The sequence below is a fragment of the Macaca fascicularis genome, chromosome 9 (genome assembly GCF_037993035.2).
Source record: "Macaca fascicularis isolate 582-1 chromosome 9, T2T-MFA8v1.1".
Lineage (NCBI taxonomy): Eukaryota > Metazoa > Chordata > Mammalia > Primates > Cercopithecidae > Macaca > Macaca fascicularis.
In genome coordinates, this window is record NC_088383.1 from 76,644,167 (window position 1) to 76,715,957 (window position 71,791).

Genomic DNA, 71,791 nt, shown 5'->3' on the forward strand with positions numbered 1-71,791 from the left:
ACCTGCCGGGTGTTACTGATTTGTTGTTGTTGTTGTTGTTGTTGTTGTCAATAAGTTTATTGTCTTTATCTGAAAAATTCTCATAGAAAGTTGGGTTAGCTCTCAGCAGTCCACTCTTGAACTCTGAAAAAGCTTGCCTTCTTTTGAGCTACCTGATCTTTCTTCTGAGCAAGGGACATTTTGGCGTAGTACCACCTCTTCTTTTTAACTTCTTTCTTGGGCTTCTTCTCCTAGGCTGGATTCTGTCGTATGAACTTTCTTATACATGGCAGCATGAACTTTCTTATACATCTCCTCCATGATGTCTGGGGTTACGCTGTTCTTTATGTATTGACAGAACTATTCCTTGTGAGCATCTTCATCTTCCTCCATTAAGTAGCAAGAGTAATCTCCAACATGCTGGCCCATGATATGCTTCTGGTGTACTTCTGCATTAAATTCCTTGCTTTCAGAATCATAACCAGGGAATCATTTGGTACTGTGAGCGATAGACAAGCCTCCATCCACACCTCCCTTCAGGGCCCCCAAAACTTTATTGCCAGTGGTAGTTCTAGCAAGGCCTGCATCCAAATAGCAGGTAAAGGCACCTGGCTGACCATCAATGCCTTCCACATTGTATTCATCTGCAGTCACCTCCGCTTGGCGTTCACAGATCTTACCCATGCCAAACTGACTGAGAAGACTGTGGGCCAGCAGCAGGCCAGTACAATACGTTGCAGCATCATTTGTCAGGCCAATCTTCACGCCATATTTTGGCAGTTCATGTGCATATGCTGTGCAGGCTATCATATCCCCTTCTAGATGGGAGTAAGCAATCTGACAAATGATATCTCTGTTTGTTACACAGACTATCATCCTGTATTTGGGTGTGTCATGTTTATTTTTATCCTGTATCACCAGTGTTTCTGAGCATAGTAATCAGTTTTACCCTGTCATCATCTTCTAAATTTCACTTGGTACCTCTTAAAGTAGGCCTTATTCTTAACAACTTTAACAAACCCCATCCTGTGGAACAGAGGCTCGACAGAGACCTGCAGGCCCAGCAGCGCTCCTGGGTGTTTTGAGAAAGGTTTCTCTCTCTGATAAAAAGAGGGAGATGAGTAAAAGACTCTCCTTCTGCCTTCTAGCTTTTAAGTGTCATCATGCAGGTGTGATTTTGGAGCTACACAATTTGCTATTCTGGAAAGTACATTTCCCTCCCCATTATCCTCCTAGGATAAGGTAAGCATGGAAAATATGCCCTTCTTGGGGGCTGAGTAGTTTTCCCAAACTGTAGAATTTTGCAAGCCCAAGAGTTAAATCTTGAACAAAGTTTAAGTCTAAGAGCCTGATATTTTGGGGGGAAGGGGAGGTGCAATATAACTAACTTTAAAATGTAACAGTCTTCCTGATTCTGGACAAATGCATATACCAGTAGCCTCATCCATAGTTTTAACTTTAAACATACATTTAAAATTTTCTGAACCTCTCTCTTGTGCACATTGACCTCTAGTTTCCTTTTTCTTTTCTTTTCTTTCTTTCTTTCTTTCTTTCTTTCTTTCTTTCTTTCTTTCTTTCTTTCTTTCTTTTTCTTTCTTTTTTTTTTCTTTTTTTTTTGAGACAGAATCTTGCTCTGTTGCCCAGGCTGGAGCACAGTGGCATGATCTCAGCTCACTGCAAGCTCCGCCTCCCGGGTTCACGCCATTCTCCTGCCTCAGCCTCCCGAGTAGCTGGGACTACAGGCGCCCACCACCATGCCCGGCTAATTTTTTGTATTTTTAGTAGAGATGGGGTTTCACCATGTTAGCCAGGATGGTCTCGATCTCCTGACCTGGTGATCCGCCCGCCTTGGCCTCCCAAAGTGCTGGGAACTCTACTTTCTTTAAGCCAATAAGTTTTGGGGTACTTTATTGTAAATAACTTAAACCTATCAGACTTAAGTGTGAGCACATTTCCTCCATTCTCTTTGCCTGAGTCAGCATGTCTAATAAAAAAGATTCATCTCTTAGTCCATTCACAATTTTCAATAATGGATATGACAATGATATCATCAATTTGATCCTTGCCACCAGGCTAAGATTTTTCTCTGGCTGCATTTCAAGTTTTTTGCTCCATCATTTGTTTTTAACATTTTGATTTGATATGCCTTGGTATAGTTTTCTTTGTGTTTATCCTGATTAAAATTCATTGAGTGTCTTGGATCTATGAGTTTATAGTTTTCATCAAACTTGGAAAATGTTTGGCCATTATTTTTTCAAAGATATATTTTTTTGAGAGAGAGTCTTGCTTTGTCACCTAAGCTGGAGTGCAGTGGCATGATCTTGACTCACTGCAACCTCTGCCTCCTAGGTTCAAGCGATTCTCCTGCCTCAGCCTCCTGAGTAGCTGGGATTACAGGCATGTGCTACCAAGCCCGGATAAGTTTTGTATTTTTAGTAGAGACGGGGTTTTGCCATGTTGGACAGGCTGGTCTCGAACTCCTGACTTCAAGTGATCTGCCCACCTTGGCCTCCCAAAGTGCTTGGATTACAGGCATAAGCCACCACGCCTGGCCTGTTATCTTTCTTTAAAGAGTGTTGAGTTTTATTCCACAACTTATTTGAAGATTGGTTTAGTCCTTTCAAGACTTGTCTTTAAACATAGGATGGGTCTAGGATAGCCTTCACTCTAGGATGGAGGCTTGTTAGTTTAGTTTTACTCCTACAGTGCAGCCTTCCTGGGTTTTCCATTAAATATTCTGAGGTCTCTCCACTCTGATTGGCCTGAACTTGAACATCTCCCAACTCCGAGCACAGAACATTGTTCAGCTTAGAACTCCCAAATAAGTACTCTTTCTCCAATATTTCTTCTTTATCCAACCTCGTGGAATCTCATCCTACGCATGCACACCTAATTTTTAGCCAAAGACTCAAAGTGCCTCCTATGCAGTTTCTGAAGCTCTTTCTCTGCATATGTCTCTTCAGTACTCTGCTCCGCAAATTCCCGCTGCACAGTTCTCGGAATTGTGATCTCTGTCTCCTCAGAACAGTGAGGCTTCTGTGCTCTGCTCTCCTTCCTCGTCCTAGAGCCATGGTCTGCTAAATGCCTCTAGGCAAAAAGTCAGGTTGATCACGGAGTTCATCTTATTTGTTTACTTTCTCTCAGGGAACACAGTCCCATTCTGAGGGTTAGTCAATGTCTGGAAACAGCTGTTTTATATATTTTATCCAGTGTTCTACTTGTTTATGGCGGGTGACTGCTAGTCCCAGTATCTGTTATTCCATCATTGTCCACAGCAGAAGTCCACACAGGATAAATTTAAATCAGCCTTAGCGCTAAGAAGCAGTTGCCTCTTCCAACCCCACAAGCACTAACTAGTGGACATTTAATTCCCTTTTCAATTCTGCTTCTTAACCAGCCATTTCTTTTCTGAGCCTATTCCTTTCTTGTATCCTGCTAAACACAGCCAAAGACAGGCATTTCATCTGTGAACAAATTGTTTCCTAACCTCTTCCCCTGGCGCTACACATCCTTTGGGTATGTCATCTGCCTTCTATGTTGTCACAAGACATATGCTTACGGATGAACTGAGATGGCAGAGCTGAAATAGGTAAAGATCTGGGTCTCCAATATCATATTGAGATGATGAAGAAGCTACTTCCAAATGGATTAAACACCTACTTCCAAATGTATTCAAATGAAATAAATAAATAAATGCTTGTATTGTTTGAACAACTTTTGAGTGTGTTCTGTTCTTTGCAGCCTATATCACCTTGATGAACACATAGGTGGGTCCATCTCCTTCTGTGCTTCCTAAAGCTCATGCCTCTCAGGTCTTAACTCCAGCCTGCATCTTCCTCCACAGGGGCGAGTTCAGATATCCACCTGCTGGCTGGTCATTGCCACTGGAAGTCCCACCCACAGTTCCTCCAACCCCATACCCGAAAAGGATCCTAGTTTTCCACTCCTAAACTTCCTTCATCCAGAATTCTTCATCTCAGTCAAGGGTAGCACCTTCCACTCATGCTGTAAGTCTGGTTGTCATCCTAAAATTCTCCCTCTTTCTCCTCTCCTTGTATCCGAAAACCACCAAGACTTACTATTTTAGCTCCCTAAGTGTTTCTTATGTACATTCCCTTCTCTCCATTCCCCAGACCACTTCCCTAGGACAGGCTCCTGACATTTCTCTCCTACTCCCAGCTGATCCCCCAGCCTCCATGCCACTTCTGCACCAGCACCCTTTCTAAAACACAAAATCATCTATATCTCTCCCCTGCTTAGAACCTTTCGTGTTTACATGATGAAGTCCAAACTCTTACCAAGGCTTGCAGGCCTCCAGGGTCTGGCTTCTGCTGACTGCTCCAGACCCAACATTTGTCACTACCCGTCTTCATGTTACATCCCAGCAGCTCCAATTTGGGAGTGTTTTCTTGATTCATCCTGCTTTTTCTCCCCTTTGGGCCTTTCTGCATATTATGACTTTTGCACAAGTTACCTCTCTGCCGGCTCCATCCTACCCCCCAGCTTTTCTCCTGCAAGCATCTATTATCCCTCCAAAAGCATGAATTCCCCTTTTCCTCCTCCTGGAAGCCTTCCCTGGTGATCCCACCCTTCAACCTTGTTCAGTTCTCCTCTTTTGTGCTCTGGTAATACTCCATGCACAGGGCTGTTGCTATAGTGACCACTCTGCTTGATGCTCATGGGAATGTGTCTCTCGCCCCCTCAGACTGAGCTTCTTAAGGGCAGACACTGAGACTGACTTAACCTTGTACCCCCAGCCTCTGGCCCATGGTGGCTGCCCAGTAAAATGTTGAATGACTGAATGAATCCGCAATCAATCTCTTCTAGCAGGTCCCCTACAGACCATTGCTGTGGAGGGCCTCATGGTTAGTTCACTCGAGTAAGTGGATTAACTTTAAAATAACAAAAACTGTGTTTCCGTAAAATCATTTTTCCACCAGCCCTTTCCTTCAATTAGTACTATCAGGGAAGGGAGTGTATTTGTGGTGAGGTTTCCATAGCACTTCTCTCAGAAGGGGAATTATATTTCCAGAAGCAGAAACCGTGGCTTTAGGAGGAAAAAATGTGGAAAGAGCATGACATGGAGCTGAGAAGACGCTGAAACATGTGTCCAGGCCGTGACCATCAGCAGGGACCAGAACCACGCAAGGGGGTGACTACGGATGTGGGCGGCATGGTTGGTATCTGATAGGCCCTTCTCCTCTAGTTGCCATACTTACCAAAATGTCACCATTAGAGGGGTACTCCTTTTAACCACCCATCACTCTTTCCTGTGGAACTCTTGCAAGCCGAATTTCCTGTGGAAGGAAGTCCCTCTCTCCTTCCAGGGATTGCTTTCTTCTGCTTGGAAAGCATCCACCTCTCCCTCTGTCTACCCCAATTTTTCCTGTTCTTTCAAATGTAGGTGAAATCCCTTTCCTCCCGTGAAGCCTCCCTGGATCTCTCTTTTAAGATGGTGAGTATCTGGGAAGCAGAAACCAAATCTCGTTCAGCACTGGCTCCGGATGCTGTTACAGAGCCTGGCCTGTGGTAGGTGTGGAACAAATAACCTGAAGGAGCTCCATGCGCAGCCGTTTCTCTATCCTCACATTCCTACACTTCCGTCGATGCTGGTTCTCCAATGCCCTGGTGATCACTTATGCCTTGTGAAGGTCTTCGGTAGCTCTAAGGAGACATTTCTTCTGATGTGGCTTTTTGACACTTCCTGAACATAGGCTAGGTTTCCCATCTGGGCGGAGGACTCTGAGCAGGCAAGGGCCGTGCCTTAGCCTTCTTGGATTGCCCCTGTAGGTGGGGGACTGGGAGACCCCTTGGGGACAGATGTTTCCCAGCTTGAATCAGATGGTGAGGAGAAAACTTCTAGCATACGGTATGTGGGACACCATTTGTATGCTGACCCTAACCCCACTGGTGATGGGGCAGGCCTGCTTCTGGGTACCTTAGAGGGTGGGTGATGGAATTTTCATCAGCTGTGAGCTCAGCAAATCCCAGTGTCCTGGGGTTGTTTCTCTCTGGACTGATGATCAGTTCATAAGGAACTCAAGCAAAGTCATGGGTCAACCATTGTTGGCCTGTGCCAGAGTGACGGGAATTTCTTGCTCTGAGGTTGTCAGGTGATGTCTCAGAGCCCATGTGGCTCCTGGACCCTCAAACATTATTTCTCAATGAAGCCTCCTGCCAAGTCAGCTCACTTGACTCTTCTCAGGCAACCTTCCCACAATTGGGTTCCAAACTTTCCCCAACCTCTGATCTTAGACTCTGGGGAAATTCCTCCCTATCTTAAACCCTCTGTTCACTTCTTTCACCTGACGACCTTCCCAGAAATTGAAAAATGCATTTCTTTTGCTTGAGGATAGGGAGGATCTAATACTCAACTCTCGAATCCTCAGATGAGGAAGTGAGGGGACGTATTTGTATTACATCTCTTCCAGTACGACAAAGAAAGAAAAAAGGAAAGGACAATCTAACTTTCATATCAAAGAGGCTGAATCATTTTCATGCAGTAGATTAGATGATTGGCACTGATCTTCACTGGCCTTGCCAGCCAGGCCTCGCCATGGCATCATCATGGTGGAGCCTGTGTGTCTGCTTCTTGACTCTGGGCAGAAGTGAAAATGTACTGGCTCCTTGGGAAGTTTCCTGTGTTCCTGCTTTTCTCTTCTGCTTCGATAGCTGCCATGAGAGGAGTATGTCCTAGCTATCTCCTTGTCCTGGGAGGATGAGAGGTACAGTGTCTCTGGGAGCAAAACGTCCCCAGCTGACCCAGAGACCTGCAACAAGAAGCAGCCTGAGGCATAGCCCCTTTGCCAAGCCCAGCTCGGATTAGCAGAGCCACAGCCAACCTACTAGAGAATAACTGATTGTTGTGTTAAGCCACTGAGTTTGGGATCATTTGTTATGCAGTATTATTGAGGCACTAGCTAGCTGATATACCTATCCTGCCAGAAGACCAGGGTAAAGCAGTTAGTAGGTACACAGCATGGGTTGAGGGCTTAGTATTTGGTTATCAGTTGAGGCTTCCTGGCAGGCATCATTAAAGAATACTAGAGTATCAGCCCTGGAAGAGCCACTAAAGGAATGTTGGCTGCAGAGACAGTCCCAGGGTGGAGCTTTGACTTGTCCCAGGCCACATGGGGGATTTGTGCAGAGCCTACACCGGCACTCAGGGCTAGTGGCTCCTCAAGACAGTAAGTTGACTCTCCACTTCCTATGGGCCAGGGTGATGATAACCATGTCTCCCTCTGCTTCCTCCTTGGCCATATGTGTGAATTTCATGTCATCAAGCTGGAATTTTGACAAATGTGAGGTGGTGGCAAGGGAGAAGGAGCAGGAAAAAGGTTTGGCCAGAGACAAGACTCCAGATGCAAGAGGGGATGTTTTGTCTGTACCCACATTTCCCTTGGGTGCCAAATGCCCTGTGATGGGACCCCCAATCCAGAGCCCAGGCTTCGGGCCAGCTTCCGCAGTCTCATCTTAGGAGGGAAGCTTGTGCTCAGGTGCCGGAGGCACAATGACTGCCTCACCTGTCACCATCAACGTCTGGCTTCCCCCCATCTCCCAGGATCCCAGCACAGACAGCCATGGGGATGGACCAGAGGGAGGCTGGGAGAGGACAGGACTAGAGCTCCAGGCAGGCAGCTGCTGCTCCTTGATGTTTGTGCCTTGCTGATGTCACTCCCAGCTGCGGGGCCTGGAGAGACACCTCTGCACACTCCAGACTTCCTTGGCTCCGAGTGGAATCAGCTTCTGAGACTCTCATGGCCGGGGGGCACAGCCCATCGATCTCCCCAGTCTGCTGGGAGCTGGAGAAGAAGAGGGGCCTGGGATGTGGATTTAAGGGGTTCTTTGAGTCCACTCTACCAGAAACTCTGGGCAAAAGAGAGTGAAAAAGGCACCAACTGGGGAGTCAGCAGACTGGGATTTTGACCCTAATGTTGCATTTCATTACCAACCCATGTGACCATTGGCAGGCTGCTTCCCATATCTTGGCGTCAGTCTTCCATTTTGTAGAATGGCCATAATGGAATAACTGCTTTAGAGGGTGCCTCAAGGTCTGATATCCAGTGATGGTATTGGAGCTGGAATATTTCCTCCATTCCAATGGGAAAATAATAGCTCCTATTTATCCAGCCCTCAATATGTGCCAGGTACTGAACTAAGCCCTTGCACATATTAGCTCTGTTCAGGCTCACAACAATTCTATAAGGGAGGTATTCTTATTGCCCACATTTTACAGATGAGAAGACTAAGGTTCAGCATGGCTCAGTAACTCACTTATGGCCACACAACTTGATGAGAAGCCACGGTTTCAGATAAGGCTGTCTGACTCCACAGCCTGCCCTCCTAACCTCTCTGTTGTGCCTCTAGTGAGAAAGCTCTTTCTCTGGTCTCTTCCTTCCAAGATCCCATGCTCCTTCCAAGACCCCGCTCCCCGTACACTTCCACAATCAAAAAAAAAAACCTCCAGGCTTTAGGCTGGAAGAACTCAAGATGTCTGAAAGAAATCCCTTCAACAATGGAGATAAATGCAATCTAACCCATCATCCTCTCTATACTGGCCTCCCCCAAGAGGCCAGTCCAGCCCCAGTTCATGATGCTAGGAGAGATGGAAGGTGGTCCCTGCCATCATGATGACATGCTGACAGCCTGGCTGAGAACCTAAGACTGACCCAGGGCAGTCTGGTGCCTTACCCAGCTTTGGATCTAGGGGGCCCAGCACAGTGCCTGACATGCAGTAGGTGTCCAGTGAGTGCTTGTTGATTGCACTTTGATGAGATGGAATAAGCAGCTATGGGCTATGGCTGGCAAAGGTGCGGTGTTGCGCTCTCTAGGCTGGAAACCTTTGCTTTGCGCCTCTGAGCTGCCATAGCTCAGGAAACAGGGAGGTGCCGACACCTTGTAGATGAAGTGCCTCTGGGCATCCAACTCACTGAAGATGAGCCACAAGTGTGGGAGGAGATCTTCTCACCAGCACCCCTTTCCTGGAAAACCCTCTACTTTCTCCCTTGAGGTCAACAGGCCATTTGCACCCATGATCCCTTAATGAGCTGACCATGAAGTCTGAACGTCTGGGTGCACAACGCTAAAATGCAGCTTGGAAAGGGGAGGCACGGCGTGGAGAAATGGGTGGATGTTCAAACCACTCTTCCTGAATCGGGCTTGGCTGTCCTTTAGGGTCAAGAAAACCCCTTTGATTTCATGGTCCAGGCATGGCGGGGACAGGGTCACAGAGACCAACCACTGTTTGGTATGATTGGCTAGAGATGGAGACACAGTATCAACCTCACCACTACTAATGAGCTGCATGACCTTTCCTGCCCATCAGGAACAGGAAGTCAAGGCCCCGTGTCGCTCTGGAGGCTGTGAACTCAAATGGGACAAAATAGGAGAATTGCTAGGAGAAGAAGCCAAGTGCTGTATAGAGGCTGGGCAGGACTGGGACAGCTGGTTCTGAGGAGGCTTGCCCTGAGAATCCCGAACATATACTCTTGGGTAAGACATGGAGCCTCCCTGAGCCTCTGTTCCCATTTCTTTGTTCGTTGGTTCATTCATTCATTCAATAGCAAGTCATTGGTGACCCAGACAAGGGCATGCTTGCTATACCAATCTGGGCAGCGGTGAGGCTGTGGGGTGCCCACATGGTATTTTGCTGTGCGGTCTTGGTCAGCTCATTTCCCATCTCTAAGCCTTACAACCTCCAGCCTTGCAGGGTCATAAGGCCCTGGAATCAGCCCACCTGTGCTGCAAGCAACCTGGTTCCAGAGGCTGCTGAGTGTGGTGGGAAAGGCAAGCCCTCCGGAAGCGGCAGGTGTGGGTCCCTCTCCCAGCACTGCCTCTTGCTCCAGCTGGTTCTGAGTGTCCATTCTCTCTCTGGGTGTTGTGAGAATTCCGTTACTGCAGGAACAGCACTTGGGAGGTACCTGGTACCTATAGTCAGTGCTTGATAAGACTTAGCTCTGTCTTTCACAGAATTCACTCTTCATGAGAAAATAAGCTTGCTGAGCTCTGGTTTATGTTGGTCTTGCAAAGCCTTGGTTTCATTCAGGGTGGTGTTGGCCCAACCTGAGTCTGAGGATGCTGTGTCCAGCTCCTCCTCTGCCTTTTCTGGATCGTCCCCCTCACGCAACCCCCAACCTCCGTGAAAGTGAGACCCTGGCTCTGTGAAATGCAGCATCCTCATGCTCTGTTTCTTCTTCTCATCCAAACCTGCCACTGGAAAAGGGCTGGATGACTCATTTATATCAAAGAGTAAGTGACCGATATGGCTGGGGCTTTTTCCTTGCAGGGGGCTACATTTTGGAAGAAAACAAAGCTATAAATGGGCTGAGTGATTATGACTGTCCTTTGGGCATCTATGTGTAAAGGAGAGCTCTTTGTGGGTTGGAGGGACCTATCTGGAGGGGGCCCAATAATCCTGGGACACCAAGGCTGTTGCCGCAAATCGGCACAGCAGGGCGTCCTGGCAGCGACTCACCCTGGCAGGAACGCAGTGAGCTCCAGGCGGCCTCGGCCCTCCCCTCTGGCCTCTCTTGGACCTTCCTTCTGGTAGTACATCTGGACCCCAAGAGGCAGCTGTTTCGGGGGCTGCACGGAACCCACAGACCTTCCCTGACTCAGCCCAGTTCCCACCTCCACTGGCCTTGCAGCTCCGTTTGTCCCTTTGCTCAGATCCCAGCTTCTAGGGGTTTCCTGGGGTTTCGGAACAAGATGGCCTGATTCATTCTGAGAGCCTTTTTGTTTATATTCCCTGGTTCTTTCTACTCGTGAGGGAAAGAAAGAAAATAAAAGAAAAAAAAAGGGATGGAGGGAGGAAGGGAAGAAAGGGAGAAGAGAAACTTGTGCTTTGACCAAAGAATTGAAATGGGATTTTCCCCCTTTTTTCTTCATTTTTATCCCCAGCAGCAAACTACCAGACTCGGAAATGGAAGAGTGGGGATGCCTTTGGCTTCTGGACAAGCCAAGGATGGCAGCTCTGCCTGATGGGAGCGAGGGCCACCAGACCCCAGGGGCAAGACCTGGGCTTCCTGTCCTTCATCCCAGGGGAGCGTCTCGGGGGACAAGCTGACAAGCCCAGGAAGTGTCAGCATGTGGGTCTTCACACAGCCCTCACCCACCATGCCTAAGCATTTCATCACCTCCTTGCTCTCACACCTCACTTTTCATTCCCTCCTGCACTCCCAAAATCAGAGAAGAGGAGGAAGAAGAAAAGGACAGGATGCCCACCACAGCCCCCATTCCATTTTCTTCTCAGTCTGCATTATTCTCTGACACCATGTTGTTTATTTGTGTGTTCCTGTCTCCCCTCACCAGAACGTGACCCCAAGAGGGAGAGATGGGGGCTTTCTCATCACATGGTTGCCGCGGCACCCATGGCAGTGCCCAGCTCTGGGACTCAGTGGATGCCAGGAGAGTGAGAGGAGGTCAGCTTACCACACTCGGCCTGCTGCAGCCACCAGCAGCCCTGGAAGTTCCAGTCTCCAGATTCCCTGCCCACACTTGCACCATATGCACTCATGTGCACACACCCACATCCTTGTGTGCACATTCACACGCACACACATGCACATTCACACACATGCATGTGCGCACTTGCACACACATTCACATGCACACACAAACACACATGTCCACGTGCACACACCCATGCACATGCTCACAGGACCATGCTGAGAGGGGATCTATGTCTCAGAGCCTCAGAGATGAGCTAGGGATCCCTAGGCCAGAGCCCTCAGCTCCCGGCCTTTGCCTGAAGAAGAGGAGAGTGACTCAGTTCTGCCTTCCTTAGGGTCCGTTAGCTCAATGACAGAAGGTGCAGAGCCACCTGAGCTGCCAGGCCCCTCCTGAGAGTCTGACCAGCCAGAGGCTGAGGATGTGAGAGGCGGTGGTGGTGTAACTCTGTTTCTGCTTGACAGACTTTTGGCAGCCAGACCAGACTTGGGGATGTACCCCAACATTGGAGGGCTGGGCTGGGCTGGACAGGGCAAGGGAGCCAGGAAGCCTACCTGGTGCTGTCAGTTTCCTGGCCCACCGCTTGCTGCCCTTGGCTGGGAGAATGACATTGTTTGGAGGAGAAAGTGGGGTCTCTGCCAGAGCTTGTCTGGCTGAACTAGGCTCAGGAGCCCCTGGCCAAGAGGTGTCTGAGCAGTGGCCAGCTCCCACCACGAGGGTGTGGGAGAGACCGGAAGAGCCCTGCTACCTGCTACCTGCCCCTTCCCAGCTGTCCTCGGCATAGCTCACGTTTCCTTCCCCAGACTGAGCTGACCACACCCACTTCAATGTCCTTGCTTCAATGGCTCCATGGTAGCTCCCAGCTCGCTGAGTGTCCAATGCTTTCCACGAGTTATTGCAAATCCTAGCAAGAGGTTGTTTTACAGGTAGGGAAACTGAGGCTTCGAGATGTTATGTCATGTGTCCAGAGTTGCACAGCTAGTGAACGGTGGAGCTGGGATTCAAAATGGAGTTGGTGATTTCCCTGGGTTTATTCTCCCTGCTTTCTATCAGTGCCTCCTCCCCTGCGAAAGTTTGTGCCTGGCACTAACTGGAGACTTTGCCACCTTGCCCTGTGCTACCCCCTCTCCCAGCACAAGCTGAGAAGCAGTGTGGAAGAAGCACCCACTCCTTCATGCCCCATCACAGCCACACTGGGCCCAGAAGGCATACGTGCTCCTTGGGTCCCAGAAAGCATCCCTATATTGTCTCTCATCCAACTGGACAGCAAGGTCCTGAGAGATAATCTTTTCCATCTATGTCTGCAAAGCAGACAGATTTCTCTTAGGTTTCCTGGGCCTAGAGGACACTACTACTTAAGTAAACACAGCCCACCATTGCAGTCCCACTCCTGACTGGATGCCACTAATCCCCTCCTCTTATTATAAAAATTAGTGGACATAGTCCATGGCAAGCTCGCAGACACTGTCCAGCACACAATGCCTTCTAAGCAAATGCTCCTCATCACTTTAATCAAATGACAAGGTGGGGCAGTGGAAAGAAGGCCAGCTTCCAACCCCAGATTTCTCAGTTACTGACTGGGCCTCAGTTTCCCCCTTTTAAAATAAGGTGGATGCTCCTGAACACTCATTCAGCCGTGTGCTTCAGCGTTCTCTGAGGTGACCAAGGCCTGAACCCTCAGATAACATGTGTTCCAGCCTCTGCAAGCATCTGTTTTCCCATGTCAATGTTTTTCACACGCTTTCCTCATCTCCACAAAAGAGGAGGGAAAGCAGGGACCAAAATTTCCCGCTGACAAGCAAAATAGACAGACACCCAGAGAGGTTATATGACCTGCCCAAAGTCACACAGCAGACTCGACACTGGAGCCCAGCTTTCCTTTCATTGTCTTCCAAGGGCCAAAGTAGCTTAAACTGGACAGTGGGAACAGAAGCCATGGGGGAGCAGAGTGGAACAAAGCTAGGGACGGGAGCGATGTTGGACAGCTGAACATCATCCCTGCCCCCTTCCCCACAGGGCTGTGGGGGCTCGCCGGCTATTCCAGGGATTGGGAGAAAGGCGGGCAGCAGAAGAGGTCCTGGATCTGAAGCCGGCCTTTCACCACGAGCAGTAAGCAGAGAGTGCCTAATGACTCCAAGCTGTCCTGGAACATTCTCTCGGCCCTGGGGAGCTGCTGGGGGAGTCTGGCTGCTGTGCACAGCAGCTGTGTGAGCTGCCTGCCGGCAGCAAGCCCAGCCACCAGAGACCACCAGTGACCACAACCAGGGACTGCCGGCAGATGGGGCCAGGGGAGGGCAGCTCCTTGTTTTCTCGGCTTGGGTTCTAGGGTCAGCCGGGTTAGCAAGGAGCAGAGCTGTGTGGCCAAGCGGGCTTAGGCCCTGGCTCTTCCTCTCTTCCTGTGAGCGATAGAAAGGGCCCAGCTTAGGGCCAGGACACGGAGCATACTTCTCTCCACCCCCACCAGGCAGACCTTGAGACCCACGCAGGACCAGCCCAGGCCACAATGAACCAGACTCCTGTCTGAGAATGCCTCTCCCCACCTTTTCCTCCCATCAGCAGCTGAGCATTTAGTCCTAGGTGCTCACTCCAAGCTCTGCCTTTATGAACTGTGAGACCTTAAGCAACTAACTTAACCTCTATCTGCACGTTACTTAACCTCTGAAGCAAATACCTACCTCATAGGGTTATTGTGACAATTAAATGAGTAAAGCCTCAATCAAATCCCAGCATAAGGTACCAGATAAATGATGGCCCTTGTTGATCTTAGGTTAATTGAAGTCGAAGCCTTCGCCTGTGTGGATGTGTGGAGGGCCATCAGGGTGCCATGACAGAGCCATTCTCCTACTGGCCTCAGCAGTCTCCCTTTTTTTTTTTTTGAGATGGAGTTTCGCTCTTGTTGCCCAGGCTGGGGTGCAATGGTGTGATCTCAGCTTACTGCAACCTCCACCTTCCAGGTTCAAGTGATTCTCCTGCCTCAGTCTCCCAAGTAGCTGGGATTACAGGTGTGCACTGCCACGTCTGGCTAATTTTGTATTTTTAGTAGAGATTGGGTTTCACCATTTTGACCAGGCTGGTCTCGAACTTCTGACCTCAGCTGATCCACTGGCCTTGGCCTCCCAACATGCTGGGATTACAGGCGTGAGCCACCATGCCCAGCCAGCACTCTCTTTTTGCTCCGTGGCACTGGGGCCCCATGAGAAGCCGATAGAAGCCCCTGCAGCCCCAGACTTGGCCAAACTGCTCTTTGAAGTGTAATGACATCAATCATGACGATCATAACACCAGCTAGCAATCATTGAGTGTCCTCTGTGACCCCCTTGTGCTGAGAGTTTTATGTGTATTAATTTAAACGAACTCAAAACAACCCTAAGATGTTGCTACATTTATAATTCCCACTTTACAGTTGAGGAAACTGAGCCCTAGAGAGCCTAAGTAACTTGTTCTAAACTGGTGGCAGACTTGGGAGTCCAGTCCTGGCCATCTGTCGCCAGACCCACAAACGTTTCCTTCAGCTCATTTATAATGATATCTGTTATTATATGCTTGCATCATGTTTCATAAATATCTGTTTGCCCCATTAGGCTACAAGATCCCTGTGTGTGGACACCTGGTCGACTTTTCTCACTGCTGTGTCTCCATGAGCCTGGTACACACAGGTACCTGTGGCAGATGCTGCTGGTGTCCAGCTCCCCAGAACTTCCAGCACCTTGTCTCTCTGCCTCAGGGTTCTCTGTGACTGCTGGAGCCTGCCCTGCCCATGTGGCAGCCCAGAAGTGCCAGGGAATCCGTTCCCCCGTGGAAGTAGCCCTCAACCCATGACTGTTGGGAACCGGCAGATAAACACCCCAGGTCTGTTGTCCCTTGGGGAAGGTAACCATGAGGCATGCTATGAAATTGTGAAATAATAAGAAATATATATTTTGGGCTTCATTCCAGCTTCTGGACAGAGCTCCTAAAACCTTTGTAATGTCTTAAATGATGGGGTGCTAGGAACATTGTTTATTCTAATAATCTAGGAGCATCTTTTATTCTAATAATATTCTAATATTTATTCTATATTTATTCTAATATTCTAATAAAATGTTTTATTCTAATGTTGTAATCTGTGTCAGTTCCTGACTCAGAGCTCCTAAATCCTTCAGAATTTCCTGGGGCTAGAAGCATTTTTGTTTCAATGAGGCCATTCTTGATGGGTTCCTGCATAACTTCAGGATCGGGGTGGTCACCAGAAAGACACGGCTATGATTAGAATCTGGGAACTTTCATCCCCACCTTCCCTCCTCCTGGGAGGGGAGAATGGCTGGAGATTGAGTTCAAATATCATGCCTATGTGATAAAGCCTACATAAAAATCCCTAAAGCACAGGGTTTGGAGAACTTCCAGGACACTGAACACATCCATGTGCCGGGGGGTGGTGCTCCCCAAATCCATGGGCACAGAAGCTCCTGTGCTCAGGACTCTTTTGGAACTCACCCTACGGATCCCTTCATTTGGCTGTTCATCTGTAGCTGTTATTATATCCTTTATAATAAACTGTAAACACCTTTCCCTGAACACTTTCTGTGAGCCACGATGGCTCTGGGAGCCACGATAGCAAATTACGGAACCCAACGAGTGGATCACAGGAACCCGATTTGGAGCCAAGTGGGACAGAAGTATGGGTTACCTGAGGACCACCTTGCAGTTGGCATCTGAAGTGGGGGGAAATCTTGTGAGACTGAACCCTTAACCCATGGGCTCTGCACTAACTCTGGGCAGCTAGTGCCATAATTGAATTGTGAGACTCAGTTGGTATACCGAAAGTTGGAGAACTGGTTGGTATGGGAAAACAACTCCAGATATTTGGCATTGCAGGTGCTGAGAATATAGAAGGAAAAACTGTTTTCCTCATACGTATGTGTTCTGTGCTGCCTCCCAGAACTCCCTGTAAGACTGAGCCCCAGTTGCCTACAGTGGTCACCTGTTGGAAACACACCCTTTTTTGGGCAACTTCCATTCCCTGTCTCACTTCCCCACTCAACTACCAGTCAACAATACCAAATAAACCTCACGAATACATGACTTGCACTCAAATTCTCATCTCACAGTCGGATTCTTGGGGAGCCCACTCTAAGACAGCACTTCAGGTTTGCAGAATGATTGGTCCTACCGTACATGGTGGAGTTAAAGAAAGGAAAACCATTAGCCTACTGGTTCTGTACACTTTTTATTTTTTATTTATTTATTTATTTTTGAGATGGAGTCTTGCTCTGTGGCCCAGACTGGAGTGCAGTGGTGCGATCTCGGCTCACTACAAACTCCACCTGCCAGGTTCAAGCGATTCTCCTGCCTCAGCCTCCTGAGTAGCTGGGATTACAGGCATGCACCACCACGCCTGGCTAATTTTTGTATTTTTAGGAGAGATGGGGTTTCACCATGTTGCCCAGGCTGGTCTTGAACTCCTAATCTCAGGTGATCCGCCCACCTCAGCCTCCCAAAGTGTTGTGATTACAGGCGTGAGCCACCGCGGCTGGCCTACTTTTTATTTTTATAATAAACACACTTTTCTTTTGCCATTGCATTAAAAAATAGTTATTTAGAAAGAGGTAAACCCATATTGGAAAGACAAGCCCCGGCCACAGAGGAGAATTCCCTTCCTCCCGAGTGCCTTGTGATTAAGATCACCAGGGAGATCCAGACAGGAAGGTCCTATAAGTGAGTGCAGGGGAAAGAGAAGGGTGAATGCCTGGGAGTCGCCAGAGTGGTCAGGGAGGGCTTCTTGGAGGTGGCAAGGGAGCTGGGCCTTGAAGATGAGTTGGAATGAGATAGGTGATGAGTGGGTCTCTCAGGGGTTAGTGAGGGCATGAGCTCTCCCTCCAGGCAGGAGCAAAGGAAGGGTAAATCTTTGGGACTCTTCGGAAGGCAGCTGTGCTGCTCACTGGCTTGGTGATTTGGGGCAATTACTCAGCCTCTCTGAGCCTTACCGCCTCATCTGTACAGTGGACCTTACAACCATACCTGCCTCAGAGTTGCTGTGAGGACTAGAGAAGACCATGTGGGCAAAGAGCCTGGCATGGAGCGTGTGGCCAAGGCTCAGCAGCAACCACGGGTGTTATATGTGGGGACACTGAGTGGTTCAGTCTGTCTCACCATCTGCAACTTGGTCCTCAGCTTGGTAGTTGCTGGGACGGCACCTGGCAGGGCAAGATGCTACCCCTCTACTCTGTTCCAGCCTCCAGGAAGTCATCTCTGACTTCCTGTGACCTCTATGAGCTCCAGGTCTCTCATCTGTAAAACGAGACTCGAACCTCAACTCCACCTGCACACAAGGCTGTTGGGCAGACTGCATGAGGAAACAGATGGGAATATAGTGTGTAGACTGTTAAGTGCTGGTACTTGGGAGGGGTGAGGGTGATGGCCACAGTGACTCAAATTCAACATGAGAGTGCTCAGAGCAGAAAAGGACTCTGAATCGAGCACTCAAGTTGAACCAGCCCCTGCATGGCCTGTTTTACAGATGCTCAAACCAAGACCCAGAAAAGAAGCAAGATTTCCCCAAGGCCAACAGCTGGCAAGAGGCAGAGCAGGGAATTGAACGGAAGACTCTGATGGCCAGCTGGTCCACGGCCCCTTCCTCTCCTCCACAGTTGCTGCCAAGAGCACAGGCCACCTTCTAAGCTGCTCCCCCAACCCCACCTCACTTAAGCCCTTCATTTTGCCTTTCTGTCTGGCTTCACTCTCTCCTGCCTCCACCTTCAACCCACTCACTCTGCACCCACCCACTCCCTCCATTCCCACCTAGTGAGCTGGCTCTGATGTGTTTATCTCGGAGAAGCTGCATTGGCACGAGCCTCTGTTTGTAAGACTCCCCACCTCTGTTTAGTGGTGTTCATCCGGTTGTGTCCTATCTACCCTTCTAGCCTGGAAGCCAGAACAGCTTGTCCTGCCTCCTGGGTACCATCACCCATGCCTTGTGGGCTCTGACCTCTGCACACAGCAGGCACTGAGACAGCCACTAACCAACTGACAGGGTGCCCAGGCTTGCATAGGGCTCAGGGACTCACATGGGTGGGGGATGAGAGGACCCCCACCAAGAGGAAAGGGGCCTGTTTCTGGAATTAACAATCATCAGGATATTAACAATCAGGATATTAACAGTCATCACCATTATATTCACAGTAATTACAATGATAGTCATAATAAAAACATCAGTTTCCATTTACTCCCATTTATACTATATGCAGGGACTATACTAAGTGCTCTTCGTATATCATCACGGTTAAGCCTTACGATAGCTCTGTGCCTTACAATAAATCTGATGTGGTCATTGCTGCTCCACTTTTTTAGATAAAATGATTCACAGAAGTCACATTTGTTGGAGATCGTTCATGGGTGATGCAGCCAGGACGCAAACACAAATCTGTTTGGCTCCAAATCCTCTGCTTTTACCCACTCTGTCTAATCACGGTATTGATTGCCACTTCTATGATCCATACACAAGCAACACTCACCCCCGCCCAACACGCTGCTGCAGAGGGGCCTGCTCATTCCAGAGCCCCAGCTGACTTCTCCAAGGGAGAGTGGGTCCCAGCCATCTCAGTCACCTGCCAGGAAGCTCTGGACCCAGTCAACTGGCAGAACTGCTGCCCCAAACTCTGATGTGCAATTAGTGAGACCTAAGTTAATTCAGCCTTTTAAAGAGCAATTTGGCAAAGCTAGCCACCATTGAAAAATGTCACACTCTTTGATGCAGCCGTTCCTCTTCCAGAAAGTAATCACCAGCGGGCACTCAGTCCACATAAGGGATATTCATTGCAGACAACCTATGGCCATGATGATAGACACACCCAAATGTTCACTTATGGATGAGCTGTGTGTTCACCAGTGGGGAAATGGTGATAGAAGTCCCCATGCATCCGCAGGCGGCTAGGAGGCAGCCATTAAAATGGATGAGGCAGACTTATATGAACTGGCGAGGGAAGATCTCCAAGACATATGGTAAGCAAAAAACAGCCAGCTGCAGAACACTATGTGAGGTGTGTATATAAAACGCCCAAAACAAATCCAAATGATATATGTGTGTAAATAAACGCCAAGAAAATGGACTGCGATGATACATACTCAGTTGTAAACAGTAGTTACCCCAGGGAGAGAATAGGCTTGAAAGGGCAGAGGTAAAGTTGAATTTTCACTGTTCACTCTGTGTACTTGTGTATTTTTTTTCTAATGAGAATGTGTTCATGATTCACTTTTGTAATTAAAAAACAAAGCCAACCCGGGTTCAGGTGGCTGTCAGTGGAGAGGAGGCAGGAGGTCACAAGCATGGATTTTGTGGAGGAAATGGTCCAGGGGTCAGCCTGAGACCTTGGGAGACCCCTCTGGTGCGTCTCCTGTTGCTTCCCCAGGGCAGCTGCCTAATCCCCCTGCAGTGGTCCATGGCACCCCATGCCTAACAGGCCCACTGATATCCATGACCTTGTGTGGTCTGTGCAAGAGTCCTGCGAAGTTAAGAGGCCTGTTTCGTGGATGAGCTCGTTCAAAATTATAGCCAACACGGTGGGACCAGGGGGAATCTGGGAGCATATAATCCCACAGAGGGGAAAAGGAGGTAGGTCTCAGGCACAATTGGGGGTGGTGGTCCCTGTAGGAGGAGAGAGAGGGGCAGACGTGATGGAAGGTGGTGAAGGTCCGGGCTTAACAGGGGAACCCTCCACTGTGATCTGGATGGGGTGTCCTCCCCCTGTCCCAAAGAGATCCCCTTTCTTGCTCCACTGTTTTACAAGCTTGGAGTCCCCCCGAGTCAGACAAGGTTTGAATCTGCCTCTCAGCAGCTTCGCAGGCATAAGCAAGTCACTTTCCTTCCTGAGCTTCCATTTCCCCATCCGTAGAACAAGAAGATCATAGAGGCCAGGCACAGTGGCTCATGCCTGTAATCCCAGCACTTTGGGAGGCTGAGGTGGGTGGATTGCTCGAGCTCAGGAGTTCAAGACCAGCCTGGGCAACATGGGGAAACCCTGTCTCTACAAAAAATGTACAAAAATTAGCCAGGCGTAATGGGGCATGCCTGTAATCCCAGCTACTCAGGAGGCTGAGGCACGAGAATCCCTTGAACCTGGGAGGTGGAGGTTGCAATGGGTCGAGATCGTGCTACTACACTCCAGCCTGAATGACAGAGTAAGACTCTGTCTCAAAATAAAAATCATAGAAACACCTCCCAGGGCTGTTGCAAGCTTACGACAGACAACAATTATGAAGCGTCATCACAACATCTGATGCACTATAAATGGCACTATTGATAAATGGCACTATTAATTATTCCTGAGTCGATCCCAGCTGACATGTGAGCCGGACAGGGTGGTGGCTTCTAGGCCTCAAATCTGGCCTAACTCTATTTGTTCTACTTTTTTTTTAACCTTCTAAAATAACAAATAAATTTCCCCTTCATTTCTAAGAACAGGTTATCAGCTCCCTAGTTAAACCCTATTCTGTGTCGGGATGTGTTTCAGCTTTCAGAACTTTAGAAACTGAGATGTGCTATAGAGAAACACATCCCTCCCCTACCAAGGTCTCATCAAACATTGTAATATTTTTGCAGCAAAACATGAATATTTACACCAAGGGGGATAAATACCTGCAATAAATAGCTTCGTGTCAGTTCAGCTCAGGTTTTGCTGCCAAATGAGCTACAAAATCTTTGGTTCTCAGAGCTTTTGGGGTTTTGGCATTGTGGGCTAGGGACTGCAGCTCTGCTTTGTAACTCCCGTATACCCTCAGACTGGTTTTCTCCTCCCAAAACTACCTTTGCTACACAGCAAACGTTTTATTGAGAAGGCGGCGTTTTATTGCCACTTTACAGATGAGGCTCAGAGAAGTGATGTGACTTACCTGAAGTCACACAGCCAGTGAGTGTCAGGGCCAGGACTGGGATCTGGGATCCTGAGTTTTTTTGAATGGCCATGAAAAGTAGGGATCAGAGGCTGGAGGAGTTTCTGTCCCTCCCCCTGCTCTCCCGCAATCTAGTTGAACTCGGCTGTGTGCCAGCAGCCAGCAGGCCATGTGCATACTGCCCATGGTGGGTCCAGGCTGTACTTCCTGCACACACAGTGCCAGACACCGGGTTCAGAAGTCTCGCTCTGCATCTGCAAGTTTCCGGGGATGACAGTAATGAAGCTGTAACAGAGAAGGGTTTTCACCCTAGCCATGTGTTTTCACTTCAGCCATACAACCAAGATATTTCCTGGCATCTGGGTTCAATTGCAGGCAGACAGGGGTGCTGGTGGTGGTGGAGGAGCAAGAAGAAGACAGAAAGCCCGGGCTGAGGCTTCCCAGTCCCACTGTGGATGTACCCGGAGCTACGCATGTCCTCTCCCTGTCCTGTCACCGCAGACAAGACCAGGAGGAAAGTGACTTGATCTCAGGCCAGCCAGATGATATGGATAACTGGGGTGGCGGGGGTGTAAGTAAATAATTGAGGACATGGATCCAGGGTGAGTTCACCGGGCCACGCTGGTCTGTGTGGGATGGCTGTCTCCGGGGAGGGGTGCTTTTCCAGCAGAGGCAGCTGGGTCCTGACCTGGAGTCTCCTGGGTAGACAGACTCCTTCCTGGAATGAACCCTCGTCTGAGCCTCTGAGCCACAGGAGGGTTGTCTCCGGGTCTCTTTCTGGAGGCTGGGCAGCCTGGCTCAGGCAGACCTCCGCTCCCACTGGGAAACTCCAGGAGGCTCAGACGCTGTGTTGAATGAACTAAAAGCACTGATGCTGCTCCAGAGGGCTGCTGAGCCTGGGCCCTGTGTCTGCCCTCTTCCCAGCACAGGGAGTGTAGCTGTTGGGCTGCCCACTAGCTACACAGACCCTCGGGGTCAGGCCCGGCTCTCTCTGGGAGGACCTGTCTGGCTTCCTTTACTGTGTAGACGAGGATCTGGTGACCCTGGCTGAGGTTCTTACCAGCCCAAGCACAGCCTGTCTTCTGCATCCTGGCCTGTGCCTACCCAGGGCCACTGACTTGTGCTCTGGTGATCAGGAGCTGATGGCGGTGTGGTGGCGAAATGCATGCGCTACTCTGACCCAAGTTCCGGTCCTGATGGTGTCTTGCACTGCTGTATGACTTTGAAGTCAATCAATTCACTGTGCCTGAGTTTCCTATCTTCAAAATGGGAGTGGACCAGCACCCACCCATAGGCATATGGGAGTTAAATGGCTAATTTACAGTAAGTTTACTCTAATGTATAAATTGTATAATAGTAGCTACTTCAGAGAAGCCAAAGCTGGAAGAGCTTCTGGAAATGAACTTGGTATTCCCCTCACCCTGAGGTGAGTCTCCTTGAGACCAGACAGGGGAAGCAAAGCAAACCTTGTGAGCAATAGAATGTGTAAGGTCTGGGCCTGTTCCCCAGGACTGCCTCTTCTCCCTCACTCCCCAGGTTAAGTCTGCAGGCCTGGGTCTAACCATCCCACAGAGCAGTGGCTACTGACCATTCAGTGAATGCAAGCAAAGAACAAACGACTCTCTCTGAAAAAGTGACACCATCTTTAAAAGAAAGTAGATGTATAGATAGATATTAGATGTGTCTGCATATACTAAGTGAAAAGCCTAGAAGGAAATAAGCCAAATTTAACAGAGAAGGAATACTCAGGTTTTACTTTCTGTTCTTTTGTCATGGTGAATCTCTCCCCCTGCTTGGGCCAGCTTTGTAAGATAGATAGGTAGTATTAGTAGATACTAGTGATAAATAATAGAAAAATAGATGATAGATTATAGATAGATTGTTGATAGATAGATGACAGGTAATAGAAAGACAGATGATAGATACATAATAGATAGATGAAGATATATAGATAGATAGACAGATAGATAGAGGGCATACCTTTAGAAAGCATCCAGAGAGTTGGTCACAGAATGCCCAAGTTGCCTGCTTGGCCCAGCAGTTGCAAGCTAGGGTGTGGGCTTTTGCTCCAGACAGGCCTATGTCAGGGTAACTAGGATGCAAGAGGCAGAGAAGAGGGACACAGGGGGCATGAGTCTGGGAGAGGGACAGCAATGCCCTTTGCCCAGCCTTTCCCCTCTGGGGGAAGAATGCCCATCTTTACTCTCCAGGGCCTCTAGGACAGTGTGAGCTGGTGCCCTGGTCTCTGGCTGCTAGCCTGTTGGATGTATTTGCAGGGCTGACTTAACCTGTCCACTGCTGGGTACAGGGGTTACACGTTACCACAACAGGTTTTGGAAGGCACAGCTAGACCCGGAAGAGCCTGGTGAGGGGTTTGCTCTCCCTTGTCATCCTGCTTTTGACTTCCAAGCCCCATCATATGACTCGGCGTATGGATGGAGTATGTGTATGTGGGCAGGTTATTGGGTGCTGAGAGTGGAATCAGTCCAGTGTCAGCAAGACATGCCTCAGAGCAACATGTAATCGTATTCTTAGGACCCAAGCTCAGGAGAAGGATTCTGAAGCATCAGCTAAGCCAACTCAACAAGCCATTAGTATTACTCTGCCTATAGTTGAATGCCTCCTTCGGCTGGATTCTCACCTCTACCTGAAGTGGCCTGTTCTGTGCTGATTTGATCAAGGTTTTCCACTTTCCTAGAAATGACTCTCCTTTGCTAAGAAAGGACAAGTGAGTCCAAGGTGTTGGGCATACCATGAACCCCAAACATTTTCAACATGGTGCAGCTTGCCAATGGCCTAAGAGGAGAAGGCCAGGCCTAGGTACCACCCAATGGTGTGGTTCAGAAGTCCTCTAAAGTCATCTGCTGAAAGGCACATCCCCACTCAATGTCATGGCATCTGATGTTCCCATGGGATCCCCCACTGGAAAGGTTTCCCTCTGGTTTGTGATCTGTCTTCTTACTTTCTTTAGTTGTTTTTTGAAACTAAAAAGTTAAAATTGAGCTATAATTTACATATCACACCATTCACTAATTTGAAGTGTATAATTCAACAGTATTTAGTATATTCACAGAGTTATGAAACCATCACCATGATTAGCTTTAAAATATTTTCATCACCCTAAAAAGAAACTCTATACCCTATTGCCCCCAGCCCACTACCCACCTGTCCTTGCCTCCTAGTCCTGGCAGCCCCTAACCTACTTTGTGTTTCTATACATTTGCCAATTCTGGATCTTTTATATAAATCACATTATACAGTATGTGGTCTTTCACGACTGGCTTCTTTCACATAGCATGATGTCTTCAAAGTTCATCTATGTTGTAGCAGATATTAACGCTTCATTCTTCTCCATTGCCAAATAATGTATTGTATAGTATGCCACATTTTGTTTATCCATGCATCAATTGATAGGTATTTGGGTTGTTTCCACTTTTGGGCTGTGATAAATAATATTGCTTTATATATTTTTGTACAAGTTTTGTGCGGACCTATGTTTCCATTTCTCTTTGGTATATCCCCAGGAGTGGAATTGCTGGATCATGTATTAACTCTGTATTTAACAATTTGAGTGTTTTCCAAACTGTTTTCAAAAATGGCCTCATCATTTCACATAACCACCAGAAGTGTATGGGAGAGTTCCAATTTCTCCACATCCTGGCTAATACTCATTATTTTCTGTCTTTTTGATGATAGCCATCCTGGTGGGTGTGAAGGGGTAACTTAGTGTGATTTTGATTTGCATTTCCTTGAAGGCTAACAATGTTGAGAATCTTTTTATGTACTTGTTGGCTGTTTGTGTAGCTTTTTTTTTTGAGAAGTGTTTAGATCTTTTTTTTTTTTTAATTTTTGAGTTGTAATGGATATTTTATAGTCTAGATCAATCTAGACTATATAATATAATCTATATATATTATATTATACAATATAGTCATTTATCTTTATCAGATGTATGATTTACAAATAATTTCTTCCATACTACGGGTTGTCTTTTAATTTTCTTGATGATGTTCTGTGAAGCACAAATTGTTTAACTTTGATGCAGTCCAGTGTATCTGGTTTCTTTCTTTTATTGCTTGTGCTTTTGGAGTCACATCTAAGAAACCATTATCTAATCCAAGGTCGCAAAGATTAACACCTATGTTTTCCTCTAGGAGTTTATAGTTTTAGTTCTTTAGATTTTGGATTCATTGAGTCAATTTCTGCATCTGGTGTGAATTTGGGGTTCAACATTATTTATTTGCATGTAGATATCCAGTTGCCTGTCTTTTGATGAACAGTCTTAGTTTTAATGTGCTTGACTTAATCTTTCTTTTATCTTAATATTAGTACTTTTAAGGCCTTATTTTAAAAAATCCTTCCATACTTTTCAAGATCAGAAAGATATTCACTTATATTTTTATTTAAAAACACAAATTTTTGTTTTTGACATTTAACTTTTTAAGCCACTTGGAGTAGTTTTGTTTACTGTGTAAGGTAGAAATTACATTTTACTCATGGATCTTAGTTATTCCTGCACCATTTAGAGAAAACATTATACTTTCCCCACTGTTCTGCCATACCACCTGTATCTTGAATCAGAAAGGGCTTTGGATGCAGGTTCAAACTCTGCCTTTTCCACTCCAGTTGTGTGACTGTTGGCAAGTCTTTTAACCTCTCTGAGCCTCAGCTTTTCCCTCCTGTAGATAGAAGCAACATTCTCTGCTTATCTGCTTCACTGGGTTGTTTGAAACTAAAGTTATTAAGTTTTTTTGTTTTTATTTTTGTTTTTTTGAGACAGAATCTTGCTCTGCCACCCAAGCTGGAATGCAGTGGCATGATCTCGGCTCACTGCAACCTCTGCCTCCTGGTTTCTCCCGCCTCAGCCTCCCTAGTAACCAAGATTATGGGTGCGCACCACCATGCCCAGCTAATTTTCGTGTTTTTAGTAGAGATGGGATTTCGCCATGTTGGCCAGGTTGGTCTCGAACTCCTGGCCTCAAATGATTCACCCTTCTCGGCCTCCCAAAGTGCTAGAATTACAGGCGTGAGCCATTGATCCTGGCCAAGAAGTTTTATAAAGCAAAACACATCATGATGACGATGACAATGACAACAAAGATGATTGAGAGTGGTCAGGTGTGAAGGTTTCATCCACTATCGGCCTTCAAGAGGAGTGAGTGTTTCAGGTGAGTTTCTAGTGAATCAGAAAAAACCTGAAGGATTGTGCAGAGTGAGGGAAGATCTGCAGAGGGGAAGTCCCAGAGTGCACATGCTACTGTGAACAAACAAGGCTGGGGTGGGGAGTCCTGGGTAACTAGGGACAAAAGGGCCCTGGTGTCTAGGATGGGACCCCTGGAGTGGGCAAGAAGACCCACCTTGAATCTTTAGGTGGGCCATACAGGGGTTAAGAGTCCAGGCCAGCTCACCCAAGCCTGGAAGGAGTTCACAGACTAACTGGGGTGTCCTCCACTTTGCAAGGGCTGGGCCTACCCTGGGTTCTCTTGCCAGCTCTTGAACGATGATTGATTCATCCAGACTGCCTCACTCTGTACTGTGGGAAGTTTTCACTGAAGCTGGGCTCTCCCACCAGCCTGGGAGCTTCCTGAGGGCAGGAAGCAGAAGGCCCAGCACACAGTGAGCACTCTGATGAGTAAAGGAAAGAATGAATGAATGAAGAGCTGGTCTACGCCACAAGGCATGGAGACCAGGCTAACTCCGCCTTGCGTGGCTGCAGTGCCATTGTGTCCTGGGTCGGAGGGAAGCTTTGCTTCTTCCGGTAACATGAGCCTTCTGCAGCACTTCTCCCCCACCATTCCGATGGCACTGCCTTTCTCCCAAAGCCTGTGTCCATCCTCCCTGACTCCTGGAATCACTCTTTCAAAATCTTGCCTGATCTCTGAAACAGTCTTGTCTCCCTCATGCTTCTCATCCAGAATCTCAGACTCCCTCCTTTCTCCAGAAGCTTCCAGCTCTCCCAGAATCTCCCTCCTCCTCCCTCCCAGAATTCTTCCGAATTGACCCTTCACTCGTCATCTATATACTCAGTTGTGAGTTTGGCCATGAACCAGATCCTTCTATTTCCGTCTTTCTGCTGAGGTGGGTGTGTCATTTTCTCATTGATCTTTTCTTCACAGCAAGAAGAAAGGCCTAAAAACCTCTCCCAATTCCCCACCCGAACCCTTCTCTCCCACTAAGTCAAAATCCCAGAACTCTTCACAGTATACTGTTTCCAGATAAATCTTAGCATCCCACATATGAGGCCAGCATTCCAAACTGGGAAGAACAATTTTCATCTTCATGAGCCACAAACCCACCCCCACTGCACCCACCACACACACCACACAGACAGAGCCAAGGGATGGTGCAGCCCAGGCTACACCCCCGTCCTCTGACTGCTGGAAACGGAGGAGGATGAAGTGGAAAAGATGGGGGAGACTGGGGGTGATGGAGCCAGGGAGGGCGGGAAAGAGAAACAGAGAGACATATTATGGTCCAAACTTGCAAATATCAAAACCATGGCCAAAGCTGCCTGTCTTCGCTCTCTCTGCCTTCCTTTGGCTCCTAGACTAGGCTGGCTCTATGCACAGATTTTCCTCACACGATAGTAAGTCATGAAGGAGTTCTCTTTTCCTCTTGGAGCCTGGACTGCTAGGTGCTGCAAAGTTCTTTTCCATGCCCACAGCTTCCTGCTTTGGTCTTCCTGTTTATAGATGTACCCCAAATGTAGAAACACAATGAACAGAAATGTGCTTTTGTGTTATTGTTCATCTAGAGACTGGTTCTATATACAAAACCTAGAGATCTACCTTCTATAGGATATTCTTTGAGCCCCTCTCTCCCTTCCTCCCTGCGGCCACACATCCCATTATGAGCTCTGTCTGCAGAGCTGCTCCCCTGCCTGTCACCTGTGCTGCCTGTGGACCTGCTGCCTGACTGCTAACTTGACACCTCCACCTGACTTTGCTTAGAGAAACTTGGATCACACCTTGGAGGCAGCTGCTCCCAGCGTGTCCTGAAATGCAACCCACACAGCCAAGAAACGCAGCGATGTCTGCTGCTGTAGGAAATTGAGAAAAAGAGCTTTATGAGCTTAGTCTTCTGCTCAATTAAGACGTCACTGGCTGTTTTGGAACTATGGGCCAAACACACTTGTAATCACTTTGTGTTTATGCTTGGAAATATATTTTGAATATTACCATTATCATGCTGGAAGATATTTTCTCTTAAAATATGCAATTTAGCTTTTTTTTTTTTAAGTCATTTCATTACATCTTACATTTTGGGAGTCAAAATTTCCCCTCCAGAGGAATCTGTCTCTAATTTAACAATTAAATTGAAAGAAAAATTAGGATTCAATATGCAGAAACTTATCTTAAAGTTGATTTCCCTCCCTGCTAAAGTCTGTTGCGATCTTCCCTCCACCTCATTCAATCTCCAGGCCCTTTGGCATTTAGGGTCACTGCCAGTTGCTTTCTGTAGCTCTCACAGACAGCCGTGAAATCCTGAGCTTGACTCCTGAGAGAAAAAAGGCCTGAGGCAGACCTCAGAGTTCACGGTATTTTAAATACAGCCATATTCCCAAAACACAGATGTGAGAGCCTGGAGTTATGGGGCTCAGGGCTGGGAGAGTCCTGGAAGCTCATCCACCTTTAAATAGACAATAATTTGTCTCCGAGAATATCCATCTTTCTACCCTCTTTTTAAAAGTGTTGCAGGTGTAAAAACTCCATGGGTACCTGTTCTAGGGTTTGTGGGTGAGGAGTCCTCCTCTACAACTGACTGCAACCTCACCAGCATTAGCCTCCTGACCAGGGTTGCTGGATTTAGTCAAAACAAAAAATAACAGGACGCCAGTTCAATTTTAATTTGAGATGGACAACAGTTTGGCAACCCTACACATGACTGTGTCTCAAGCTGATGCTGGCCACAGATCGTGAGATCATAACCTGTGCCCATCTCAGAATGAGCCTTGGAGATGTCCGCCTGTCCCGCAGGAGGGGAGGTGTTAGGATATCACCTCTAGTCTGGAGCACAGTCCACACCGGGAACAGTACTTGAATCCAGTGTGAAAGATCAGGATGACTAATTGCCATCACCTGTCAGGAGGGGACGGGAGAGGGTGTCCCCACCAACAGGCAGTCCCAGCAGCCGGAGTGGAACACAAGGCTCTCCTTGCCTGCACTGATGAGGATGCCACGCAGAATGCACTGACAGGCCTTTGAAAGCCAGAGCAGAGGCTGCCTAGATGGGGCCAGGCAGGAAGCAAGGAGGGACAGACCCCACAGAGGGAGATGGGAGGAGGTCAGGGAGGAGGGGAAAGAAGCAGAGAGGAGGGGGCAGGACCAGAGCAGACACAGACTTGGGCAGCTTGTGAGTGTGAGGAATTTCTGAGGCAGCATGTGGATGCTGCATGGTTGAGATGGTCAAAGTGGACTGCAGGACTGGTGGGCTTCCCACAGAAAGAATGGATCACCTATAGTAGGATGGGGCAGAACTGGGTAGGTTGGAGTCCTACACTTAGGAAATCAATGTCCAAACCAATGATGGCCGGCTGATGACCTTCTTCCCTTCCAGTCTGTCTGGCATGGGTTCATGGGAGAGGTGCGCTGGCCCTTCTCCAGCCAGTGAATGCAGAGGGTCTAAGGAGGTGCACAGCATGGAAGGTATCCCCTGATCCCCTGACCCCTGACCAGAAAGGGAGGGAGGCTATCTGCTGACCAGGAGGGGCCAAAGAGGCCCAAAAGGGAGAAATTCTCCTTTTTTTTTTTTTTATTTAGCCCTTTTTATGTTTTGGCCACTAAATGAGTCAGGATTCCCAACTGCCAATGAAAGAAACTCATTCCCAACTGGCTGACACCGAAAGGAGAATTCACCGGCTCTGAGAGGCTGAAAAGGCTGGGAGTAGGGTTTGCTTTAGGTCCATCTAGATGGAGAGGCCCAGGCAAGGTCAAGAGCCTCCCACTGCCTCGTCTCCTGCACCCCATTTGCATCAAGTCTGCTTTCAAATGACGGCTTCCGAGGCTCCAAGCTCGTTCATCAACTCAGCAGGCCCAGCAGCAGTGCTGGCAGCAGTCCCGTCATTCAGTCTTGTCTGTCTGATTTGTTTCGTGTGCTCCTCAGGTCAGAAGGGTAGAGCTGCTGATTTGCGAAGCATGGGCCGAGTGTGTGACTCTGGGGAGTGGAGGAGTGGGGGGCAGCCACAGCCACCTCAGGGACTGACTTTGAGAGAAGTGGTTCCCCAAAGGAAAACCAGGGACCATGAGCAGAAAAGGAGAAGGGGAAAGAACGGATGCTGGTCAGGTGAAAACAGCTGATGTTCAAGACAGTAGACTTTTACATCACAGCTGATTTCATCTGATCCTTGCAGTGAGGGGTGCTGGGTGGGGTATATTAAGTATTTTACAGAAAGGGAAACAGAGGCTTAGAGATGTTGTGACTTGTCTAATGTCATGGAGTGTGGTGGAGGCACAGTAGGCGTAGAACTCAGGTTACTGGGTCCTGAGCCAGCCTCAGCAGATGCCCTCCCACTGGAAACACAGGGCCTGGTTCCTGTTAGCCAAGGGCTTTACCAGCCAGTGCCAGACCACACCCAGCCACCCTGAGAAGACCAAGAAAGAAAGAGAGTTGCTTCAGGGTGAGCCAAGTATGTGGAATGGGGTAAGGAGAGGGAGCTACAGGCCTCACAGAACTGTGAGGACTTCAGCCAGGTGCTCACCATAGCAAGAGTGTTTAGCAAGAGCTGCAAATGAACAGGACTCACCTAATTGGGGACCCAGGAGCAGAGCGGGGTAAATAAGCAGCTCCCACGTGGAAATGGGGCAAGAAGAGCTTCTGTAACCCCTGCACCCTTCAGGGGACCTGTGAGGCCTTGGAGCCCAATAACCGGGGAAGCAGCTTGAAGCCACTTCCGGCCTCAGGTGCCTGAGGCTTTGTCCCCAGAGCATTGCATGGCCCTGTACAAGCCATACACATGCCAAGGCGTCAGTCTTCCCATCTGTGAAATGAAGCACACAGACCAAATCAGTGACTTTCCTTTTTTGGAGGGGAGGGGCCTGCAATTCACAGTGAGAAACCCTTTTGCCACTGTCTGGGCACAAACATAGATACACAAATTTCACAAAATGATATGGACCCTGATTATAAGCAGTACATTCTGATATTTTCTAGTTTATTAATTTCATTTTTTAAAGCTGTTTTTTAGCCATCCATTCCTGGAAATCCACACCAGATTCATTGATTTCCAAGGACCTTCTTAGATGTTAAGTCTTTCTGGCAGGACCTTGGGCTTGGGATAGCAGTGAGGTGCTGTGGTCATAAGGAGGAAGTGACAGAAGTGGGCTTTGGAGGAGCTCATACCCAAGAACTCCACTGCCCTCTGGTTCTTCTCCCATTTCCCTTTCCAGCTTTCCTAGGAGGCACTGCCCTATGGGCTGGCAGCTACTCTGACAGCCTCCGTGCTGTGTGCACTTGGGCAACCCCCTTCCCTGAACCTCTGTTTCCTGACCTGTAAGATGGGGTAATAGGAAGCACAAGGCTGGATTGTGGCAATGAGCAGACTGCGCTGTGCTCTGTCTGGCACGGATCTCCCACATCCAGGTGGCCCCAGTGACGCCAAGTGCCCCTGGGAGCTCTTTCATGGCTCCGCTGAGCCTGTCCAGCCAGCGCCCCATCAATCCCGGCCACCACTTGCACCCCTGAGTGCCTTGTAAGCGGTGTTAAGGACACCAGCTGCATTTGTGGGTAGTTGACAGGTGGTTTAATCAGAGACTGCAGTTTCTGTTTGAAGAACAAGGGAAGAGCCCTGGAGGGAGGCCTGAGAATTTGCAAGGAAATACTGGTGGGCTGACTTCCTGTCTGTCAAAGACAGTCCTGCTGAAAGGGCTGCTCGCCTTACATGATTGGCTCCCAACTTCTTTTCGTAGAGCCAAGAGTCACTCAGGCAATTTCCTCCCTCCTCTCCAGGCTCCCCTCCCCAGTCGAACTTTTTGGAGTACCAAGTCTTTGCTTCTGTAGTGTTAGGCTCTGTTGGGATTGGGCCAAATCTGGGGATGCCAAAGCCAGTCTTTGACAGGACTTTTAGAAACTGACTTTTAGTTACCCAAGTGATACCTGAATACAGTCTCCCTTTTAAAAATGAAAGAATCTCTGATAAAACCAAAGGCCCTTTGAGCACCGCACCCAAGCCCATTCCCCACTCCCACTGCTTCACTGCCACTGCCTCCTTCTGTGATAACCTCTGTATGTACTTGATTTAAAAAAAAAAAAAAAAAAAAAGGTAATGTTGTACACGTGGGTGTGTTTTCTTTTCCACATAAATTGTATCTGCGGTAAACACCATCCCTTACCCACCCAACAGCTGGGGCAGCCCTTTCTTCTGTGCTAACAGAAACTGATATTCAAGTAGTGGGCAGAACTCTCTTGCTATAGGGAAGAGTAAATCCCTCTTCTAATTTCTAGAGCATGAATCATGACTGATCTAAATGAATTTTGATAATCTCCCCGCTTTAACAGAATGGTCCGAAGGTTGGCAGATGACCCAGCTCTTGCTAATGAGATGTAAGGAGAATTCTCTGGGAAGGGCTTCCCTTAACCAAGAGCTAAAGTTTTGTAAAGAGAAAATCCTGTGCTGGGGACGGTGGCTCACATCTGTATTCCCAGCACTTTGGGAGGCCAAGGCAGGCGGATCACGAGGTCAGGAGATCAAGACCATCTCGTCTAACATGCTGAAACTCCGTCTCTACTAAAAACACAAAAAATTAGTCTGGCGTGGTGGAGTGCGCCTGTAGTTTCAGCTTCTTGGGAGGCTGAGGCAGGAAAATCGCTTGAACCTGGGAGGCAGAGGTTGCAATGAGATGAGATCACGCCACCGCACTCCAGCCTGGGCAACAGAGCGAGACTCCGCCTCAAAAAAAAAAAAAACAAAAAAAAAAAAGAAGAGAAAATCCTTTCACTTTCCCGTTCTTCCTGCATTGAATGCAAATGTGATGTCTGAAGTTGCAGTAGCCATTTCATGACCATGTAGCAACCAGCAAAAGAGAAAAGCCAGAGAGTCACAGATGTGTTAGAGAGCCGCTGACCCAAATGTAGCCATTGCTACTTCCGAACTCTATGTTATTTGAGAAAAATAAATGCCTTTTCGTTTATGCCATAGTAGGTTGGCTGTTTGGTTATTTAAAGTACAAAGGAATCCTGACTTGGGATTATATTATATCTATTTATACAATAGTTACCCCTTATCCAGGGGGATCCCCTCCAAGACCCCCAGTGGATGCCTGAAACCATGTCAAATCCTAGATATACTATGTTTTTTCCTGTACATACATACCTATGATAAAGTTTAATGTATAAATTAGACACAGTAAAAGATTGCTAACAATAAAATTGTAATATAATAGAACAATTATGACAGCATACTACAGTAAAAGTTATGTGAATGTATTCCCTCTCTTTCTCAAAATATCTTATTGTACTGTTCTCACCTATTTTCACACTGTAATTGACCATGAGTAGCTGAAACTGCAGAAAGTAAAACTGCAGAGAAGTGGGGAATGACAGTATTTTTTCCCACTCAACAGTGATTTTGCGATCTATCTATGTAGGTACAAAGGGATCGTCTTTTAACTAGTGAATTGTGTTCCATTGTGGAATAGGTCACATTTCAGCTAGCTATTTCCTCCTGGGAATATTTTGCTTTCCACTTTTATTTTACTATCAATATTGTAATGAAAATCCCATACACGTGCTAGTGTTTCTTCAGCGTAGGTACCTAGAATAGGTTCCGAGAAGTGTGATTGTTGGGTCATGGGCTATGCCCATTTTCAGGTTTAATAGATTACAGCAAAATTGCCGTAGAAAGTGACTGTTTATACTTCCACTCACAGGTGTGTGGGTCCCTACCCCACACCCTTGTCTACTTTTCTTTGACCACAATTAAGTTTGCCCTTTTGCCAATCTGATGAAAATTACTATTGCATTTAAATTTCCCTGGTTACTAATGAGGGAGAGCTTGCTTTTGTGTACGTGTTGATCATTTGTGTTTCTTCATGTTGTATGCTCAGAGCATTTGCCTGCTTTTCTATTGCGTCATTTGCCCTTCACTTATTGACTTATGATTCCACATCTATTATGGATCTGGTTTCTGTGTGTGTTTCGAGGCTCTTTTCTCAGCACGTTACTTGTCTTCCAATCCTAGCCCTGCAGCAGTGATTCCTGCTTACTCTAGGTGTGTCCCAGGACACAGAGCACATAAATAGCAGAGCAAAGACTCACAGCCAGGTCATGAAACATCAAGTTTAATTCTCTTTCTGTGATGTTTTGCTGCCTCCCCAGTGTTCAGTTTTAACATAACCAAGTACCCCCATTTTTCTAAGAGATAGTTTAATTATTTTTTTTTGTCTCTCTTCTTTTTTCTTTCCTCCTTTCCCCCACTTCTTACTCTGTCCTGTAGAAATGCAATGACTGCCTTTTACCTCCTCTTCACCAGACACTCCCTACAGGGCAAGTTCATCTAACTCTGTGCTTAGAAGCTCCAGAGCCACACTCTCACCCACCAGGAGGTTGCCTCAAGACATAGCAGTTGATTTAAAACCCAAAGTATGCTCGCTGAAGTTTTGAGCCACTTTTACAACTTTCTTCCTCCCATGAAGACACCAGCTTGACTGCCTGGTAGATAAGGCACTGAGGTGAGTGTGCTGACCCCATACCTGCTCCCTTCTGCCCCTGCATCGCACCCCCACCCCATCTTGGAAGCAGAGAGCACACCTCTCACCAGACACTGAATCTACTGGTAGCTTGATCTCAGACTTCCCAGCCCTCCACAACTGTAAGCCATACATTTCTGTCATTTATAAATTACCCAGTCTGTGGTATTTTGTTATAACAGCTCAAACGGACTAAGACAGGCCTTAAAAAAGAGTCATTATTTCCAGAGATGACCTTGGGTTCCCCAGGGAAGGAGGAAAAGGCATCAAAGCTCATGTTTTAAGGGGCTCCTGTCTCTCTAGGATCACAAGGATCTGGAAAGTGTCCTCATTATCCAACTCCCACGACCCATTGAAGGTGGCTGCTTCATTTGTTTCCAGGGGTCGCTGGCGGCAGCTCTCGGGGCATTAGTTCCTAACGTGCACTCTTTCTGTCTCCCCAGGAAGAGGAAGAAAGCACACTCCCAGGCAGGGCCCCCGAGAGATTTTAGGGATCTCTCAGAGGCCCTGCACGAGAGTGGGCTTTGGTCTTCACAGCCTCAGTTGCCATAAACACCATCTCTTCCCAGCATGGGGGTGAAGGAGGGGGCTTTCTCCAAATCTGCTCCTCAACAATTGCTCCCACCTTTTGCTCTGTTCTCCTCCAGTCCCACCCCGCTTCCCACCCCACAAGGCAATCAGCACAATGACCCATTTAGAGCCTGGGCTTTGCAAACAAAAGCCCCAAAGCTTGTTCTCTGGGTGGCCAATACCTTCTGCTTTGGGTGCTGCCACCCATTGCTGCCCATTAGGCCCCCTCAATGGCTTTTCCTCCTTGGCCCTGTTCTCAGTCCTCCCCGACAAGATGAGGGCCAAGGCTCCAGCATTGACAGCCCTGGAAACCCTCCATGCCGTCTGCCCTCGGCCTCAGATCTGCCCTGTGCCATTGGAGGGCTCACTGAGCTTTTTCAATTTCCAGGCTTCCCCTCTGGAAAGTGAGGTTTCTGGTCTTCACCACCCAGGAGGCCACCTTCCCTTGGTGGCCAGATGTCTGGAAATGGAAGCCTTGGAACAAGATCATGCAGGGTGAACTGCTACTCCTGAGCCCATCATGCTGCTTCTGTGCAGTGGGAGTTTTCTAGGTCACCCTAACACCGAGGGCCATCAGTGGCCTGGTGTCTGCTCCTGGATCAGACCCTAGTTCTTAGTCCTTCCTCTGACCCCCTCCCTTCCTTGATGTCCCAAGGATGCTGGAGTCTTTACAGTAGCTCCTGGCCTGACTCTCGGCCTCAGAAGAGGGCCAGGTTGGAAGCCTCCCAGACTTCTCCTGCAGGAACTCCTCCCACTGTTCCCCTCTGCTGTGTCCCTCGCACTCCAGCCTGACAACTCCTTCAGCCTCATCTCTGTGGTGAAGCTTATGTACCAGCCACACCAAACCTTCCCCCATTGTCAAGACATGCCATGTTTCTCCACATCTCCGTGTCTTTTCAAGGCTGTTTCCTCTTCCCCAAATATCCTTCCAACCCACTGTGTCTACCTGGCAAGCTCCTACTCACCCTTCAGTACCTCAGTCCCCTTGAGATCCTGAGGTTATGACTGGGTTCAGTGTTAAACTGTACTGTGGCTGATTAGTGATGTCTGCCATGGGGGCAGGAGTGGGGAGGGATAATACAGGTCGATGGAGTGGTCATCCCTGTACCAAAGTGTGCCCAACCCCAGTTAGTCTCTCTTTCCTCAGTATCTCCAGATCTGTGTGTGGAATCATGGCCCCAGTCACATTATATTTTATTATTTGTTGATCTATATGTAAACTTTAAGCTCAAGGGCAGAGGTGGTGACAAGTTCATCTTTGCACCTCACTGGCACACAATAAATCTCAATACATGTTTATAGAAAGAAAGAGAAAGGAATATATAATTTTCCAAAACCCTCGTGAAGTGGGTAATATTTTCCCCGCTTTTGAAGGGGGAGAATGAGTCTCATGGATTAAGCCATGTGTCTAAGCTCCTACAACTTGAGGGTGGTAGGAGCAAGATTTGGGTCCAGGCAGCCCTGCCTCCAGAGCCTAGACACTTGTGCAGAGTGCCCTAATGCTCCTACAGGGCAGCCTTCTATGGACTTCAGGCCGATGGCATCTCCAGGTTTCTCTGCAGATGGCAGACATGATGAATGTGCAGCTGGTCTTGAAAGGCAGTGTGACCCAAGGTGAGTCACTTCGCCTCTCTGGGCCAGCTTCCCCATAGGCAGAGCAGCAGTAACAATGTTTCATGGTTCACATCAGCTACAGGATGGGAGAGGGCTTTAAAGTCTGCAGAGCTACATTCCTATATGAGATTCCAGTTCATAACACACAGAGCAGAGGCCCCACCAAGCCCAGACTCCATTTCCCCTGAGGGGAAGCCACCTCTTCTGTCCTCACCTGTCTGCCTTGGAAAGAAGCAGGCCAGTGGAGCCTAGCCAGTGGGGGCTGGCGAGCAGCCTCCCTCCCCAGCCTCCGTTCCCTCCATTAATGTACAGGTGTTGTCACATTGTGGGAGCAGCCTCAGGTCCCAGACACCCCAGAGATTTCCACAGTAAGCCTGAATCCCTGGTTATCTAGCAAGTGAGTGAGAAGGGAGAAGGTGCCAAACAGACATGCTCCACCTTGTTAAGGCCAAGAAAGAAGAAAAGCTTGAACGAGGCCTGGGGTGGGGGTGGGGTGTATTTGACTGCAGTTATCTGCACCAGGGGCCTTGGATCTGCCTTCTGAAGAGTTGTCTGTTTGTAGGCTGGGCTGACTTATTCCAGAAAGGAGCAAGCAAACATGGCCGCCTGTCCTGGTAGGTGACTGCCCACCTGGGCAGGGACGTGAAGATGCATTCATTTATCTAACAAGGATTTATGGAACAGAGAGTGGGTGCCAGTCTGTGTGTTGGACACTGGGGACAGACATGGTCTTTGCATATAAACTGCTCCTGGCCCTTTGGCTTAATTCTCAAGGATATTTGAAGAAGGAAGCACCCTCCTGCCCTATCAGCTGCTCTCCATGCTTATAGGGCTTAGGGAAAAACTTTGCACTTGGACCTGATTTTAGAGCACATTTCCCTCACCCAGCTACAATCTTGTTTTTATTCTCTGTGCAACCCTGTGAAGAAGGCATAGCAGGGTCTAGTCCCCACCTGGTAGTAGTTGGAAACACTGGAGTGCTTAGTTCAAAGAGATCCTGCGGTTATGTCTGGGCTCCAGTGTTAAAGCATGCTGTGGTTGATTGGTGATGTCTGCATTGGAGGCAGGAGTGGGGAGGGATAATACAGGTGCGATGGAGTGCTTATCCCTGTACCTCTTCAAGGGCACAGGTTGAATTTTGTTCACTAATGTACCTACGATGCCTGGCATGACACCTGGTACAAAGTAGTTGCTCAGTAACTACGCATTATATATAAAAGAACAAAGAACAGTGAGAATGCTGAGACCTAGAAGTGAGGAGTGCAACCTGTCCAAGGACACATGGTGAATCCAGGTCTCCGAACTACCCACCCTCTGCTGTCTTGTCAAAGCCCACATTCTCCCCACCCCTGTACTTCCATCTCAGAGCAATGACTCAAAGCCTCCATCATTCATTTGAAAATGCCTTTGAAAACCAAAGTTGCAGGTGGCCTAGGCTATGAAAGAATCTGACTGGGAGAGAGGGTCATAGTGCCCTCCCCTTCCATGTTGGCTCTGCCCTGGGCCAGAGTGAGACCAGAGACCTCAGAGTGGCCTTCCCAGCCCCTGAGCTCAGCATTCAGAAGGACTAGAGAAAGTAATGTCATTCTCCTGGGTGTGTGTGTGGCGGTGGAGGTGGGTGCATTTGTAGGGGGAGACACAGTTCTGGGATGCACCACAGTCCCCTAGGCAAGAAGGAGCCAGATCCTCTCCTTGCACAGATCACCAACAAATATTTCAGATTGCATCCAGGCCCAGATCTGGCCCAAACAATCCCAAAACAGAAAGTTCAAAGATTTCTAATAAGAATCCTTCCCAGCAGCCAAGGGCAGAGCTATTTCCATCCCCCAATATCGTGCTAATGAGCATCTCTTGATGGGATTCTTTACTCTAGTCAAAGTGCTGTCATAACCATGCTCTGAGCTCAAAGGGAATCAAGGATGTCGATGCTTGCTTAAAGGGACCTTAGAGATCCTTGGAAACTGAGGCCCACGGAGGGAAAGTGACTCGCCCAAGGTCACGCAGAGGTGGACAGAGCCAGGCTGATTCCCGGCAGAGGCCCTTTGCTCTCTTCACGGAAGTGGCCAGATGACAGTGCTGCAGGATTCAGGCCTCTCCCAGAAGGTGGGAACAACAGGGATGTGTGACCAGAAGGGGAGGAGGTGGGGGAGAGAGTCCTGGGCTCGGGCCCCAGGGCACTCAAGCATTTAATCCCAGGGTAATGCCTCAATGGCTGCCCCCATCTGCCCCAGGTCCTGTCTATGCCACCGACAAACGATTCCTTATTTATTTATTTATTTTTAAATATTTGGGGGTTTGTTTTCCATTCTTTGTGTTTACAAGGAAAACTACATAAACAATCCCAGAAAGAGGCCACCAGCTCTGACCAGCTGCTTGGGTTCAAGGTCGAAGTCAATATTTTTGGGAAATGGGTCTCTTCTCCTCCCCTTCCCCTCCCCATCTGGCCGAGTGGAGACCCTGTTGTTTAGCATAACGCCAGGGCAGGAAGAATGAGGCAGGCGCTGAGTGGTGTGCTTTACATGCACTGTGCTTCCTTGTCCCCAGAATAACCCAAGACCCCCATTTTGCCTATGGGGAAACTCACTTGCCTGAGGCCATGTGGCCAGTCACTCAAACCCAGGAAGTTTCAGTCCTTGCTACTGTACTAAAGGGACCTCCAAAAATGGAGGTGGACTGCAGGATGTAGGAGGAGACTGTGATGTAGGGGAGGAGTGGGAAGGGCAGGGCAAATGCTTCCTTTTAAGGAAGGGTCTGCCAGCTGGAACCCCCCCACCCTGCCTGCCCATGCTGCTGGGGAATACTGTGCAGTGTGAATATGCATTCAGATAAGCACACACATGCACACACATGTAAACACACAAATCCCTCATAGGCACCTGCACGTGCTCACTCACACATAAACTGACCCCACTGCAACAATGCGGGAGGTGCCCCGCCAGGCCAAGTCCTCGGGATGCATTCTTCACCTGGAGACTTGAGCTGGGGCCAGCTCGGCTGCAGCCCCTGGATGCTGGCCAGGTTTCCTTGAAGCCTCAGCCTGACTCCTCTGCCCCCAGCTTGGTTCTGGGTGGGAAGCAGCACTCATGTTACCAAGGCCAGGAAGTGTCCTGCTTGCCCTGTGCTTTGACATTGCCTACCTTTTCCTTCTCATGCTGTCCGCTGGCTATGTGCAGGTGAGGAAACGAAAAGGCTACACCCACGCAGTGAGTCCCTGATGGGCCTTGGCCCTACAGAGATGGCTCCTTTCATCATACCTCCAGACTTTCCTAGCACTAGATCCTCCCTGGTCTCGTTGAGAAGGATGAACAGAGACTCCCCTGGCAGTGGGGGTGAGATGGGGCCCCTGTGAATGTTTGCTGCATGAAAGAGCGAACGGATGAATGAATGAATGGATGAATGAATGAATGAATGAATGGGTGAATGATTCTGGAGTGAGTGAATGAGGCAGGAAGGGAGGAGTGAATGAAGGATGAGTAACACACTGAGGTTCTCCATGGCAAGCAATTCATTCAGTTGGAAACAACAAGACTGCCCTCATGGAGCTTTCATTTTCACACACACACACACACACAAACATAAATTTTTTAAAGTGTAAAAGCACAAAAAGGGTCCACAAAAGGCCACATTCCACAGCATCTTTGCATCTTGTGGGGAAGATCGCGCTATCTCCTAACTGGCATCTGATCTAGTAGACTCACTGCTCTCCTTTAATTTCCTGTGTACAACTGAGAGAAGACGCGTTCAAATAAGGCTGAATTGTAGGCTTGGGGCTAACACTAGGAAAGAAACCCAGAGGCCAGCCTGGCCCTTCCTCAGGACTCCCAAGTTCCTGGCGTTCACACCCCTTTCGCTATTCAGGTGCCTATGCAGACATCACTAGTTGACCTTGGCACTTGCTCACTGAGCCTAGGATCTCAGAACTATGCCCCAGGCAGCTACTGGCAGTCAGTGGGTGCAGACACATGAAATAAAGCCTATTTGCCCTCCCTGGGCTAGAGAATCTGGCTGTGGTGATGTTGCTAATTGCATCCTCAGCTCTGGAAGTTCACGGGGAGGCCTCCCTGCCTGCTCAGCCACGGAGGATCATGCAGGAACCAGGTACAGGTGGGGCTTGGTCAGTGGGTGAAGCAGGAACCCTGTGGTTGGAACCAGAACGCCCAAGGCAGAGAGGATCAGGAGCCTGGCCGAGCTCCTGGCAAGGACTCCCCAGTCCAGGGCCAGCAGCAGGGCTGTGCCTGGGAAGGTTAGAGATCCTCTCAGTCAACACTCTTGTATTAAGAGCCTCAGAGAGGCCTGGTGACTTGCCCAAAACCACACAGTGAGTATCTAAACCCAGAAACCTGGACTTTCACAGCCCAGGGCCCAGGCTCACCCAAGAGCGGGGCCCAGGAGAGGCCTCCAGGCCTCTTGATCTTGCCCAGCACCTTTCCATCGCTCCCCTCTGCCTTCTTTTTTCTGGCATGTTCAGAGCTGGAAGTGCTGCCTATCTTGCTGGGGCCTCTTGAACTTCATCTGCTGGGGACCCCTTCAGCCTGGCTCCTAGTTTTGGAAACTTCCTGTTTTTCCAAGAGCTTTGCGGTAGAAGGGGTTAGCAGGTGCAGGAGGCTACCTCGTGTTGTCCCAGAGGGGCAGCTCTGGAGCCACCAGGGGCACAGAGGCACGCTCTCTCAGGTGCCCCCACCCCGTCTGCTGTGCTCTTCCCTGACCTGAGGAGAAAATATCTCCATTCAAGTCTGAAGCTTCTAGAATAATTCTTGGACAGTCCTGGAAGAACTGGCAAACCTGCCTTTCTTGGAGCTTGGATGGAGTCGGATGTGGAAAGAGCGCCTCTGGTTTATGAAGTGGGGATGTGGGCAGGCTGGGCATAGGGTGGGCGGGCTGGAACTTGGCTGATGTCGCAGGTGAGTAGTCAGGGACCCGGGGCAGTTAGGGGCTGAACTCATGGTGGGGAGGTCCCTGGGTGCTGAGTGGGCTGGCCAGCGAGTGGGTGGGTAGGCTGGGGACTAGACAGGAGTAGGACTGCTGACAGGGGTGTCGGTGCAGACCAGAGATCACCAGGAAGGGTGTTGATGTGGGGTAGGCCAGGAGGTTGTAGGTGAGTGGGGTAAGTGTACTGGGTCAGGCTGGGGGTTAGGGAGCACGCTGAGTGCTGGGTGGGCTGGGTATTGGCTGGGTGAGTTGGTGGTGGGATGGGAGGGATAGGAGGCTGGCAGGTTGGGGGTGTGGCTGGTGACCAGCTGTTGAGTGGGAGGGTTGGGCCAGAGAGTCTCCATGCTCCACTCCATCTCTTTGGCATTGGATACCCAGCAGTTGCTGAGTCAAATGCTTGGCTCCTCCGTTGCCTCCTTCAGGGGCAGACCAGCCTCTATGCCTCCATTGCTCCCCACCCACCAATTAGTCTGCTCTGTGCTGAGAGAGTGGACCCAGGGCAGGACAGTAGCTATTCAGAGAGGTGGTCAGGACCCAACCTACTTGAGCCAGGCCAGAGCGACCTCTGGAGACTTTCCGGAAACCTCTGGCAAGTCCTCTCCCCTCTCACATTGCACAGGCTCAGCTGTTTGGGGAAGATGCGGAGCAGGGGGAGGACCCAGAGTAGGGAGAGGAATCAGCGGGTGGCTTTCCACAGGGAGGGCGTAATTGTGAGCCCCACAGAGCCAGGCTGCTGCGGGTGCCATGGCTCCAGTGGGGGACGTAGGGCTGGGGCCTGGGAGAGGGAGGGCTGGGGAGCAGGGGCGCAGCAGGGGAGGCCAGTAAAATCCTAAAAGGAGCCACTATATAGAACTTTTACAAAAGAGTTCTGATGTGAATCGATGCTGGCATGGGCTTTTAAAATTTTTTTTATTTAGTTTTATTTTTAAGACAGGGCCTTCTCTGTCACCCAGGCTGGAGAGCAGTGGCACTGTCATAGTTCACTGCAGCCTGGAACTCCTGGGTGCGATCTTCCTGTCTTGAGCAATCTTCCTGCCTCAAGCAATCTTCCTGCCTCTGCCTCCCTAGTAGCTAGGCTTATGGGCACACACCACCATGTCCAGCTAAGTTTTTATATTTTTTTGTGGGACACGGGGTCTCTGTTAGCTAGGCTGGTCTTGAACTCCTAGACTGGGCTCAAGTGATCCTCCCTCCTTGGCCTCCCAAAGTGCTGGGATTACAGGTGTGACCCACAGTGCCCAGCCTGGCATGGGCTTTTGTACCATCCAGGAAGAGTTTTTGGAGCCAAATAAGGATTCAACAGGTTCACAATGCGGCTGTTGAACCTCCTGAGTCCAGAGGCTGCGTAAGTGCTTAAGAGCAAGGGCTGCGGAGCCAGCCTACTGGTATCCAAACCCCTGGCTGTGTGACTTCAGGCAAAGCTCTTAACATCTCTGTGCCTTGTTTTCCTCATCCATCAAATGGGAATAATATGATAATACCTACCTTATTGGGTTACGAGGATTAAATGTATTAATATGTGAGAGGTGCTAAGAAGAGTGTTTTGCAAAGGGTAAGTGGTGTATGAATGAGTTATTGTTGTGATGACCTTGTTAATATTATGGAGACAGACTGGCCAACCACTTCTCATTACCCAGCCACTTACCTGTGCTTGTCTCCAGAGTAACCGGTCTTTGTTTTAAAGGGGAGTCCCAGGGACAGCCATGGGCAGCTTTGCTGTTATCGAGTCCTGCCACTGCAGATCCTTGAAAGCAATAGAAGTGCAAGAATGAATTTAGGTATTTCAGGCAGAGAGTATTTCCTCAGACCCTTCTCTGCATCAGGAACAGTGTCTCCATTCCCAATATCTACTTCAAATCAAGGGGCAATGTGGCGAGGAGACAGAAAGAGAATGATGGTGCTTAGTGGAGGGGACTCTTCCTACCTAGGAGAGGCTAAGGAAGAGAGAAGGCCCTGCCCAGGCCCCTGCAGGCATTCCAGGGAACAGGTGTGGGGCCACAGGCCACTGTGGATTGTCTGCAGAGGGAGATGAGAGGGTACTTGGTTGGCCTCATCACTGGGCTCTCTCACCCTGCAAAGGCCTGGTCATCAGCTGTCGGGCTAAGAGTGCCCTTTGTGGAAAGGGCTGGCTGCTGGAGAGGAAGCCCGGGGCATGCCAGTCTGCCTCCCAGGGCCAGGTCGGGTCTAAGGCCAGCTCTCAGGCCACAGCTGCTCTGCTGGCTCGCCCCCGCCCTGCCAGGAACTGTCAAGTGCATAGTCACCCAGTTAGGGGCCAGTTGCTCACTCTCAAGTCCCACTCTGCTTCCAGCCATTTCCTGCTCCTGGTCTCAGCCTCTTTTCTGCTCCCAGCTTGGTCTCAGACACACCCTGGGCCATAATGAGCCACCTCCAGGGCTTCTCAACAGAGGTGTGTGTGTGTCACAGGGCAGCCAAGTGGGGGAAGGGCCCTGGACGCATTGTCCCCTCCCTAAAACCAACTGTGGAACCCTGGACTAGTGAATTCACCTCTCCAGGCCTCCTTGACCTTGGCTCTAAACTTATGGATGGGCTTCTTTGGTTAGGAGGAGTGGGTTGGAAGAAGATATTAGTCGTGTCCAAAAAAAGTGAAGTTGAGATGATTACTGGAACCACAAAGCCACAATTTTATCTCCATTACTACCACAAATTCAGCCACCTCCATGGCTGATGCAACAGTCATATACTGCCTCTGCACACATGTACCCAGTGCTGTGACTTAGCACCAGGAACTCCTAACCTGGAGCCTCTTCTTGGGTCTCAGTATCAAAATCTAACTGAATTGGCAAAATTGGAGTGGAAGGAAAAGCAGACTGTGTGTGTACGTGTGTTCATGCATGCCTCTGTGTGTGCATGATGTGCGTGTGTTGGCGCATGCCTCTGTGTGTGTGCATGTTCATGCATTCCTGTGTGTGTGTTTGTGCATGCCTCATGCCTCTGTGTGTATACATGTTCATGCATGCCTCTGTGTGTGTGTGCTTGTGCATGCCTCTGTGTGTGTGTACATGTTCATGCATGCGTCTGTGTGTGTGCGTGTGTTGTTGCATGTCTGTGTGTGTGTGTGCATATTCGTGCATGCCTGTGTGTGTTTGTGCATGCCTCTGTGTGTGCACATGTTCATGCATCCTTCTGGGTGAGTGCATGTGTTCATGCACGCCTCTGTGTGAGCTTGCATGTGTGTGTGCTGATGCATGCCTCTGTGTGTGTGTGCATGTTCATGCATGCTTGTGTGTGGGTGTGTGTTGGTGCATGCCTCTGTGTGTGCTTGTGTGTTGGTGCATGCCTCTGTGTACATGTGCATGTTCATGCATGCCTCTATGTGTGCATGCATGTGTGTGTTGGTGCATGTCTCTGTGTGTGTGTGTGCATGTGTTGGTGTATGCCTCTGTGTGTGCTTGTGTGTGTTGGTGCATGCCTCTGTGTGTGTGCATGTTCATGCATGCCTGTGTTTGTGTGCATGTATTGGTATATGTCTCTGTGTGTGCTTGTGTGTGTGTTGGTACATGCCTCTGTGTGTGTGCATGTTCATGCATGCCTCTGCGTGCATGCGTGTGTGTGTGTTGGTGGATGCCTCTGTGTGTATGTGTGTGCATGTGTTGGCATATGCCTCTGTGTGCGCTTATGTGTGTGTTGGAGCATGCCTTTGTGTTTGTGTGCATGTTCATGCATGCCTCTGTGTGTGCATGTGTGTGTGCGTGTGTTGGTGCATGCCTCTATGTGTGTGTGCATGTGTTGGTGCCTGCCTCTGTGTGTGTGCATGTTCATGCAGGCCTGTGTGTGTCTGCATGTGTTGGTATATGCCTTTGTGTGTGCTTGTGTGTGTGTTGGTACATGCCTCTGTGTGTGTGTGCATGTTCATGCATGCCTCTGTGTGTGCATGTGTGTGTGTGTTGGTGCATGCCTCTCTGTTTGCGTGTGCATGTGTTGGTGCATGCCTGCGTGTGTGTGTGAGTGTGCATGCTGCATGCACTCATGCAGTCGTGTTTGTATTTGGTCTCAAAGGCAGATTCAAGGGTTTTGGATTTATCTGGCTGTCCTGCACCCTTTGTAGCACCCAATCGTTTGCATAATAACAAAGGATAATAGGAACACCCATCATTTATTTCACCTTCCCTTTGACTGGGAAGATGAAGGAAGAGAAAAACAAGACTTTTTCTTGCAATTTTCTTGAGAAGAAACTCAGGCACAGAGAGATTACGTGAGCTGTCTAAAGTCACCCAGTGAGTCAGAACTAAATCTAGCCCTGGAAGCCAAATGTCTGGAGTCCCTACTGGGCAGTTTCCAACAGAGGGTAGGGTTCAAAGGTTGCCATTAGCCCCTCCCTGCAGCTCCCTCTCCTGCTCCTGGGCATCCCAGAGGCTGTCCTCCCTCTCTGCTTCTCAGGGGGTCCTAGGAAGAGGGGGATTGGCCAGCAAGCTGGGGGCTGCTCCGTTTCCTCTGCAGAGAGCTGCCCTGCAGGACCTCACAGAGTGGGAATGTTCCATAGCCCTCAGGCTTCCTGAGACAGCCAATAGGCCTGACCAGTGACCCGGTCCCTTGAAAGGACAGCTGATATCCCTGGAAGCCAGATCTCAGTCCCCAGGGCAGGGCACCCAGGGGATCCTGGACCCTTCCTTCCAGAAAAGGTCACACCCCCGCTACCCACTGTGCTCTAGAGCCGTGGTCCCCAACCTTTTGGCACCAGGGATCAGTTTCATGGAAGACAATTTTTCCATAGATGGGGTGGAGGGTTGGGTGGTGATGGTTTTGGGATAAAACTCTTCTACCTCAGATCATCAGGCATTAGATTCTCTCTGAGCCTCAGTTGAGAGTCCACTCCTCTGAAAAACACAGTGCCCAGAAGAAGAGATGAGCCCCAGGCATGAGGGGAGACACCTTCCCTCAACCACATTCAGTGCCTCAGTTTACCTCTCTGGAAACAGAGCTGCTTTTTCTTGACATTTTGCTGGTGGAGAGGCTGAATGTTCTGGAAATGAATCATGGCAGAGCCTGGACATCTGTCTCTGTCTCCAACTACAGCCCAGCCACACTGCCTTTCAATTCCTCCAACTCGCCAAGCTCTTGCCCACCCGGGGGCTTTGATCATGCTGTTTCTCCTGCCAAAATGCTCTGTTCTTCTTCTCCTAGCTAAGTTCTGCTCATCCCAGGGGTGTCCCTGAGGGAACAGGTATCGTGGAAAGGCAAGGCCTGGAATGAGCTCCCAGCCCCAATGTGGGAGGGATGAGGAGGATGGGACAAAAGAAAACAAGAAGGAAGAGAGTCTGGGAGGGCAGGTCCCAGGTCCATGGGAAGGAGGCAGCCCAGACAGCAGGGAGAGCACTTGAATCTAGATATCCTGGATCCTCCATGACCACCGCCCCAGGCCAGAAGATGACCTTGAGGTCCAGGGCCAGCCTTGGGAAGGAGCAGGGCTGTGGCATCTGTCTGTGCCTGTCACACTCTGAACTCTACCTCTGGGCCTTTGTTCAGCCTGTTCCTCCCTGGAATGCTGCCCACCTTGTCTCTACTTGTAAATCCAGCACATAGCTGAGGGCCAAACCCTGAGTTCCTCTGTCCCCAGTCACCCTGGCGCGGCTGCCTCAGGCCAAGGCTGGCTGCCCTAGTCCTGCCTTTCTGTGGGTGGGGACACAATTTCATTCAGCTCCTTATTCCCCCCCACCCCAACAGGCCCTCTATCCCTCCCCTCCGCTGCCCTCTCCCTGCCAACCCCAGGCCTGGCACAGAGCAGGTGTTTAGTTCATAGTTGCTAACCAGAATGAGAAGCTCATGCTGCCCAACTGACCCGGGCGTAGGCTCTGATTCCTCAAGCATCAGAACCGTGCCCATGGCCTGAATGAGCAGATGGGCACAGGTGGGGTACAGAGAGAGGAGGGCCCTGGTTCTCTCTCTGTCCACATCCCTTCCCTAAGTCCCCTCTGGAGGGAGAGAAGTCTCATCATGAACATCTCTGCAGTCTGCTCTCCTGTCTGCCTTGGCCTATCTCACCTTGTCTCACTCTCAGTCCTCCTGGGGGGTCTTCCTGCCCCTCCCCTTGCTGCTGTGGATTTCCTTCTTAACCAGCATTGCAATGCTGTCACTCCATTGTCCCAAGCACTCCGTTGCTCCCAGTGGCCTCTGTCTGGGGACATTCAGGCCCCAGGTGCGCTGGCCCTGCCCACCTCTCTGGCCACACACCCCGGTGGCCTCCTGCATGTTCTGCCGGCTCTCCTTCAGCTGCACTGTGGGTTTGGGGGCCTCCTTCCTCCTGCATGCACTGAAGCTCCCTTTCTCCAATGGAAAAGTCGCCCACCCATGTAGAGTCACTCAATGTCACCCGCTCAGAGAAACCACCTCCCTCAGGGCCTCCAGGCATTTCTATCAAGGTTCTACGGACACCTGTGTGAGGGGTCCTGGGGTTACATACGTGCATCCCTCTCCCCTGCTCCTCTCAGGATGGAAACCTCGTCTTCTTCCCCTGTGTCTGTGGCCCTGCCCCAGAACATGGCTGCTCTAGGCCTCAAAACATGCCTGTGGAGCGGGCGGGCCAGGGCCTGCTCCTCCCGGGACTCAGAGCCAGGGAAGGTTCCCCACTCCCATTCTTGGCAAGGTGGGGGCTGGCTGGTGGGTGTTCTCATGGGCTGGATGGCTGATGTCTGGCTGCTCTGGAGAGCCAGCTGAGCTGAGGGAAGTGGAGAGCTCAGAGCCTGGATGCCTGCCGTGGGTGAGGAGGCACAGCAAGTGAGGCGCCAGGCTCTGAGGACTTCCACGGGATCTGGGGAGAAAGGGTGGGAAGCCGGGGAGGCAGTGGCTAGGCCTGGTCATCATCTCAGCCAGAGCCCTGAGTGCAGAGTCTCCCAATGGCCCTGTAGTTCCAGGTCCCGGAGCTTCCCCACCACAACCCCCACCACTACCACCACTGGCTCTGGGGGTCCCTGGCTCAGCCTGCAAGGCCCAGGATAGAGGGACGGAGGGAGGGCACCAGGCAGGGACACTAAGCCCAACTCCTTCTACTGCCTATGTAAACAGATGACTTAAAGGCTTAGGAACAGAAAAATAAATAGCCCTGCTGGCCACAGCTGGCCTCAGCCACAGGGAGCTCACTTTTCCTTCAGGAAGCAGCCTCTGGTCTCAGAAGCCCTGGGAGACTTGGCAGCAGCTGCCCACCGGCCCGGGAGGAGGGCCTGGCTTGGCTTCCTAGGGGATCCTTTCCCCAAGTTCCAAACACAGGAAAAGGGACGCTCCCCAGAAACCCATTTTCTCTACGCAAAATGCCCCCATATGCAAATGTAATATCATTTGAAAGCAGGGCACGCTGGGATTGGTCCCAGAAACCACTGGGGGGTCACTCATGGGATGGAGCAGGGCTGTTCAGAGGTGACCTGCATGGGCTTCTGTGTGAGCCTGGCACTGCCACTGGCTTGCTGGGTGAGCCTGGGCCAGTGATATGACCTCCCTGTGCTTCAGTGGCCTGGAGAAGGGGGACAGTAATGGTACCTGCCCCACAGGGATGTTTCCAGGGTTAAATGAGGTAATACATGCAAAATGCAGAACAGTACTGGCATGTGGTGAGTACTCAACAAGTGGTAGCTATTATGTTAACATCACCTGGCTGCCGCCCTGGGGATCTGACTCCCGCTTAAAAAGGCTAACCAGGTGGGGGAGTGAAGTCACCGGGCCACACTCCCACCCCCAGCTTTGTGCCAACACCGCTCTGCATCACTGGACGCAATCTACCCTGCCCTCCAGCACAAGCCCCGGCCCTCCACCCAGATGTCTGTTCTCTGCTGACACCAGGCATCAGCTTTGAAGACATCTGCATGGCGCATCTTGGCTCTCTCTGCACAGTCCAGATGTTTGGGCAGCGTGAGGACTTGCCTTTCCGGCCTCCCCCAGGAGTAGGGTGGGGGGCTCAGCATATTGGGGCAAACATCTGTGATTGCAGGGAGCCCAGCCTTCCCCTTCTCTAAAGCAGGCCTCCCGAGCAGGGGCCCTCTGCGTAGGAAGGGGGCTGAAGACAGTCACCCAGCCTCTGTTCCAGAGGATTGCTGGCTGCAGGCTAGCCCTGGCCCTGGCCCTGCTGGGCACTGCAGAACATGAAAGCCAGCTGACCTTACTGGGAGGAAGGCCAGGGGGACACTCAGGGCTGGTGGGAGCAGGGAAGGACATGGGGATCTCTGCAGACCTGAAGCCTGGGGTTGGGCAGTGGGGAGTCCTGGGTTCTAGTCCTGGCTGGCCTAGGCAACTGCTGTGTGACTTTGGACGGGCCACTCTCCCTCTCTCAGCCTCAGTCCCTGAATTGGAACAGTAAGGGGGTTGGACTAGATCAGGTTACAAAGTGTATCCAGCGTCAGAACCCCTAGAGAGTCTGTTATTTCCCAGTCCCCCACCTCAGTTGCCATCATCACAGAGATTCTGATTTACCAAGTCTGGGGTGGGAACTGAACCTGAGAATTTTTCACAGAGGCCCCTAAGGTGTGCTTCAAGAGGCAGGAGACACTGGCCCAAATGATGTGTAAGAATCTGTTGACCTTCTCGTGGCCTCTGTGTGATGTCCCCTGGCCCTGCTTCTCACAGTCACTCCGGAAGGCTGACGTCAGCCTCCTCTGGCCTTCAGACAAGCCCAGGAGTGAGCTGAGAGCTTCGGACACAGTTAGGTCAGGTGGTGTCAGCAGGACGTGTGCATGTGAGGGGAGGCACGTGTGTCCGAGTGGCCCTGCGTGTATGGCAGCTAAGGGGCGTGTGCTTCTCTGCATGGGTGGGGAGTGTGAGTGCCTCTGTCTAGAAGTGTGTCTCCTAAAAATGGACAGGTGCTGACATGGCCTGGGAAGTACCTCTTGCCTGTCCTGCCCTCCTGGTGAAGGAGTAGATGCTCATACCCCTCCCGGAGCTGCAGAACCGGGCTCCGGCTGGGAACATACTGCAGTGAGTGGCTGGGAAGGGGGCCGGGGCTGTGCCAGGGCTGGGCCAAGTGAGGGAGAGGGGGACAGCCAAGCCCAGCCACTCAGCTCACCCCTCACTGAGGCCTTGACAAAGCTGAGGCCTGGCAGGAGGCAGCCGGTCCACGGAGGTGCCCCTCCCACAGGACTTCCAGAACGTCTGGGCGGCCTTGAGCCTGGGCAGAAGCCCCAGGACCCTTCAATTCTGCTTATTTCCACTCAGCCCAGGCTTGGAGCCTAAGAGACCCAGTGAACGGGGACAAGAGGGGACAGCCTGGAGCTGAGAACTGGAAGCTCTTCCCTGATCACCCAACTCCATCACGCTTCTGCCCACTTCCCCCACTAGAGCCTGCCGTACTGGCTCAGAGCTCCGGCTTCTCTGGGCTGCTTGTCCCAGGCCCTGGTTCACCAGAAGAGGAGCTTCCGGGACAGGAGTGGGCAGAGCAAAGTGTGATGAGGGCTCAGCTGGTTCCTGTCCCCAAGGCGGAGGCCAAGGCAGCCCCAGTGGCTCTGTGGTCTTCTCAGCCATGGAAACTGCCCACCACAGATGGGGCTGCCTTTAGCCATTTTGGGTGGGCCTATTTCCCTTTTTTTCCCTAAAATGAGTGTCTCATCCAGCTACAGATAAACACACACATCCCTTTGCTGGGAGGGCCAAGCCCAGGATCTCCTGCTTTTTAAGCCCCCATCTCAGCCCCTGGCTGCCTCCTGCTAGGGGTGTCAGGAAGCCCCAGCCTGCCAAGGCTCTGAATCAGGAGGCCAGCTCTCTGCTCCCTGCATAGCCTTGGCCTTTCTCGGGGGCCCTGGGCCAAACATGGGCCCAGTTCAATGGTAGGCAGATCCCAAGATCCTCCATGGAGATTAAGCCAATGAGAAAAACAATTACAATTAGGATCTTATCAAATGTTTACTGTGTGCCCAGCACTCTTGGAAGCACTTTACATGCAATTACTAATTTGATCTTCACCAGGGCCCTATGAGGTAGGGACTATTCTTGTTCCTATTTCACAGGAAGCAACTAGCCCAAGGTCACACAGGGAGTGAGCAGCAGAGACAGGATGCAGAGGTTGCACATATGTGCTGCACAGCTGACTCAGGTTCCTTCCCAACACCTTTCAATGACTGAGCACTAACAGTGCACCAGGCTCTGTGCTGGGAGTTTCCCGTGCATTCGCTGATTTCACAGAGGTCCTGCCTCTTTAAGAACCAGGACTAGAGGAAGGGGAAGCAGGAAAGGACCAAATGAGTAGCTTGGGAAAAGAGCCACAGAAAGAGGGAAGCTCAGGGCTTGGCAGCAACGGGAAAACTTTTTCTATATAGGCCAGATACTAAAATGTTAGGCAGTCTCTGCGATGACTACGCAACTCTGCTCTTGAAGCACAAAGCAGCAATAGACAACATGCAAATGAATGAATATGACTGCGTTCCAATGAAACAGTATTTATGGACACTGAAACTTGAATTTCATATAATTTGCATATGCCACAGAATATTCTTCTTTTGATTTTTTCCAACCATTTAAAAATGTAAAAAGAATTCTTAGCTTGTGGACTGTACAAAAACAACAGGTGGGCTGGATTTGGCCCTTGGGTAGTAACCTGCCAATTCCTGAATAGGTTCAGCTCATGAGTTCTGTGCTTTGTGAGTGCACTGGTTCCTACAGTGCTTCAGCCAAGATCTAGCTCCCGTCTCGGGATGCCAATCCTAGAGTTCTGGAGAAGAGTCCAACAACGGTTAGTCTTGATCCTGAGCCGGGATCCGGATCTAAGTCGGAAACTCCGTTAGGGGTTTGAGTTCTTGGCACCACCATTTCCTGGCTGATCTTGAGCAAGTTTCTTAAACTCCCTGAACTAGTCAGGATTCCCTTCAAGAATCCTGCAAGAGGCTGGGCACAGTGGCTCACACCTGCAATCCCAGCACTTTGGGAGGCCAAGGTGGGTGACCACCTGAGGTCAGGAGTTGGAGACCAGCCTGGCCAACATGGCGAAACCCCACCTCTACTAAAATTACAAAAATTAGCCATGTGTGGTTAATGTAATCCCAGCTATTTGGGAGGCTGAGGAAGGAGAATTGCTTGAGCCTGGGAGATGGGGGTTGCAGTCAGCTAAGGTTGCAGTAAGCTGAGATTGCGCCATGGCACTCCAGCTTGGGTGATAAAGTGAGACTCTGTCAAAAAAAAAAAAAAAATCCTGCAAGAGAGAGAACTTCAACTCAGTTGCTTAAGCTAAGAAGGAAAGCTACTGGCTCGTGTAATTGAAAAGTCCAGGAGCATATCTAGTACCTTCACCGGTAAATCCAGGTGCTCAGGTGACATTGTTTGGAGTCTATCTCTTCAGCTCTTGGTTCCATGTCTCTAGGTTGGCTTCTTGCTCAGTTTCAGTTATCCTAAGGGGTGGCAGAAGTGGCTACCAGCAGCTGAAGGTTCACATTCCATCTGCTTAGCAATCCCAGTTGAAAGCTAACACCACTTCCCCAAACTCTTGGCAAATTTCCAGAAGGTGATCATAGGCTCTGTTGGCCCGGTTTGAGTCATGAAACTCCTACTGAACCAAGCACCATGTCCAAGGAAAATGGAATGTCTGGTTTGCCCCTGGAGCCAAGGAGTGGGGGCAGCCCCCAGTGACTCGGTATACATTGTGAGTAGAAGAGTGGCTCCCAATGGAAAATTGAGAAGCTGTAACCAGGGGTAGGGAGAATGGAGGCTGAACAGACAGACCAGCAGCTGCTCGCCTTAGACTCTGGGGCTCAGTGTCCTTTTCTGTAAAGGGGGGATAATGACACTACCTCAAAGTCAGTGTGACAATGGGTAGCAAGGACATCTGACATTCACAACACAGCTGCTCCTTAAGAGAAAGCCCTACAGAGCTGAAGGTGATGGTACATAACTGTAGTATTGGGAGGCCAAGGCAGGAAGATTGCTTGAGCCCAGGAGTTCAAGGCTGCAGTGAGCTAGTATTATACCACTGCACTTCAGCCTAGGTGGCAGAGCAAGACCTTGTGTCTAAAAAAAAAGAAAGCCCTGTGGAATATAAAATGGCACAGCCACTTTGGAAAACAGGATGGAGGTTCCTTAAAAAAATTAAACATCGAATTACCATATGGTCCAGCCATGCTACTTCTGAATCTGTAGAAGTAAACGAATTGGAAGCGGGGACTCAAACAGATCTGTGTACACCCATGTTCATAGCAGCATTACTCACAGCAGCCAAAAGGTGGAAGGAACCCAACCACCCAACAAACATAAACAGATAAACAAAACGTGGTCTATCCATACAATGGAATTCTATCCAGCCTTAAAAAGGTAGGAAATTCTGACACATGCTAAAACATGGATGAACCTGGAGGACATTATGCTAAGTGGAATAAGCCAGCCACAAATAGAAAAATACTGTATGATTCCTTTTATATGAGGTAACTAGAGTAGCCAAATTCACAGAGAGAGAAAGCAGAATGGTGGTTGCCAGGGGCTGGAGGGGAAGGAGGAATGGGGGCATTAATGTTTAATGGGTTCAGGGTTTCAGTTTCACAAGTTGGAAAAGTTCTGGAGATAGATGGTAGCGATGGCTATACAACAATGTAAATGTGCTTAATGCCACTAAACTGTATACCTAAAAATGATTAAAATGTTAAGTTTTAGTCTATGTATATTTTATCATTATTTAATAAATGTTTTAAAAAGAAGCAAAGAAAGCCCCACAGAAGACATGCGCAACTCAAAACTTTCCTTTCAGAAGCCATGGCTGCCCTGAAGCCCTCAAATCATGCCAAGGGAACAGCTGGGTTTTGCTTTCCTTCCCCTCTGCCTTATTTTTCTCCCTTCTCACTCTTGCTGCTGGGGGTTGCACCCCACAATAAAACATTAGCACATAAATTTGACCACAGGCCGTGTTTCCAGGGGAACCTGGGATAAGGTACTTACCTTTGCAAAGCCAGCACAAATAAGTGCTAGGGAATATTTGTTGGATGGATGGATGGATGGATGGATGGATGGATGGATGGACGGATGGATAGAGGGATGGGTGGATGGATGGATGGAGGGATGGGCTTTGCTAGTAGAATACAGTAAGGAACTCTCTCTTGATTAGAGAAGCAAATGTAGATACCCACATATTCAAGCTCAAAACACTGGTCCACACAGTCAGGAAAACACTGTCCCACATAGGCTGTTCCACTCTCTCACATACCAGAAACTCCCAACAGGCACTCCCCTGACCTGTGTGTAGCTCTGTCTCTTCCAGATCAAGCCTCCTGTGAATGTACCAAGACTGTGTTCGTAGAGGTGGAAAAGAGATTGCTGACAAATGGAAGACAACTCTGCAGTGGATAGAAACCCTCCTGAAAAATGACGTCAAACCGAACGCACGTGCTTTGTGCACCAAATGCTGCCCTAAGCACAGTGTGGGTAAACTCTCCTAGTCCTCACAGCACCCCTATTACAAATGAGGAGACTGAGACAGAGGTGAAGTTGCCTCCTCAAAGTCACCCAGCCAGTAAGAGGCTGAGACACGATTTGAACTCATGGCCATCTGCTCCAACAGGGTGCTCCCACCACCATTCTTGTAGATGGTGGAGGCAATTTTGTTCTTTGTCAGCCTGATCTAGTGATCCTGGTTATCCAACCATCCCAGCCAGGGCAGCCTTTGAGTAAGCCGGGCTTCCCCCTCCTAGGTGGCCTTCCCAAATCCCTGTAACATTTGGCTTGACAGAGGAGATCCACCCCAATCATCTACTCAGGAGAGAGACCTGAACGACTCCTTTCTCTCTGCTTGGCTCTATAGGAAGGGGAAGGATGGAGGAGAGGCTCCAGTCTGGATGGAGATTTCTGAGCCCCTCCTGCAAAGGCTTCTCTGTTCTCTGAATGGAAGGCCTCTGGGGACTTTTCCTCAGGTGGAGGGAAGTGGAGAAGATGGGGCAAGGAGTGAGGAAGAGAGGCCAAGAGCAACAGGTGGCTTCACCCCTTCCCTGTCAGGCCTGATGTGAGGAGACCCGAGAGGACTTTGCCCCCACATACACTTGGCTGGCTCCTTCCTGTCATTCAGGTGACAATTCAAATGTCACCTCCCCCAGGAAGCCTTCCTTTATCACAGTCTAAAGCAACCCCTCACGCCATCCTGCCCAGGACCATCAGTCATTGTCTACGTGGCACTTAATGCTCTTGTACGCTGGCTTCCTATTTGTTTGCCTGTTTCTGGTCTGCCTTCTGGAACTATAACGCATGTGCCATGAGACAAGGGACTCCAGGCTCAGCTGTGTCCAGCACCTCCACAGTGCCCAGCACACTATGAGTGCTTGGGAAATATTTGTGAAATGAATGACTGGGAATGTCAACAAGCACTTGCTAAATCTCAGGCAGAAGAAACCAACCATAAAACAATCTTCTAAATGTAATAAATGATACAAAGGGGGAAGATCAGATAAGTGTGTTTTGTTTGCTGTTTCTACTTGAAGCTGAGTTTTTTTTCTACTTTGCATAAACTCAGGAAATGGACACGAGAGACCTGCTTCTGACCAGGTAGATCAGAAACAGACTGGATCGTGCAGTTGAACAGGCTGTGCCACCCATGCTGCAGTCTTGAGGAAGGGCACTCCCTGGAGGTGTGCAGTGCACAACCCTTGCTCTGGAGTGGGCAGCCCTGGTAACTGTGTGTGAAAGAGAAAGACAATAGGAAGGGAAAGAAAGAGACATTTTGGTTTATAGGAGGAAGGATTAGAACAGACCTAAGTAATCATCTACTTTAACTGCTCCTCATTTTTTTCCAAATTAAAAAATTACAGTAGGCCGGGTGTGGGCTCACGCCTGTAATCCCAGCACTTTGGGAGGCCAAGGCGGATGGATCACAAGGTCAAGAGATTGAGACCATCCTGGCCAACATGGTGAAACCCTGTCTCTACTAAAAATACAAAAATTAGCTGGGTGTGGTGGCATGTGCCTGTAGTTCCAGCTACTTGGGAGGCTGAGCCAGGAGAATTGCTTGAACCCGGGAGGCGGAGGTTGCAGTGAGTTGAGATCGTGCCGCTACACTCCAGCCCGGACGACAGATCGAGACTCCGTCTCAAAAAAAAAAAAAAAAAAGTAAAATGCATATAATCAAATTTACCAATTTAACTATTTTAGATGTACAGTTCAGTGGTATTGAATACATTCATAATGTTGTGCATCCATCATCACTATCTCCACAATTCTTTGCATCTTGCAAAACTGAAACTCTGTACCCACTAAACAAAAACTCCCCCAGTTACCACCATTCTACCTTCGGTCTCTCTGAATTTGACTATTCTAGTTACCCACAAGTGAAATCATATAGTATTTGTCTCTCTGGGACTGGTTTACTTCATTTGGCATCATGTCCTCCAGGTTCCTCCGTGTTGTAGCATGTGTCAGAATTTCATTCCTTGTCAAGGCCGAGTAATATCCCACTGTATGTATTCTCCCTCCCATTTTACAGGTGAGGAAAATGAGACCCCCAAGACGTGAAACGACTTCACAGAGCAAAAAAGAAACAAAGCCAGCCAGAGCTCCACAAAGTGCAAATAACATCAACATCGTCGTGTCTCTGACTAGTTTGTCACCTTGCAGTGTTAAAGAAGACCTTTCACTCCATGTGTTTCCAGGACCCTGGTCCAAAGTTGTGGTGGAAAACTTACAGTTCTCAAAGGCAGCAGCCAGGTCTCCAACTGAGCAAACTTCAAAAGGTGAGAGACAGTACCTGTCTCATTCACCACTGAAGCCTCTGCCCCTGCCCAAGCTCAAGGGTGGTGTGCAGTAAGTACTCAGATAATGACAGCCAACCTTTCCTCAGCCCTTCCTACCTGACAAGTGATGTTTTAAGCACGTCGCCACTTTACATCCAGTATTAACTCACTGAATCCTCTCAGCGCCCTTATGAAGCAGGTTTTAGTGACATCCCTGTGGGGAAACTGAGGCACAGAGTGGTTAAGTAGCTCACGTATGCAGTAATGAATAAACAAGTCAACAAATGAACCTGTTATGTTGTCATTGAGACCTTCCAAAATATCCCCACCAGGACCTCAGAGTCTCGTCCCTCCCATGGCTGAAAGCTGCCTAGCACTGTGACAGCAGCACATCCCTCCGAGGGAACAAGCGTTCCTCCTCCTCTCCCTGCAGGAATCAGCCTAGCTCATAGTTTGGGGAGGAGCCTTGATACAGTCTCAAGATGAGACGGGTCTGGAAGGGCCAACACCGGGAGCGCAGCAGGCCTGCGGAGGAAGTGTACTTTGTTTGCTATTCTGAAGGCGCTAAGTGGGAAGATGGCAGGGCCCTGTCCACACACTCACACACACACTGTGTCTCAGCTGACAGGAAGAGGAAATGCCTTGCATTTTCCAGCCCCTTGTCCCCAGGCCAAACCTAAATGCCAGCCCTAAAAATACAGCCTGGAAGCAGAGCTATGATAACAGCTCTCTCCTGGCTCTGTCACCGCTCCCCTTCCCTTACCCCCTCAGGTTTATTTTCGAATGAGGACGCTGCATAGAAGGAACCTGATGCTGGTGAAACTTGAGTGCTTTCCTTTCATGTCTCCTTCCATTCAGGTTTCTGAAGGGGAAGAGAAGGAAAGGAGGGAAGGACGGCTGCCTTTGTCCAGGAGGAAAGCAAAGGGGATGGGGTGGGCAGTAGTACAAACAGGCCCTGGTTGGCAATGAGAATTTGTCAAGCTGAGCACCATGCCAGGCACGGTGTGGAGAGCTGGAGTCAAATATACCATCCCTGTCCCCAGGGCACTTTCATGCTCAACAGGGCTTGCACCAAAACACTGGAAAGAAGGGCACAATGCCCAGGGCAAACATCGGGGTCCTCCAACCAGTTATAAAAGGTCACCCCTGCCAGGGCCAATAAAAGCCAAGGAGGAGTAAATGCTTGAAAACTTTCCTGCTACCCATGACTGGAAACAAGGCAAGGATATCCACTTTTGCCATTCCTACTTAACATTGCACTGGGGTTGTAGCCAGTGTAATAAGGCAAGAAAAAGAAATTTAAAACACCCAGATTGGAAGGGAAGAAGTAAACTCTTTATTTACAGACAACATGAGTGTCTACATAGAAAATCCTGTAGGCACCTGTAATCCCAGCTACTTGGGAGACTGAGGCAGGAGGCGGAGGTTGCAGTGAGCTGAGACTGCACCACTGCACTCCAGCCTGGGCGACAAGAATGACACTTTGTCTCAAAGAAAAAAAAAAAAAAAGAAAATCGTATAAAATTTACAAAAAAGGTACTAGAATTAATAAGTGAGTAGGAAGGTTATAGAATTTAAGATCAATATACAAAAATCAATTGTATTTTGAATATACTAGCAACCAAGAATTAGAAATTGAAATTTAAAATACTACCATAGGCCAGGCCTGTAGTCCCAGAACTTTGGGAGGCCAATGTGGGTGGATCACCTGAGGTCAGGAGTTCAAGACTAACCTGGCCAACTTGGTGAAACCCCGTCTCTATTAAAAATACAAAGTTAGCCAGGCATGGTGATGGGCACCTGTAATCCCAGCTACTTGGGAGGCTGAGGGAGGAGAATTTCTCGAACCCGGGAGGTGGAGGTTCTAGTGAGCCGAGATGGCACCACTGCACTACAGCCTGGGCAACAAGAGCAAAACTCTGTCTCAAATAAAATAAAATAAAATAAAATAAAATAAAATAAAATAAAACAAAACAAAGTAAAGTAAAATAAAACAAAATAAAATAAAATACTACCATTTACAATAGAATGAAAAAGTATGAAATACTTAGGGATAAATCTGCAAAAGATGTGTAAGACCTTACACTGAGAACTACAAAGCATTGCTGAGTGAAATTAAAAAGCTAAATAAATTGAGAGATATACTGTGTTCTTGGATTGGAAGACAATATTATAAGACAATATTTCCACCGAATTGATATATAGAATCAATAAAATCCCCATTAAAATCCCAGTAGGATTTTTGGTAGAAATTGACCAACTGATTCCAAAGTTATATGGAAATACAAAGGATCTAGAACAGCCAAAACAACTTTGAAAAAGAACAATATTGAAAGACTCTAGGTGATTGTATGACTTATTAAAAGCTATAGTAATCAAGACAATAGGGTATTGGTATGAAGACAGACAATACATCAACAGTGGACATTTAGTCTGGAACTAGAGATAGCAGTCATTCTTACAGAATCAGAAGGCAGCCCAGGTACACAGTCCAATCGCCAGGTAAGCACCAGTGGACAGGTCCATCTCAGTAAAGGCTATGGCCAAACATCCGCCCACAGAGAAGGAGACCTGTATCTGGGAGAAAGTAATAGTCTAAAAGTAGATTAACTTATATGTGGTCAACTGATTTTTGACAGAGGTGCCAGGCAATGCGTGAAAGATAATCTTTTCAACAAATGGCGCTGGAGCAATTAGACAATTAGATACCCACATGCAAAAAATAAATAAATAAATAAGAACTTGAATTCATCAAGAACTTGGATTCATAACTTGCGCCATATATAAAAGTTAGCTAAAAAGAATGTAGACCTAAACGTAAGAGCTAAATTTACAAAACTTTTAGAAGAAAACATAGGATGAACCCTAGTGACTTGGATTTGGAAAAGGTTTTATAAATATAATGCAAAAAGCACAAACTATTAAAATAAATAAATACATTGGGCTTCACAATTTTAAAAGTTTGCTCTTCAAAAAGATATGCTTATGAAAATGAAATGGCAAACCACACACTGGGAAAAATATTTGCAATAAATTTATCCAGCAAAGGCCTTATGTCTAGACTATATAAATAACTATTACAACTCAATCAAACAGCAAACAACCCCATTTTAAATTATTTATTTATTAATTTTAATTTTTGGTTTTTTTTGAGATGAAGTCTCGCTCTGTCACCCAAGCTGGAGTGCAATGGTGTGATCTCGGCTCACCGCAACCTCCGCCTCCCAGGTTCAAGTTGTTCTCCTGCCTCTGCCTCCCGGGTAGCTGGGATTACAGGCACCTGCCATCATGCCCAGCTAATTTTTGTATTTTTGTAGAGACAGGGTTTCACCATGATGGCCAGGCTGGTTTTGAACTCCTGACCTCAGGTGATCTGCCTGCCTCGGCCTCTCAAAAGTGCTGGGATTACAGTTGTGAGCCACTGCGCCCAGCCAAACCCAATTTTTTCAGTGGGCAAAATATTTGAACTGACATTTCACCAAAGAAGGTATGTGGATAACAAATAAGCACGTGAAAAGATGCTCAATACCATTAGTCATTAGGAAAACGCAAATTAAATACCCACTAGAGTGTCTAAAAACAGCTTAAAGAGACTAACTCTAGTGAGTGTTGGCCAGCATATGGAGCAACTGGAACTCACACATGCTGCTGCGGAGAATGTAAGATGACATTCCATTACAGAAAACAGTTTGTAACAACTTCTTTCCACCCAAGAGAAATGAAAGCATTTGCCCATGTGTGCATGAATGCTCATAGCAGCTTTCTTTGTAATAACCAAAAACTGGGAACAACTCAAACGTCCATCAGCAGATGAATGGAAATACAAATTGTGGCCCTTCCACACAATGGAATACCACTCAGTGATAAAAAGCCATGAACTGCTGACACACATGATAATGTGGATGGCCACCAAAATAATTAGGCAGAATAAAAGAAATTGGACCCAAGAAAGTATACACTGTATGCAGCCATTAATAGAACATTCTAGAAAAATTTGAATTCATCTATAGTGACAGAAAGCAGATCAACTTTTGAGGGTGATAAGGATGTTCACTATCTTGATTGTGGTGATCATTTCACAATGTATACATATGTCAACATTTTTTATTAAGTTGAACACTTTAAATGTATGCAATTTATGCTCTATCAGTTATATCTCGATAAAGCTATTTTTAAAGTGTTTTTTAAAAAAAGATAAGGGCGAGGTGCAGTGGTTCATGCCTGTAATCCCGGCAATTTGAGAGACCCAGGTGGGAAGATTGCTTGAGTCCAGGAGTTCGAAATCAGCCTGGGCAACATGGTGAAGCCCCATTTCTATGAAAAAGTACAAAAATCAGCAGGTGTGGAAGTGTGTATCTGTGGTCCCAGCTATTCAGGTGGCTGAGGTGGGAGGATTGATTGAGCCTGGAAGGTCGAGGCTGCAGTGAGCCGTGATTGTGCCACTGTACTCCATCCTGGGCGACAAACAAGACCCTGTCTCCAAGTAAATAAAATAAAAGGAAGAATAGGCCTAGGCAAGGATTCTAAACTAATTTTTTGGTTATGGTCCTTTGAGAATCTGATGGAAAACCACATAAAATTGGACACACACAAATCCCACACAATTCCAGGTGGATTTGTGGACCCTCAGTGGCCTGCAGTGCCCACCCTCAAGCCCCAGGTTTCACGCCCCTGGTCTACGGTATCATCAATGACCACACGTGTTCATATGTTGACTCTCCACCCTAAAACAATGCTGGGCCCCTTCCCCTCAGTATAGCTCACCCTCCCCTGGGCTAAGAACATGCATTTATGACAAAGTTGATAGATATTACAGTAAGACACTGCACCCTGAGAGAGAGCCGCAGGGTGGGCCCACCATGGAGTCAAGCCCAGAGGGCTGGCTGTTGGTGCACTACGTGCTGACCCCTGAACTACGGGCCCATAGCATCGTGAAAGCTCAGAGCAGCCATCCTGGGGGAGCTGGAGGAAACAGACATGTTCTGCTTTCTCGGTCTTCCTCTTCTGCCTTGGTCTCCCAGACACGGGCCTCCTTCACTGTAGGCAGAGGTTTGGCCATAGCCTTTAGTGAGCCGGACCTACCTTCTGGTGCTTACCTGGTGACCGGACTCTGAATGCAGTCTGATCCCTGACTTTGTAAGAACGCCCGATGGCCCTAGCCCCAGACTGAATTCTAACTCTCATCACCACTGATCCTAACACTGACCCCGCATTGACTCAAGTGCGTTATAAACCACAAGGGAGTCCAGACCAGGAACTGTGGGTGCTCAGAGCAGCTGAGCCTTCTCGGAGACACAGAACAAAAGCTGTGTTTTCAATCCTGTTGCCGCGAAGCCTGAGCCAGCGCAGGAGGATCGGTGTTGACGGTGATGATAACGAGAAGGAAAGGGTGAAAGGGGCAGAAAGAGCCTCAGTGCGATTTGGCTGCGTGAGCAAATCCGTCCCACGCTTCAGAGTCTCAACCTGTGATCCTTCGTCTAAACTGGATTTTGGTTCTGCAGACTCTGAAATAGGAAGACAAAGAAGAGACACAGAACAGCCCTCCCTTCCCTCCCCTGATTTCCTCCATTCTACCTGAGTCCCGGGGGGAAATGCTCAAACCTCCCAGTAGAGGGCGTCCTGTGCCTTCTAACTCGGCACAGTGGCGGTTTCCTGGGTGCCAGGACCGGAGTCCTCGGCTCCCGGGTAACCAGCCAGGCTGACCGGCAGAAGGAGGGAGTTTCTGGCCAAACCGCTCCTGGGACTCCCCTCCTGGTCCTTCCTGAGTGGTCACCTGTCTGTGCCTTGGGGTGGATGGTGTCAGTGGGTTCAGATATGCCTTTGGCTGGGACCGTGCAGGGCGGATGCTCTCCCTCCATCCCCTCAAAGTTCCCCAGTGGTTAGTGGGCACCCACCCACGAAAACACTGTAGGGCTCTGATTGCCGCAGCCTGCCCCATGCCTAAGGAACTAGCTTCCTACCGTCCAACAGGGTCTAATCTGAGAATCCCGGACCACGTAAAAACACACACCTGTTGGGGTGAGGGATGGTGCCAGCTCAGTGGCTCTGTCCTATCTGCCCCTCACAGTCACCTGAAAAGCTCTGTAAACACACCAGTACCTGGCTGGCTCCCCACCAATAAGCAGAGACTCTGGGGGTAGGGCCCAGGAAAAGTATTTTTCTCAGGTCCCAGGGCTGAGAACCAAGGGACAGAGGCCCTGCCAGATGCCTCAGGCTTGTGCTTCAAGTGTGGCCCCAGGACACAGCGTCACCTGGGAGCTTTTTAGAAATGCAGGGTCTTGGGCCCCACCTCAGGCCTCCTGACCTGGGAGCTGCAGCTTCACAAGATTCCCAGGTGATTCATGGCACATAAAAGTCTGGGAAGTGCTGACTCCTGACACTGAGGTTGATTTTGTGATTGGGCTGCGGGAAGCAGACCAAAAATAGTTGCCACGTGGCATGCGAAAAAGTGTTAGCAGAACAGAGAGAGCTGTAGGACATTTAAAAATGGGAGCCCTCTGAGTGGCGGAGTATTCAGAAGGCTTCTTGGTGGAGGCAGAATTTCAGCAGCCTTGAAGTTAGGTCAATGAAGAGGGTGAGGAGGTATTTCAGGAGGGTTCATGGCTCAGTGAGGGCCCCGGGAAGGAAAGCACATGGCGTGTCGGGGCCTAGCAAAGAGGCAGCCTGGGGGAGAAGGACCTCCTTAGAGGGCAGGCCGAAGTCCACCTGGACAGGGAGCTTGGAGCCAACCAAGAGGAGCCGTGACTGTTGGGCAGAGGAGTTAAGAGTTTTTCTGTAGGCAAAGGGGAGCCATTGAAGATTCTTGAGCAGCAAAATAGCCTGTAAACAAGAGCTTTGAAAAATGTACCAGGAAAAAAATGGGAGGAGAGATGGAACAGAATGGTCTGCTTTCCCCATAATCCCAGACAGGGTGATTAATAAAGAAAACAAGAAAAGGAATAGCTACGTTTTTCTGGTGCTTACTATATTCCCAGCATGATTCCAAGTGCTTGTTTTGGTTACGAGTAGAGTTGATGTTCAGCTGGTGCACCCCGGCAAGCTTCTGGGTGGCATCTTAACTGAGGGGTCAGAGTCTCCAAAGCCCCTAGTGTGAAACATGTTGAATGTCATCCCTGGTTAAATCTAGGCCTCTGTCCAACAGACCACGTGCAACCCCCAGCATAGTCGAGTAGCACAACCACAAGGAGCCTTGATTTCTCCCGTGTTAAATGGAGTTAACAGTAACTGCACCCCACGGAGTTTCAGTGAAGATTAAAGAAGGCCATTTATGTAACACGCTTAGCAAAATGTCTGGCACAAAATGAGTGAATAAATGGAGCTATTGTCACTCGGCAGAGCCTTGTGTGAGGGAGTGATGCTGGAGACTGGAGGCTGAGTGTCTCAACTGTGCCCACTTCAGACTTCTGGACCGCCCGATTCCCTGGCAGGCGGTGGGAAAGGGCTCCATTCCCAAACCCCATCCCATCCTCTTAGCTATGGCCGAGTAGACGCAGCCCCTGGAAGACAGCATGCTGCTTCAGGATGAAGCCTTCTCACGTCTTTCAGCTTGAACCTCCTTCCTTTGGGCTGACTCCCATTTGCCCATGAATACCTAGTTCAGTGAACAAAAGAGAAACTGAGTCCAGGGCACAGTCCCTGAGCGCTGAGGCTGGATTGGAAGCCCCTACCAACACCCCGTGGCCATTGTCCCCAGCACTGCCATCACTGACATCTTTGGTGTCCTGGCTGCCTCCCCACCATGCTGTGTAAGGACTCACTGGGTCCTGGAATTCCCAGGCTCAGCGCTGTGGCCTGAAGGCTTGGCCCAGCAATTGGCAGGGTGCAGGCAAGCAATAATGTTGAGTGAATGAATGCAAGAGCATTCTCTCCCACAGTTCCCGCATCTGGGGTAAGGCAGTGTGACTTCATGGTTGAGAACTGTCAGACAACCTGGATTTAAATCCTGGATCTCCTATTTACTAGCTGTGTGACTTGGAGCAAGCTACTCAACCTCTCTGTGCCTCCATCTCTGCGTCTATAAAATGGACTAATAGAGTTGTGAGGAATTAATTAATTAATATGCATAAAGCACTCAGCACAGGGTCTGGCAGTGGTAATCTCTCAATAAATCATACCTGGAATTATCATTATGGCGACTATTATTAACCGTTAGCTCCCTGGGCTTGCAAACAAGCCTGGTTCTTCAGAATAGAGACATCTAAGGTGCAGGAGCCCCCACCACCCTATCCTTGGCAGGCAGGAAAGGATTTCAGGACAGGCGGTGACTTGGCCTGCAGGCTGGAAAGGTGGGCTGGGAGGATTCCTCCAGCGGCTTCCTCTCTGCACCCCTCTAACCCAAACTTCCTCTGGGAGTGGATCGAGCTGCAAGGTGACTTCCTTTGCCTGTAATCCTAAATCCCTCACTTCATTGCATCTGGGACAGAGCCCCAGACCCTATGACCCCCACCTCGTTTCCAAAAAGATTAGACCAAGCAGGTCCCCCCACACTTTCCCTTCTTCCCCAACCTCTCCCACCAAGTCATAGGTCAGCATCCCCCAAAATGTGCTCTTCAAGACACAAGTCCTGAGGGGAGCTCCCCAGTCAGGTGCTTCATGTCACAGTTTGACGCTGCAGCCCTAGTGCTTCCTAATGCACATTTGCTACTAAAGGCCCTGGCAAGTCCTGCAGCATACAAAACTGTTTCTCTCTTGTATCAGCGTCCTAGGGCTACCATAACATATTACCACAAAAGTGGTGTCCTAAAAACAACAGAAATTTATCTCTCACCATTCTGGAGGCCAGAGGTCTGAAATCAAGGAATAAGTAGGACTGTCCTTCCTCAAAAGGCCCTAGGAGAGAATCCTCTCCTCTCTCTTCCAGCTCCTGATGGCTCCAGGCATCTTTTGGTTTGGGGCTGCATGACTCCAGTCTCTGCCTCACTCCTAATATGCCCTTTACCCTGCGTGTCTCCCTCACCTTTTACTCATCACTGGATTGGAGCCCACCCTAAATCCAGGGGAATCTCATCGTGAGATCCTCGATTACATCTGTGAGTACACTCTTTCCAAATAAGGTCACTTTCACAAGTTCCTGGGGTAAAGACATGGACATATCTTTTGGGGAGCACCATTCAACTCACGACACCTCTGTTCAAGCTAGAGTTTTCCAGAGTTTGGTTATGGAATTGTCTCTGCCTTTTTAATAAATGCTTATTAATTTATAAGACACGGCCAGGCACAGTGGCTCACACCTGTAATGCTAGCACTTTGGGAGGCTGAGGCGGGCAGATCACAAGGTCAGGAGATTGAGACCATCCTGGCCAACATGGTGAAACCCCGTCTCTACTAAAAATAAAAAAAAAAATTAGCCAGGCACGATGGCAGGCGCCTGTAATCCCAGCTACTCGGGAGGCTGAGGCAGGAGAATCGCTTGAACCCAGGCGGCAGAGGTTGCAGTGAGCCGAGATCACACCACTGCACTCCAGAGCCTGGGCGACAGAATGAGACTCCATCTCAAAAAAAAAGAAAAGAAGAAAATTTATAAGACACAGTTTGGGAAGCACTTGTCACACATCTGGAAGCATTGGAAGCTACGACCTGGATTGTCCTATCTAGTTACTGCTCCTTGTCTAACATCACCCAGGGAGTCACTGGCAGAGTTCAGGCTGGGACTCTAAAGTCCTGACAACCAGAACACTGCCCCTACCGCCATGCTAATTCCTGAAAGGTCACAGCACTCCTGGGCCCCAGACAAGCTGCCCGTGGCCCATTTGACCCGACAATCCCAAGACCCACCGACAAAGGTCCTCTCTGAGAAGGACGCCAGCCAGGGTCATCCACACACCAGGACAGCTGCCAGCTGAGCATCAGGGAGACCTGGGAAATAAATGATGAGATGGGCTGGGGGCCTGGCTCCCGCGGCCGGAGATTGATGCGGCCACAGCCAAAGCGACATAATGGGCCTTACGGGCCAGCCGGGCGGGAGATAAAAGGCAAGGGACATAAATAACCCAGGAAAGAAAGGGTGAAAAGCTGGCCTGCAGGAATAAATCCCTGGTCCCTGACAGGCTCAGTGTGGGAGTCAGGGCAGTGTCTGTGGGCAGGGGCAGGCAAGAGGGTGGGGGGGCCGTGTGGTGGGCTGCCAGCCATCCTCTGCTGCCCTCCCAGGGCTCTTGGTCACACTCGCCCCCACACACCACACTCATGGGGGCCGTAGGGGAGGGGAGAAAGCCCAGCCAGGAAGTCACCCTCTCTGCCTCAGTTTCCTCCTTGGTAAAATGAGGTGAGGTGCTAGGTCAGTGTTTCTTGAGAGTGGCTTGAGGACCACCTGCATCAGCATGACCTGGGAAGCTTGTTTAACATGTGAATTCCTGGGTCCTCACAGATTTATTAAATTAGAACTTCTGAGGGAGGGTCTAGGACCAGCCCAGCTAACAAGCTTTCCAAGTGGGAGACCTCCTGGAACGGATGAACCCTAATATCCCTGCCATCATATGGATTGGATGGATGGATGGATGGATGGATGGATGGATGGATGGATGGATAAAGAGATGAGTGGACAGAGAGATGGACAGGCAGAGAGATAGACGGGCAGATAGACAAATTGTCAACGTGTGGTTAAATGGATAAATGGATAATAGATGTTTGCTACCATTTATTAACTGTTTCCTATGTGTTAGGCTGAATGCTTTGCTTGTGTATCTACTATAATTCAATTTCTACTCTAATACTCCTAATTCACAGAAGATTAAACTGACTCATAAGTTCCATGACCCACCTAGGGTGAATTCAGGGCCAAAATTCAGCCCAGTCTTGTGCTATCCAGAGCCAGTGCCCCTGACCACCACAGTGTGCTATGCAAGACAGGAGGGACACTGGGGACATTCCCCAGTCAGTGAGCACGACCAGTGTGTTGTCTTTATGACCCTGACATCTCTTAAGGTAGAATCTGACCCCAAGAGTCCCCATTCCATCCCCACTTGGCCCTTACTGTCTCTGTGCCCAGGGTCTGGGTGAAAGCAAGAAGAGCTTCCAATCCTCCCAGCTGGAGGCAGCAGGCACTCGTTTTTCCTGGTGGCTCATGTACTCCTCCTGTTCTTTTCAGGTGTTCCCAAACCTTCCTGCTTCCCCAGTTCTCCAGGGAGCCAGCACTCCTCTAATGTCCCCCACCCCACCCCGGCCTTTAGCTCTCCCCTCTGGTGAGGGCCCCGACTGCCTCCCAAAGACCATGCGGAAGACTGGGCCAAGGGTCCCTGAGAAAGGACTCTTGCTGCATTGAGGGCTGGGGTCAGCGTGGGGGCTGAACCTGGCCTCTAGGCATGATTTTTCAAGAGATTCAAAGAGGAAGGCTCTGCTCAATGGGGCCTGCTGCAGAAGAAAATGGAAACCAGATGTGTGTGCCGGGGGCGAAAATCTACTCAAGACGGGGGCATTAGCACCTCATTCCCACTATTCTCAGCCATGGCTTGGAATCACTGGAGGGGAGAAGGGCAGGGGGCCTCCCAGCTGCCTTTTTCACTCAGAAGAGATGAGAGGGGAAGAGAACCTTCCAGAGCAGTAGAAAACTCCAAGCCCTTTGGGAATTCCGGGCTGAACAGACAGAACAAAACAGGAGTTGTGCTGGTCAGGGCCAAGACACGGAGGCTCAAGGCATGAAATTGCTGAGACAAGATCACATAGCAAGGCCATTTTGGCAAGACGCGGCCAGTCCTTTGTTCTCCCCCTGGAGGTCCGCCATTGTCATTCCTTCCAAGCCAAACTCCCCTCCCAACCCTTGGTGAATATGAAGCTGCTCCTGGGAAGAGCATAATGTTAAGTCATTTCCAGCCATCCCACCGTGACAGCAAATTAGTTGGTCACAGATCTCTAATTTTAAAGTGGGGAATGATCTTCCATAATCTAGCCTAGTGGTTCTCAATCCTGGCTGCATATTCAAACCACCTGGGGTGGGTGGGGAGTGGAATATTAAAAAAGAAAACACGACCAGGCGCGGTGGCTCACGCCTGTAATCCCAGCACTTCAGGAGGCCAAGGCGGGCGGATCACAAGGTCAGGAGATGGCGACCATCCTGGCTAACACGGTGAAACCCTGTCTTTACTAAAAATACAAAAAATTAGCTGGGTGTGGTGGCGGGCACCTGTAGTCCCAGCTACTTGGGAGGCTGAAGCAGGAGAATGGCACGAACCTGGGAGGCGGAGCTTGCAGTGAGCCAAGAACGCGCCACTGCACTCCAGCCCGGGCAACAGAGCGAAACTCTGTCTCAAAAAAACAAAACAAAACAAAAAAGAAAACACACAGGTGTCCCAGTACAAGCAGAGTCCGCTTCAGTTGGTTGGGGTGGGGCCAGACATTATCTTAAAGCGTCCCCAGTGATTCTATGGTGCAGCTCCACCCAGCCTCTCTCAAATTTCCCTTTAGGTTGGCAAATGCCCCTTTAGCCCCGCTACTTACAGCCTCTGGCCTAGCAGCATGGGCAACACCTGGGAGCCTCTTAGAACAGCAGAATCTCAGGCCCCACCCTAGACCTTCCAAATTAGAGTCTGCACCTGAGCAAGACCTCCAGGTGATTCCCGTGCACGTTTAAGTTTGAAAAGTACTGACTTTCCAAGGAAATACTGACCTTTGTTCCCACCTTATCCTGCAGGCCTCTGGACAGAGCAAGCTTCATATTATCTCTCTTCCTTTAGCACCCCAACAATCTCCCCCACCGTCCCGCAAATCCTTTTCAACTGCAGAGGCCACTTGTCTGCTGGTGGGAAGAAGCAGAGCATGTTTGTACCAGGAGCCCTCTGTCTGCCCAGCCCAGGAGGTCCCAGACCTCTCCCTTCAGAGACAGCATGTGAGTGATTTACTGCCACAGAAACTGGGATGGAGGGGCAGGGGTGCCAGGGACAGGATGGGCTGGCAGGCAGCCTGACCAAACACTACACAGTGGCCACCACCAGGACCCTCGAGAAGTCACACAGCTTCAAACATGTGTGAACCATATGCAGAGAAGGATGGGCTGTTTTGTTTTCCTCTTTTAACAAGCGAGGCTTGTTCCAGAGACCGGGAGCATATGTTGTCAGGACTTTTCTGGCCCAGGCTGCACCTGCTGATTCTGTTCTCAAGACCCAAACATCCCAGCATGTCCCCACCCTGGTGCTACCCACCCCTGGTTCTGTGCCCTTCCCCACAACCCCATTAGAGTGACCCTGGGCCCATGAACTCCAGGTCATAGGGTCACAATCATAGGGTGAAGCCGGCAGGGCATTTTCTCCTTGCTGAAAGCTCCTCCAACACTGGTCCTGAGACGCCAGGATAAAGCATGGCCATGCAGGAGGTGAGGGCTGGCAGGTGAGGAAGGGCATTTTTAGGGAGGACATTTTTAATGTGTTAGAGATGTTTTCTCAACTGTGTCACTCCTGAAAGGGAATGATCTTCTGTTTTCTCTGAAGCATTAAAGAACTGGGGACAACAGAGGTGCCTAAAGGAGAATGAGTAAGGAATACAGAGAAAAATCAGTGACGGATGGATGAAAGGATGGATGGAGAGTGGAAGACTAGGACTTCTGACTCCAACATTATGGCAAACTAGATATTTAGAAAGGTCCTCTTGCTAAAGAACTGGAGCCTGGATATGTGATAACACACATTTTAAAACACATTTCTGAGCTTGCAGAATGTTAGGGAAATATTCAAAAAAGGAAAAAAACTCCCAAGGAGCTGAAACCCAAAGGTGATGAGATGGGAGAGTTCCTTTGACCCCCTTGTGGGATTTGTGAGAGGGTGGGCTTATTTACTTGGACATCACCCTCAAACCCCTTGTAGTTAAGGAAAGCACACAGGTGAGTGGGTGCAGGAGCCAGGGCAAGTGCCTTTGGGCGCTGGCAGGAACAAACCCTGTCCCAGCTCCCGGCAGCGTCTAGGGGTTGCCCACAACCTCTGGACCCCCAGAGGGCATGTGTTACAAACAATGCTCTTTTAGCTTTGCCATCCATGAACTGCTTAAATGTTAAACAGCTCAGTGAAGAGTCAGTGTGACAGCCTTTTTGGGTTCCACACCCAGTGCGTCCCAAATTCTTGTCTGGCATTCGGGAAGAATCGAGTCACAGGAACAGAATGC

General features: G+C 49.3%; 1 pseudogene; it reads right to left on the reverse strand.

The window, feature by feature from the left end:
* Positions 1-95: 95 nt before the first annotated feature.
* Positions 96-1,004, reverse strand: LOC102141114 (large ribosomal subunit protein uL18 pseudogene; annotated as a pseudogene).
* Between the last annotated feature and the right edge of the window lie 70,787 nt (positions 1,005-71,791).